The following is a 72,089-nucleotide window of genomic DNA, read 5'->3' as shown; positions in this document are numbered from 1 at the left end:
AGAAACAAAATAAACTTGATTGGAAATAGAGTAGGCCAAAGTGTCCTTCTCAGTCAATGGTAGGACTGAGTCTTAGTCAAAGATTTAGTATTCTTAATTCAATTCAATAAACATTGACTAAGGAGCTCCTGTGCATAAGGTACAGTAGATACAACATGAAAAATGAAGCAGTTTCTGATCTCAAGCACCTAATATTCTACTAAATAGAATTACTTGTAATGGATCTTTTCAGAAAGGAATCTCTAGACCAAGCCCTTCATTTTAAGGATGAGGAAACTATCACTCCATGACTCCCTAAGTAATTAGTAACAAGAGGCAGAATGAGAACCATGTCTAGTGAATTATGTCCATTACATCATGTGATATCTTAATTATGGAACTTAATTTTCTTTTCTTGTACCCAAAATAATGACATCTGAAATATTCCCTAACATTCCCTAAAATTACATTGATCATCAAAACTCATAAGCATTATTGTTATACAGTCCTATAATTATTTAAGTGTATAGAAGAAACTTATTTGATTCTTCATGTTTTTAGTTCAAAAGGATATATTTTAATGAAATAATATTTTAATGAAATATGTCAAATTTTCATATCAGATTGTATTTTTAAAAGTCATTTTCCTCATTAAAATGAGATGTTTAGGAGTTATGAATGCTTAACCATAAGAGTGAATCACAAGGAGACAAACTCTTCTGATAAACCAATCATTTGTTTCTTTAGCAAAAGTGCTTCCCCTGTCCAGCTGAAGGCTGCCCACAGATGGGTCACTATGCTGATAAATTTGCTGGGAAAACATCTCAAGAGGGTCAACAATTCTTTCTGAACACTGGAGATGCAAGTAACTTTGCTCGTAAGTTGTTATTTGGCTTCCTCTGATCTTTAAAGTCCATATAAAGTCTAAATTCTATTGCATATGAACAGTTCAGCTATCATCTGAGATGTCAAAGCTATTTGTGAATATTTGGATGACCCTGGAAAATCTCCACTAGATAGCTTGGTAAGTACCTCTAGTTATTTTTATATATATATATATATATATATATATATATATATATATATATATATATATATATGTATATATATATATGTATATATATATACATATATATATATACATATATATATATACATATATATATCTAGAAACCAAGAGCCAGTTTACTCTGGTCAGTGAATTATGTGACCCCATTTGAATAATTGATTTTTCATTACTGAGGAATTCCAGAAAGCTTGTCTTTCTCCTAGATTATTTACTTTGTATTAAACATGGACAATGACAGTGGTAACTTGTATCAGTTTTTATTATGTCAACACAACCTATGTGAATTTAAATATCTCATATAGGCAGACCCAACTTTCCACAACTTATTTCACCACCTTGTATTTTTCAGAGGTAGCATAATCTGTTCAGTAGAAAGCTGGATTTGGAGAAAGGAAGATCTGAGTTCAAATACTAATTTTGAGCACTTAACTGGCTATGTAATACTGAGCAAGTCTAACTTCTTTGTGATTTTAGCAGCTTCCTAGGTCTTATGCTCAAAGTTATAGTCTAACTGTGATCTACATTGGTGGAAGGAGTTCCCACACTAGGAATTCTCTACATTTCAGAAATCAAAGAGTCTTCCACAATTTTTAGTTATTCCAAAGTACATATTCATTCCTTCAATTATTCAAAATATGGCATTATAACTATTATGTAAAAGGGACTATGGCAGTATTAGATTGTGAGATGTAGAATGTGTGATACAAAGATGATCACTAAAACACAGTGCTTGACTCTAAGTGACTTATATCATTTCTTAACAACTTCATCCATTCCTTACTTCTTACTCATCATAAATTAAATTTGTTAAGGTTTCAAAATATATTTTCTATTATCTGATCACTATTTCTTCTAATGAAGGCAGTATAGTAATGTAATAGTAAAAAAAATCAAGGTTTCTATATGCATTTACATTAAGAGTTTAAAGAGAGGAACAAGAACACTTTATTCAGGATGAATTATGTTAATTGGCTCAATCCAACAGTAGAGTTTCTATACTTCATTGTATTGCACAAATGGAGACTCCATGTAATAGTGGACATTGATTTTTTTAAGAGAACACTGATTATTCAGCTTTCCCATGGATTTATGCAGTTATATGGAAAACTTTACCATTTTACATTGAGCCCATATAGCTAAAATTATTCCAAGGTGGGAAAATTAACTCCTTTTCCTTGTTAGAGCTATCTTAAAAAAAAGTTCTTCATTTGAAGAAATCAATACATTTATCTTCTTTAACAATCTCAGTTCATTAACAAATATTCTTGATTATATTCCTATGCATTTTGGTCTGAATATATATAAACTGTGGAAGCAAAGCTTTGGTTTATTTAGCTTCCATTAGATGCTTTCCTCTTTCTCTTTAGGATGGAGATACAAGGTATCTGTTACTCTGTCTGGAAGAACTGTGACTGGCCAGGTAAAAGTTGCTTTGTATGGAAGTAATGGAAACACCAAACAATATGACATCTTTAAGTAAGTTTTCATATTGATGATACATATTATTTAATATCATACTCTAAACAAATACTTGAACACACATACAAATGTTCCAGAAACAAGGTAATAGTCTTGTGATATTCTGCCCTAGACAGAAACTATCTGGAATATTTGGTTTTCAGTTCTGGGGATTGATTAGATAGAGAGTACCTACAGGAGGGAGATCAGTATGGGAAAGGTCAAGAGAAGACTCAGGATTATACAGCTAGGAGGAATACAGTTTTCTTCAAGTATTTGAAAGATTATCACATGGAAGAGGAATTACATTTATTCTCTTTGTTTCAAGGGTCAGATATAGAAGCAATGGATAGAATCAATCAATCAGGTATTTTTAAGCACCTACTGTATGTCAACTACTTGGTGCTAGGTGAAAGGTTTTAAGCACGTAGACTAAAACAATTCCTACAGTACAATGAAATAAATTTACAAGTACTAAATGGAAAAATTATCTAGTAATCAGAACTTGCAATTAATGAGTGCTTCTTCCAGACTTGGCACTGTGTTGAATTCTTGGAGGGGAAGATGTTGGGAATGTGGAGGCATAATTTGGTATTAATTGGGTTAATAAATTGCATCTTCAAGGAAAGACTGGTTGATCACATGCCAGGTAGATTGTGGAGGGGTTGAACTAGGTGACCTGTGGCCCTCCAAGTCCATTCATATGGCATTATTACATTTTTTATTATTATATTCACTGGTAATATAGGCTACACTTTATATGCAGCTCTTGACAAAATTTTGGGGAGCTAAGGTGGCCCAGAAGAACTGAAAGTATTTCTTTATTACTGGATGACTGGAACAGGGTGATGAAGCTTGGGGAGTAGAAAAGATTAGATTTCAAATTAGAAAATCTAGTTCTGTGGTGGTTCTGATATTTGCTGTGTGACCTTAAACAAGTCACTTATACACTGTGAGACTCAGTTTGCTTTTCAATTAAATGAAGATAATAAAACTTACTCTATTTATTAGAGAGTTGATGGAAGCAAGGCCCTTCACAAAAGCATATAGTATTTTAGACATTAGAACCATGAATATTCAAATAGATTTTAAAATTCCTCCACAAATTATGTTACTAAAATTAATTGTGGATAAATGCTTTTGTTTTTTATTTTGTTTCCAATGCTACTGTTCAGTTTTATATGTTTTAGTAGAACAGATTTTCTTTTCTAATGAGGAGGCCAATTTGTCGGCTGCAGATATAAAAGGGACAATAAGGAAGTGAATTTAATGAAGTCATTATTTATGAATTTTTAATGTTAATTTAAATTAATAAATGAAAGTCATTGGTATAGGGGAAAATGCATTGAATATAGATAATTATGAGAATAGGGTTCAGATCCTCTCTCTCTCATACTTAATAAATGTATGACCTTGGATTTGTCATGACTCTCTGAGCTTCAGGTCCTTCTGTAAAATGGAGATATACACCTATTTTACAACAGCAATGGTTGTTATGAAGAAAGTGTTATATGAAACCTAAAACACAATAGAAATTCAAATTCTTATAACTCACATTTTAAAATTTTAACTTAGAAGTAACTAGGTAGCACAATGAATAGAACATTTGACCTGGAGGCAGGAAGACATGTGTTCAAATCCAGTCTCAGGCCCTTACTAGTTGTGTGGCCAACTCTGAACAAGTAATTTAACCTCTGCTGCCTCCAGTTCCTCATCTGTAAATTGGGAATAGTAACACCACCTACCTCCCAGAGTTGTTTTGGGGGAAAATTGAGATATTTGTAAAATGAATGATGTACTAAAATCAATTGTGGATATACACTGTTCTTTATGTGTCTGGTGCTATATAAATGTTAGCTACTACTATTATCATCATCATCATTATTATTATTAATCTCAACAGACCACTGCTGATTGCTCAAAGTTTGGATTTTAAGATTCAAGATTCAAGTATCTTTAAAGCATTTAAAGCATCATTACAATTCAACTGACTTCCCATTTTTCATATTTGCTTGGTAATTCAGGTGAAAAGTGGACTGATTACCCCAAGTGGCAAAGAATAAAATTTCATTGACAAATCTTTAGAGTATGATTGTCTATGATTATAAATGTCTCTTTCATTTTTACAGGGGAGTACTCATAGCACAGTCTACTCATTCCAATGAAATCGATGTAGAGATCAATGTTGGAGTACTTCAAAAAGTTAAATTTCTGTGGAATAACAATGTGATTAATCCAACCTTCCCCAAAATAGGAGCCTCAAAGATCACTGTGCAAACAGAGGATGGCAATGAGTATGTATGCTCATAAATATGAATCTAAGAATATTGGGAAGTATAAGTATTTGCAATGAAAATGTGCCCACAGAAAATCTATTATGACTAAGGCAAAAACGCTTATGAAAAGGTGGGCATAGGGATTGTTGGTGAGGATTTAAAACAAGATTTCTAGAGCTAAGGAGAATGCAAGCTGTAAGGCAGTAGAGGCAACTCTTATGTATCAAGAAGTTGGAAAGTGGAATAAATGAAAAAGATTATAAGGGAGTTAGAAGAAACACCAACAGGTAAAAGAGAAATAATATTCCTCAGTAAAATAGGCTGCCTCCATTTGTTGAGGCTTACCATGAGGATAGAGAAGAAGCACAAATTATATTCACACTCTCAAGGAAGTTTTTCTTTCTGTGGGGAAAAAATATGTCTACCACTGAAACCAAGCACATTGTAAGGTCATTTAATAAGTGGAATGTTTTGAGGTTAAAAAGGTCATTTCCAATTAGTTCTCTTTGTCTCCTCCATTAATACCATGGAACAACAGAGCAGCAAAGAAATTGTATTTAAGCCTAGCAAATCTAACTGGTTCTTGTTAAAGTAGATACACTTACTCAAACATCCATGTTTTTCTCCACAGGTATAATTTCTGTAGTGAGCAAACTGTGAAAGAAGAAGTTTACCTCACCCTTACTTCCTGTTAAGAAAAAGTGACTAGAAGTGGTCACTATGTTCACTTTAATAAAACTTTACTATGCAATGAATATTTCCGGGATGTGTCATTGTCAGAGATTTCTTGTGGGGATACTCAAGACCCTAAAATACAGGATAAACTAAGGCACTAGGAGAATCCACAGCTGAGAATATTCAAATTTCATGAAATTGTGTTGTCCAAGGAGGAACCTATTTTGTTTAGCTAAGCATGAAATCTGTCTAAGACATATTGGAATTTTGAGCTGCATTGATAAAGAAGACTCACTGAAATTATTCCTTGTTGAAATGAAGAATATGTACATGCAGTAAGATGTTTAACAACTGACTCCCTGGGAGAAAAATCTATATTATTACCATTTTCTTCATCTCTGTATTGTCTTGACAATCAAAACACCCAGCCTTTGTTGGTAGCATTAGCTTATAGCTGAAGGTTAAATGCTCACACTTAAAATTTAACAATTAACTCTTACAAACTGGTTCCAGCAACCCTATTATATGTATGGTAAGGTTTCTCATCAGGGATTTTTTAAATCATACTATTTCCTAAAGAACTTTGATATCATTTTTAATTTTTCTATATGTGAAAAGGTATTTAGAGATTATTTAGTCCAATCCTACCAATTGACAAATGGAGGAACTGTCACTTAGAGAGGTCAACTAACTTTCCTAAGACCGTCCATACTGTGTAGTTGATAGTATAATGAGAATAAAAATGAGTTCTGTTCACTTTCAGGTCAGTGCTCTTTCTACCACATAGTGATGTTGATGATAATAACAAAAATAGTCCATTTTAATATTTCATTGACTCCATGATCTCATCAGTATACACACTCCCTCTGCTGGTGTAGTTTGTAGCCCTTCCATGTCTTCTTATCCTGGGTAATTCTTATCTGTATCTTTTCTGAAAGCTACCTTTCCTTAATTCTAAATCTACCCTAATGACTCTATCAGTTTAGGATAGTAGAAAACTTTCTGTGTTTGTCTTAATATTTGACAAGTGTTAGCACATTATGTCTCTCTTACTCTCATTACAAGATTAGTCAGTTCCTAATAACATTATAAATACAAAAAACTCCCAACATATCACCTCTGTATACCTTAGACTTGATTGTATGGACAATCCAACTATGCCTATCCTTGTAGAAAGTGGTGTTTGGGACATCTCTTTTTGTCCTGCAATGAGATAATTATTCTCTTCCAACAACAATGCCATATAGTGGTTCTATTGTATTTCAACAGCCATGGGGCTATGGGGTGTTCCCTGTAGAACAGCAGATAGGACCGGCTCTAGACAGAGGTATAAGTCAAGAAAAGGTATTTTGTAGCCCTTCTTTCTTCTTTAGGGCATCTTGGCTCTTGAGCATGTATTTCTCTTTGAGTTTTCAGGGGTTGCCTCTTCTCTGCTTCAACAGTCCTTTATTTCTTTGAACAGGACCCCTTGTTCCAGGTATTTTCCATATTCCCAACCCCCCATTAAACCCTGGCTTGAGATTGAGCAGTATGACTTGCTTTTGTAACCTCTGTAACTGTTCCAATTTGACTGGACCTGGGGTAGAAATGTCCTAGCTGCTCTCTTCGGGAAACAGTCCAGAGGATGAGGAGAGAAACAAAGACTAGGAAAAAGAAGAAAAATTATTGGCCAAGATCAATAGGACCTTGCTCTGGCTCTGCCACTATCTTTCTGTATGCTCTTGGACTCCACAGATTTATAGAATCATAATCTGAATTTACATCTGAAAGGAACTGCAAAGGCCAGATGATTCAAGTCCCTCATTTTTACAGATGAGGAGACTGAGTTTGAAAGTAGGTAAACAATTCATCTTTTGGTAGCTATTGATATCTATCGATATCAGTTTCTTTCTTTTAAAATGTGAATATTAGATTACATATCTAAGGTCCTTTCCTGTCCTAAAAATCCCATGACTACAGAAAAAGAATTTTTCCTCTCCATCACTCAGCTGTTCCAATGTACAACCCCATTCAATCAGACCTGGACCACAGACAGACCAAAGAAGATAGTTAATTCACTACAGCATAAGAGCAGAATCCCAAGAATAATGCTAGTAAAAAATGTGTTTCATCTGATTGCTGGAGTAAGGGCAGTGTGGTACAATTTCTCACTGAAAGAATCCTCCAGAGGAAAAAATGGCTCTCCCATGTGTTTTTTTCTTTCTTGATATTGTACCCCTGAAGTTTCACTACTTGGACTTATGACTTAGCTGTCTGCTAATGTGCAGTAGCTCCCCTGAGCAGTAATACTTTACACTATTAGTAGTTTTTTACACTTTGTTATGAATGAGTTTCTGATCATAAAACTTAAAACTGGAAGGAGTTTTAGTAGTCCAGCCACCTTATGTTGCAGAAAGCTAAGCATCGAAGATGGGATTCTAACCCCCTTTCTTGAGAACGGTTTTTGCTAGGAAGGGGAGCATGGCAACACTGGGTACTTGAGGAAGAGGAGCCTTGGGAATGAGGAAAGGATGTATAAAGACAGAAAACTTGCATACATTCCAAGTCTGCCCAGGGCTGGCACTCTATCTAACTCATGCATCTGCTATTCAAAACCATTTATGTCCAAGGCCAGTTGAAATCTTGGATGACAAGAAATTAAAAGATGCTTTGAAGCAGGAAGGGGTCTGGGTGAGGAAGGGAGGGGAGAGAGGAGCTAGTAGCAAGGAAAGAAGGAAGTCAGTCATAAAAAACTACAGTCTATTAGCAAGCACCATAAACATTCAAATGAGGCATTTATAGAACAGACCCATTATCTTCTGAATTTTGAAGTATGATGGAGTGGCCATATGTTACTGAAATTGAAGAGCAGGAACGGAGACAGATTGCAATTACCTGAGTTGGAATTGGGCCAGAATGCCAAAATTCAAGTCCTTGCATCCTTTTGTATATACATATTTCATTTATCAGAAGTGCTGCTCTGAAAAAAAAAATAAAACAAAACTTGAGAGGCCAATTCTGAAGGTAGAAGATCACCATGTTTTTAATTGTCCACTTTATACTTTCATGCTCACCTGCTTTGCTATAAAACAAAGTTTCCAGCCTTGACCTCAGATAACCAGATCTCTTGCTTGGCTCTAGGAGGAGGATTGAACATTTTAAAGGGCCGTATTAAACCTGTGTTCTTGATATGAAATTTCGTGATTGCTATACGAAAGCTTATTTATATTTCTACATGTACCTCAATGAACTGATGAAGTGCATTTCATCAAAGAACCAGATTTAGGATGCCCCTCTGTCAATTTGATTTTATGCTCACGTTCTTTGTACCCCATACCCATTTTCAAATGTATTGTTTGTTGAGTATTTATATAGATAGTCTTAAAGAATGAATATGTCTGTCACTCACTTCCCAGGGCTGTTGAGTGGATAAAATGAGATATTATTTATAAAGTCCTTTGAAAATCACAAGGTGCTACATAAATGGTAGATTATTATTTCCTGCTGCACAGAAATACATTTAAAAAACATTTGTGGGAACACACTTAAATACACTCGTAGTCAGAGTGAGACAGATGGGTGCTGTGGCAGGAACTATGAAAACTCTGGTTTGAGTACTCAGTTACCCCTTCCAGCTGCGAGACCTTAAGCTTAATTGTTCTGAGCCCGTTTCTTTATCTGCTAAATGGAGATAGTAAATTTGGCCCAAGTAACCTCACTAGAATGTTGTCAAACTCCAATGAGATAATAAAGGGGAAACAATTTAATTATAAAATATAAAGAATCTGTACTGTTACATTAAGTGAAGGTAGGGAACATAACAAATAGAGAGCTGAACTCTAAGGCAAGACAAACTGTACTAATGCCCTGCCTCATATGGCAGCAGCAGCAGTAATAATAGTATGACCTTGAGAAAAATCACTTAGTCTCTTATAGACCAGAGCAGCTAAAACTATATGCTGAAAAACAATCGTTAATTTACCTTGTGTATAAGCTTCTTTTTTTTGCAAGGCAATGAGGTTCAGCGGCTTGCCTGAGGCCACATAGATAGGTAATTATTAAGTGTCTGAGGTCACATTTGAACTCAGGTACTCCTGATTCCAGGGCCCGTGTTCTATCCACTGCACCACCTAGCTGCCCCCTTATATAAGCTTCTTAAAAGTAAGTCTTGTTTTGTTTCTTAAGTTTGTACTCTTAGTACTGAATAAATGCTTGCTTAGTAAATGTCAGAAGACATCCCCTCACAAGGAGCTACACATACCAAAAAAATCCAAGTTCATACCAAAAATTATTTTTATATGTATGCATATTATGTAACATTGCATATGTGATATGTGTAATTCTGTATAATACACAAAAGCAATTAAATATAATATGGAAATACTTAAGAAACATGTATTATACTTAATAAATTACCTATAATAATGCTAAATAATTTATTATATTTTATTTGTATGTACATATTGATATATAGTAATATATAAATTTCAAGTACAATGTGTATATAAATATGAATATATTTAACTTAAAAAAACTAATTCAGATAAACATACATTTAAAAATTTTACATTCAAAAATTATATTCCATGGACAATAGGGTCATAGATTTTTTTTTTAGGTTTTTGCAGGGTAAATGGGGTTAAGTGGCTTGCCCAAGGCCACACAGCTAGGTAATTATTAAATGTTTGAGACTGGATTTGAACCCAGGTACTCCTGACTCCAGGGTCAGTGCTTTATCCACTGCGCCACCTAGCCGCCCCAGGTCATAGATTTCTTAAGAGTTAAGTTTCAAAAGAGGCACCAAGCTATGTTAGCATAAAAAAAAATTCCTTTTTAGCAGATAATTCCCCATTCTCATGACATTAAAAAATTAAAAAAGAATACCCATAAAATCACAATAGCTCTTCTCTTTGTATTCCCTTCATCAGCTTCATTTCTGAATACATACTTTTCCTTTCTTTTGGCATAGTATGAATAAAGTAGTAGTAGTAGTAGTAGTAGTAGTAGTAGTAGTAGTAGTAGTAGTAGTAGTAGTAGTAGTAGTAGTAGAAGTAGTAGAAGTACAGTGGTAGTAGTAGTAGAAATAGCAATAGTAGTAGTAGCAGTAACAGCAGTAATGTTAGCTTACATTTATATTTCTTCAACTTTGTGCTAACGACTGTGCTAAACACTTAAAATTATTATCTCATTTGATTCTCACAATAACTTTGAAAGGGAGGGAGGTACTAATAATAATATTCGCATTTTGCAGATAAGGAAACTTAGAAAAATAAGTTTAAGTAACTTGTTCTTCAGTTCTACTTTCTTTCTTTGTTAACTGTAAATAAGGTGGCACATCCATAGTATTTGAGATAACTACCATTCTAGTTCTTTGACTTTGTCCTCCCTTGCTGGTATTCCCCAGAGTACCCTTAGTTTCTCAATGCCTTCCTGAACAACCTTCACCCACTTCCCTCCATCCTAATGGAGATGGCCCAAGATCCTGGTCCCAAGAGCCAAATAAATGATGTTGTTCCAGACCCTTGCCACCATCTTCAAAGGGAACAACCTTTTTCAATAATAGGACCTCCATCCCCACCAGCACCAGTATCACTCATTGACCAATTGCCACTGACAGGAAGGTAAAAGTCCAAGAGCCTTGGATTAGCAAGATTTTTTTGATCAACAGTTCTACTTTCAGCCTGTCTCTTAAATCCATAGTCCAAAGGAACCATCCTTGTGCATGTAGAACCTTACAATTTCTTGTACTAGTATTGCAGCTCCCCTCTCCTCATCAGTCACATTTACTAAGGATCCAAGAAGTTCTTGGTACTGTCAAATGGTTCAGCACCAGAAACAGATAGGATTTTATTCATGGAAATCACATTAAAGATGATGCCATACTCAGCTGCAGCAACCATGAGGTCTTTTCAACATACCTGCAGCTGGAATTTCTTATATGTGTTGTCTCCCCTAAGTAGAATGTTAGCTCCTTGTGAGCTGAGAGTGCCTTGACTTTCTATTTGTATTATATTTTCTATTTGTATAAGTTCTTTTTATTCATTCATTCTTAAACTTCTTTTTTCCACCTCTCAAAACTTGTTAAGAAAAAAGTCAAGACTCATTCAAGGTCTAAAGGGAAAATGATTGACAGTTCACAATTTGATCCATCTCTTGGAAGATTTCATTCAGTCTAAAACAAAGACCTCAGGTTTAAAAGTACACAATTTTAAAGCTCTTAATATTGTCATTAACCAATAAGTGAAAGAGGTGCTTGGAAGGGAAAGAGGTAGGATGGGCTGGCTGTCTGACCCTACCTAGGACAGCATTGATCCTGGTCAACATTTTAAAAGTAGATAGACTATCAATAGGAAATTCTATGGGCAGGAGTTTCCTATTTTGTTCCAATAAGCTGAAAATATAGAACTCCACTAAATTGTTGGTCATTGCCTAGAGACACAAGACTAACACTGGTCAGGTTGTCGCGTTCCTGTTTCTGATAATGCTCCTATGTGAATTGTAAAATGGACATATTTGTGGAATAAAGGCAGAGCTTCCATTTCTCTCTGCGTATTAGTTTCTCTTCTTGCAGAGGGCCTTCAATTTGCCTTCCCAATCAATTTATTGTCTCTTGTTTCTTTGGTGAGACCAGCCACCATGGATTTACTTTTTTTCTTTTCTGCCAGTCATATTTGCTGAAAGTCATATATTCTTCTCCCATAAAATTTTCTCCCTTTTTTATCAGTTCCATGTTCTCTTCAAAATTTACTGGGTCCTCTACTTCCTCAGGGATTGAATAATGTTCTTTTTTTCTTGTAGTATTTATTCATAGATATTTGAAATTTTTAGGTTTTTTGGGTTTTTTTGCAAGGCAAATGGTGTTGTGATGTGCCCAAAGCCATACAACTAGGCAATTATGATGTCTGAGGTCACATTTGAACTCAGGTACTCCTGATTCCAGGGTCAGTGCTCTATCCACTGTGCCACCTAGCTGCCCAATATTTGAATTTTTTACCATAAATGGAGACCAAATTTCCTTCTACTATTCATGTCTTCCCTGTTGGATTTATCTGCTTAGGCTTGGAGTTTTCTTCCTACTGAGGTCTTGGGTAATTTCAGTCCCCCCCCCCACTTTCCTCTAGAGATCATCTTGTCTCTCTCTACTTTGATGGTAGTTGCCCTCAGGACTGAATTTCAAAATATTTTAGTTGTTTTCCATTTCTGGGCAATTAATTAGCTTACTAGCCTGGGTCTCTGCTTCAAATGAATTCTATGAGGATAGACCTGTCCAATGCTGGGCTCTTATCCCCAGGCTTGCTGGAGTGTCCCATAGCCACTCATAGGTGTCCTATTCCAGTTCCCAATGTTCCTCAACTGTCTGAGTAGGCACAGGCTGGCAAGCTTTCTTGGGGTTCTGGTGCTTAGCCTTGCCTCTGGACCAACTTGAGCACAATGCCACTATCTGAATTTCCCCTGCAATGGGAGGGATGAGGTAGGAATACAGCCTAGCTCTACTGTAAACCCCTAGATCCTGCTTCCTGAGAGCATGAAGGGCTGTGGAGAAGACTGAGCTGAGTCAACTCTTTAGGAGTTGATATTTTAAAACATGGAGACAGTGGAAATTACATTATCTCTTGCATAGCGTTCTTACATTGGAGAAACTAGAGGGGTCAGGAGGATTGGAGAAAAGATCAAGCCCTCCATCCTGTGGGACAGCTGGCCTGGAAGGGCCTCTCATTTCTGTGAATTATCTCAGTTTCTCTATCTCTATTTGTCTCTTTCTCTCAACTATCTAGGTCTAGTATATTGATAAAATACTTGCAATTTAGAAATTCCTAGCTAATGTCAATGTATGTTTTATCATGTATATTCAATTTATTCCTTTGCTCAAGAAATATTATGGGTCTAATATATACCTCACAAACACTGTGGTGATAGACACAAAGATGGAGCAGGAGAAAGAGATAAGAACTTAAAATATAAGGACCTTAAAATCTAGTGGGAGATAGGGGAATGAAAAGATATGAGATTGTAAATATAATACAAATTAGAATATTATTGTAAATTTAAAAGAGGAAATGAAAGTAATATGAGATCAGATAAAAGATATATAACTTCCAACAGAAGTAATCAGGGAATATTTCATGAAAGAGATGGCATTTGAGTATTGGGGTTGGGGTAGGACTACAGGTACAACAGGTCTAGAAAACATATAAATATAAAAACCAATAGTATATTTCCCCTTTCTGTTACTGGAAAATATTGTCTCTGCCTCTCTCTCTCTCTGAGAGTAATTTTGGTCTTTTTCTAATTTTTTTGGAAACAATGATAATAGAATTCATCTAGAAGAAATCAGTACAACTTTAACATATCACTATCTATTTTGCTTTTTTGTGTATTTTTTCCATCTACTTCTTTATTGAACTGTATCATTGTAGCAATTCATCAATTGTGCTGAAATGATCTTTCAGTCAAAACAGTGTAGTGATGGGCTTTCCTCATGTGTTCGAGATTTGTTGATATGGATTTCCAGGGTAATTTCATGATGTTTAGTTTGTACTTCAAAATATGATTAATCAACTGATTATGTAAACATAGTGATTCTGGTAGAAGCTTTGAAAACAGTCCAAATTCTGTAGCATCAGTACTGGGGAAAATTGAAGTGAGAAGTTAGGGATGTTACTAGAATGACATTGACCTAGAGAGAGAGACCATATCTGAAGTACTTGATTCTGTTCTGAGCACCTCATTTTAGGAAGTACATTAATATGTTTTCAGAAGACAGCAACCAGGACTTGGGCAAGATTAGTAATACTCGAAACTAGTGATGGTTGAAGGTAAAGAAAAGACCTAAAAAGAAAAGGTAAGAGGGAATATGATTGTAATTTTCAAATATCTGAAGGATTATCATGGGGAAGGAGGATTAATCTGTCAACAAACATTAACCCCTCTTTATTCCAGTGCTTTCCCTCTTTTAAATATTTCATATCTATTCTGCACTTTGTTTACACACACACACACACACACACACACACACACACATACACACACACAAACACACATACATATGCACATGTTTGCTTGTTTTCTTCCCCATTAGACTGCAAGCTCTTTGAGGGAAGGGACTGTATTCTTCTTCTTCTTCTTCTTCTTCTTCTTCTTCTTTCTTCTTCTTCTTTCTTCTCTGATTTCATCTTTCTGCTCCTTCTTCATTTCTAGTGTCTGCTACATAAAAAAAATATTTTTATAAATATTTATTGACTGGTTAAGCAATGGGGATAAAAAAGAAAGGCAAAAACATGGATTCCTCCCCTTAAATTATGCACATTCTAAGGGGGAGACAATATGCAAATTACTCTATAGATTAATATATGTAGAGTGAGAATGGAAGATAATCTCTTGATGCAATATATGGGGGGGGAGATAGGTTGAAGAGAGTGGGGAAGTAGGAAAGGCCTCTTGGCAAAAGTAAGATTTGAACTGAATCTTGAAAGAGACCAGGAAGTCCAGGAGGCAGAGAGAGCTCTCCAGGAGAGCATTTCCAGGCATGAAGGATCAATAGATGAAAGTACAGGGGGACAAATTACAACTCAGTGAAAGGCAAAAAGACAAGCAAAAGTCCAAACATCCTCAGAATTAGAGAAATGGACTGCCTGGGAAGGCAATGAGTACCCCATATTTTGAGATTATCAAGCCGAGGTTGTTGACTCCTCATCAAGAGCATTTGGACTAAGTTCCTGCTTTATGCAAAGGTCAGATGAATGATAACTGAGATTCCATTCAACTCATAAAATCTATGAAATATAGACAAGCTCTGTTTATTTTGAAGGGAAGGATTTAAGATTTCCATTTTATGTGATGCCTTTCTCCTAAAATTATTGGTTTTGGCTGTTTCTGTAAAAAATATTATCATAGATTAGTATAAACCTTCTATATGAAAGATTAATGACTATTTCCACAGCTGTTGGCCTTCTCTTCCTTCACACCTTATATCAGAAGATTGCTAAAAGTCACAAGGACCTTCTGACACCTAAGGGTATATGACAGCTAAATCAATAGTGAGGAGGGGTTTACTCTGCTATTCTAGGATTATCTGGTAGTGTTATTGATGTCAGACAGGTTGGTTGCCAAGTTAGGGTCTGTGGTCTTACAAGAGATATATATCCTTACAGGATGTGGAAACTGAGGTAAAGAGAAGTTAAATGACATGCTCAGGACCAAAGAGCTAGTAAGATTGTCTGACTTCAGATCTGAATTCATGTCCTCCTGACTTCAGTACCAGAGTATTATCCCAGGGAACCAGGGCTCCTTATCTAGACAAATTGAGGATTAGGTGGGAAAGAGCTCCTTGTCTAGACAAACTGGAGATTGGGTGGGAAAGAGAAGGCAATAGTACTGTTATGATGATTCTGCCTGAAATAGCAACATTACCTATTGATGCAAAGGCTCCATCGAAGATCTCTTTCTCCTCCATAACATGTAAAATACGGTAGATATTGTTCAGGCATTCCAACACATCACCTACTAAGTGTTAGTACTATAATTAGAGAAACCTCAAGCTATAAAAGGCGATGGGGGAATATCTGTGAAAAAATAGTGAAATCACTTGGGGCTTCAGTTTTCTCATTTGTAAAAGGAAATCTGTGATCCTATTTATAAGCTATTAAAAATATTTTTAGCATTTGGGTAGCCAAGTGGCACAATATATAGAGAACTCACCCTGAAATCAGGAAGATCTGAGTTCAAAATCTGACCCTGGACAAGTCACTTGATCTTGCTTGTCTTAGTTCCTGATCTGTTAAATGAGTTGGAAATGGAAATGGAAAAAAACCTCCAGCATCTTTGCCAAGAAAACCCCAAATGAGGTCATGGAGAGTCTAACACAACTGAAATGATCCAACAACAATAGCAATTTGTGGCAAATGGATAGTTATTTAATATAAAGAACACTTACTGGTTGCTTGTAGATGATTAGACTGATCAAAACTTTTTTATTACTTGGGGGATCAGACTTAGATGAATCTTTCAATTCATAAAAGAAATTGCAGTATTGTTTGGAATAGTAATAATAATAATAATAATAGCAATAACATTATTAAGATGTTTTTCTGACTAATGGAAACATGAATCTGAATGTCTTTTCTGGAATGCTTTGGGGATGAAGGAACAATTTATTATCTCTCTGTTTCCCTTCCCCAAGCATCTTTAGTGTTGTGGCTTTGCTTGGTATCTTCCCCATTGGAAGAGGATCAATTTTCTCCTAAGAAATGAGTCCATGATCATAAGCCTGAGAGATGCAGCCTGTACTTTTAAGAATATATTCTCTACTTTAATGTGGTAATTTTTCTGTGACACTGCTCTGTCACCAGAAGGATTGTTTCAGATGCCCAGATATAGCGGTTCTACTTATACTTATATCTTTATTATCAGAGGTGAACTCAAACCACCTTGTACTAAGTATTAAGAAACCTACTTGTTAAATTTTCAGTCTGGGTTTTTAACACATCATAAATGGGCAAATGCTACAGATCAGAAGGTAATGGAGATAATAATAATATGAATTAAATTCAAAATTGTGTCATATGCACCCACTTCATTTAGTCAATTGTTTAACACAGCTCAACTCGCTTCTGTCTATAATTCTGAAGGGTTTAGAGGGAGAATTTAGAAGCTTTAGGGATCAAGTCAAAGTATTACAAACTGTGACCATCATACTTTCAAAATGACAGTCTATTAACATTAATATTACTAGTTGAAGTAGTTCCTTCCTTGTGTGAGTCAATATAGAAAATCACTAACCATCTTTAAAGGGCATTAGTAAGATGCTTCTGGACTTTATGGGTCACTGGAAGTTGGAATATGACACATAAAAAGATCTTTTGTGTTGTATTATAAACAGGTGGCTTTTTGATAGAGGAATTAGGCAGGAATACCCCAGAATGACCAATTCCTCTGATAGAGGAGGAGAGCCCCCTGCTGGACAGTTATGAGCAAAGAAAGGCAAAGATTTCTGCTCTTTTTCATTATAAATGGGATTCAGTAATGCTGTGATTCTGACAAGAAATAAGATTATATGGATACATTCATCCAACCAAGAACCATTGGGGGCGTGGAGGAATGGGTATTGATGGAAGGATTTTGAAAGGGATTAAGCAAGCATTTAAAGGACCCCTTATCAGGGCATCTTTTGACTTGAAATTTGTTGGATTTAATTGTTGGGACCATGCAAGTGAATGAATCTGTAAAAGATAAATATTGGAAAAGATAATGAAAATATATAAAATATTATACTACAAATATTAAATAATATAATTTAATTTATTAAAGCAAATAGCAATATAATAAATATAATACAAATATTTTTAAATCATATAAAATTCTACCATTTGTAGACTGGATTGGGATGGGAAGGATAAGAGTTTATCAATTTTGAAGTTATTTAGCGGTTGTAATGATGACATTAATAATGACTTAGTATATGTTTATATTGATAAAGCACTTAATATGTGGTATCTCATTTGATCCCCACACAACCCTGATGAGACAGATGCTATTGCTATTCCTGTTTTACAGATGAGGGGAAATAAGCTAAAGAGAGTTGAAATGACCTATCCAGGGTCACACAGCCAGCAAGTATCTCAGGTAAGATTAAAACCCAGTTCCTCCTGATGCAACTTCTAGTGTTCTAACATCTATGCAAAGCTGCCTCACATATCATCTCCCCAAAAGTGGCAATATTGAGCTGCCAATGGTTTTATTGCACCCAGCCTTACCAATAGTACTGCTATCAAGGATTGTAAAAGTAAGTTTTAGAAATGCAGAAGAGGATTGAAAATGGACAAAGAAAAGTTAACCAGAAGCTTCAGTCTTTCAAAACATTCTGGGTTTACTTATCAACCAACAAACATTGATTAAACCATGGTGTTAAATAGGTACTATATTAAGAACTGGTCATATTAAAGGGGGGGGGAGCACAAATTCCTTCTCCTCAAAGAGTTTACATTCTAATGTATACAATTTATATAAATAACTGTATACATGATACAAAGGGATCTTCAAGAAGAAGACTTTCAGAATCAGGGCTTGATTTTGGGAAGGGAAAAAGCTAGAAAGGCTTCCTGGAGGAGATGTCTTAAAGGATGTCATCCATTCTAAGAGGTTGAAGTTAAAAGGGGCATTCTAAACATGGAGGACAGCTAGGGCAAAGACATGCTTATGGAAGATAGAGTTTCCTGTGTGGAAAACTTGAAGAGGGTCATTATGGCTGGGCCATAGAATGCAAAGAGGAATACTATATTGAAAATCTGAGAAAATACAAAGAAGTCAGGTTGCAAAGCGCTTTAAATGACCTCAAAGAGAGTTTTTCATTGATCCAAGAAGCAATAGGGAGCTATTGGAGTTCATTAAGTAGGATGTGAAAGTCAGATCTATGCTTTACAAAACTTACTTTAGCTATGTGTGTGTGTGTAGGATGTGGTGGACTGGAAGAAAAGTACAAAGGCCAATTAGAAGACTATTGCCATAGGTCAAACAAGGAAAGATAAGGTCCTGAAGCAGAGCATTGGTTCTGTGAATGAAAAAGGGACATATTTAAGAAATTTTCTAGAAAAAAAGAAATGATAAGTTTAGCATCAGATTGGATGGATATGTGGGATGAGGGAAAGAGGAATTGAGATAGATACTGAGGTTCTGAACCTCAGTGATTAGAATAATGCTGGTACCCTTGATAGTAATAGGGAGATTCAGAAAAGAAATTGGCTTTGAGGATAATAAATATTCTCTTTTGAATGTGTTAAGATGGAAATTCCTTTTTCTGTTAAAATATGAGGTAAGGTCTTCAGTCGAGAGGGTGGGTTTGAGTACCTTAAGCAGAGAAGAGGTTTAGAACAGTTGCCATGGTGAGTGGTAGAAAATATCAATTAAACAGCAGGAACAGGATTGCCTTGCTTCGGTGAGGTCTAGTTGATTTAGCTAGCATAAATTTGTAGAGTACATAATCAGCATGATTTAATGATTTCCTTCTGTTCTATTCAGGAGCACCTGAGCAGGAGTTTAAGAGGTAGATGGTGGGAATAATTTAGGGTCAGAGGGTTTTTCAAAATGTGATTGTCAATAGGAATTTCTTGGTAGAAGGCAGTGTAAAATTTATCTGGTTAAACAGGAAGTTGAAATCAGGGAAGAGAATGTGACCAGAGCAGGGATAATGGTTTAATTGTACTGATGAATAGGACTGATATTCACTCTAAGACAAGGAGTAGGTTTAGGAGAAGTAAGGTACATGGAGAGATAGAAAGATAAAAATTAGTGATCAGATAAAGGAAACTCAGTCCTTGAATATGGAAGTGAGACGACAACTATGGGTGAGGGCAAGATGAAGAAGCTGAGGCAGAAATTGTCATATAACTAGTAAGTGTTTGAGGCAGGATTCAAACCCAGGATTTCCTAACTTTCAGTTATAGTGTACTATTCCACTTGGCAACCTTGCTTCACTTGTATTTTCTTTGTTCGGTGTCACCCATGATTTGCTTTCAGACTTTCTTTGTGGACCTTTTCAGTAAAGCCATTTAGGAATGAGATTAGACCTCGCCAGCCACAATGATAGATTAATGCATTTGATAATGGATTTTTAAGACCAATGTCTTATTAATATGGAAATATGTTTTAAATGATTGTATATGTATAACCTATATCAGATAAACTGCTGTCTTGGGGAGGGGTAGGGAAGGGAGGAAGGGAGAAAAATATGGAACTCAAAATCTTACAAAAAAATGAATGTTGAAAATTATATTTACATGTATTAGAAAAGAATGTAATTTATTTTAAAAAAAGACCAATGTCTTAGAGATACTTGAAATACTAAAGATACACTAATCATGATATAAAGTATGCCATTCCCCCCATTCCCCATACCTTATCAGTTCCAAAACTTTGAGTTTAAAAAAAAAACCCTCAGTATTGTTGAGGCACATAGAATTGCTGCACATATAGAAATGTGTCAATCATTTTCACTCTATCGGGGTTGCCTTCTCTCTCTAATGGATCACTGGTCTTTGCCAGAAATGAGTTTCACAAAAGAAAAGCTATTAATGTGATGGAAATCTTTCTTCTTTTCTTTTCTTCTTCTTCTTTCAAAGGAAAATTTGAACTAGTTATAGCTATTGTGAAAGTTAAACTTTTTAACTATATACTTTCCCAATATATGTCAATTTAGATTCATTAACCCATGTTTTGAAATTCTTATAAAACAAAAAAAAGTGCAAGTAATACTAATGGCTTTTGGGAGTGATAAAAGCACAGGGACTGATAAACATTTTTATAAGATCAGCCTCCTCCCAATCCTTGTGTCTTAAGAAAAAACACTTCTGTCTAATCAGTGGGTCAAGGTGCAAGAGCAGTTGTAAATTCTAAAAATAAGTGAAATTGTTTTAAATGAAATAGTATTTAGGGAGTAAGTATACCATTCTTAAAGCACATCTTTTAGGAGTTCCATCTAATACAGAAGTTGTAAAAATTTTTAATGTCTCCAGTGTCTTTAATGTCTTCAACTTTGGTAGTCTGATAAGATCTAATACTAACATGCCTTGTTTCCTACATTTATAATTGAATAAAATTATCTTGCCCCCAAATCTATCTAAGATACCTTACTAAGCAGAGGGATTGGACTCCAGGCTAAGCATCCTTGGGGAACCTCACTTGACTGATTCAAATTTGTCCCCCAAAAGACAGTAAAGTGGAAAGGTCACTGACAGCAGAGACATAGACCTGATATAAATGCCACCTCTGATCCTTACTTCCTTGGGCCCCTGAACAAGTTTCTATTCACTCTGCCACCTTGCTGCCTCATTCTATATAGAAAGACAGCTATGAGCAGAGGAGCATTGGCAAAGGGATGAGATTGGAGGAGCAGCTGTCTGAATAACAGCTGACAGTTATCAAAAGCTTAGAAGCCCCATCTAAGATTGATCCAATTCCCACCAGAAACATGGAAAGGGAAAGGGAGGAATTAGAAGTTGGGGAGAATTTTCTGGTAAAAGCAGGCTTTATTAATAAAGTCATTTAGATACAACACAAATTACATTTCTTACATAATGTTCTGGTGAGAGCTATTTAAGAGTCCCAAATCAAACATTAAATTACTGCTACATATAGCACCTTGCAATGGGTATATATAGGGTATATGAGGGTTTTAATAGAGAACAAGTATGGGGCGGCTAGGTGGATAAAGCACTGGCCTTGGAGTCAGGAGTACCTGGGTTCAAATCTAGTCTCAGACACTTAATAATTACCTAGCTGTGTGGCCTTGGGCAAGACACTTAACCCCATTTGCCTTGCAAAAAAAAAACCTAAAAAAAAAAGACCAAGTGCCCCTGACAGGAAGGCTTGTCAAGTCATTCTTAAAGCTGCTCATCCACTTTTGGTGCTTAACCAGTCACCCAGCTCTTACCTGTAGAAGTTGTAGCATGTGAAATGGCCACATCTTGGCAGAACTATCTTGAGAAATGGGCTAAACCAAGTCCATTGGTGTATTAGGGGTTCATCCCCCTCAAGCACGTGAAGACTTCCCTTGGCAAAATGGACAGATGAGAACAGTACAACAAGACATCAAAAACTCTAAGGTCATCCACTGCATCCCAGGCCATTGCCAGTTGTCCTGCTTTTTGTCTTGACAGTGGTCTTAGATAACTCTGGAAGAGAAAATGAGGCAGATGATTTTGGACAATTCTGCCTTTCTTAAATATTCATGCACAAATCATTCATTGCACACATCAATCATTCATGCATACATCACCCTAGGATGTCTTGTTGGTTCTCTTCTAAAATGAAGGACAAACAAGAACGACATTAATAATAGTAGTAAAGACCAAGAAGGTTAGAAGGCCTGGGGGAAAAGGAAAGATAACAGAGAAGATGCTTGAGTATCTCAGATAAATTTCTGTGTCCAAGTACAGAATAAGGAAACATACATTTAACCTTAGAACTGGACTCATGTGTTACTTTGGTCCAATTCCTGAAACTGGATCAAAGTAGTGCTCAGGAGTTGGGGAAATGAGCATGTGAAAGGACTGTTTTAGATTACACTGTTATCTTAAGGAGCCTGTGAATAGTGCATACACACACACACACACACACACACACACTCACTTCAAGATAATAGTGAATGCTGTGGGAATGCATGTCTCCTAAGAACCTTCATTAAGGAATATGCCTGTGTGTTTTTTTTTTCTCTCAGAGATTACTTGTTTAATTGTTAAGGTTATAGGGACTACGTTCAGTGGCCTCTCAAGTTCTATTCCTTTCCAAAAGGTTTGTGAGGAATTGAGTGCAGGGGGATGACATAAAAGGAGGCTGGCAAAGAGGACAAAATAATAACCAGGGTGGATTTGAGGAGGTGAGAAGGGAAAGGCTTTGATGGGTGGATAGCAATTGTTTCTATTCTCTATATAATAGATGTGACTTCCATACAAAAATCACACCAAACTTTTCTGTAATTCCAACTTTGCCCTGGAAGGTTTTGTAGAGTTATGCTTAAATTTTTTAATGAAATGCCATATCCCAAATCATGGACTTCTATTACTTTTTCCATCACTAAGTGGGATCATAGTAGCAGAGATTTTTTTTTTTTAGGTTTTTGCAAGGCAAATGGGGTTAAGTGGCTTGCCCAAGGCCACACAGCTAGGTAATTATTAAGTGTCTGAGATAGGATTTGAACCCAGGTACTCCTGAATCCAGGGCTGGTGCTCTATCCACTGCGCCACCTAGCCGCCCCAGTAGCAGAAATTTTAAGAGGTTTCTAAGATGATCAAATCTCACTTCCTTGAGAATGACAGGGACTAAGTTACCTGTTTAAAGTCACACAAGTCGGAAGGTGCAGAGCTAGATTTACTAGAAGAATTTTGGCACTCTCCAGGTACTGAAGGTTATCTTATACTCATCTCACTTTGCCATTCTCAAGGTATTCCTGTACTGTTTTCCTTGATTCTCACTTGTAGATTCTCACAGTAGATACTCAATAAATACACTTCAAGATTGAATGGTTTCTCTAGGGTCACATAAATAATGAAAGATAGAATATATCTCCAGCATCTTCCCCATGATCCATTTCTGGTCAGGAACAATGTCTTTCTTGTTTGCCATTTCACATTTCACAGGATCTTGGGATCATAAATTTAAAGCTAGAAGAAACCTCAGAAACTATTTAGTATACCTTCTAATTTTACAAATGAGGAATTCAGTCAAAATATTCTCTTAATTCCTAGCTTCCAGATGAAATAATGTATCCAGTATTTTGTAAACCATAATGAACCACAATGTAAACATGAGCAATTCTCATAATAATGACCACCACAAGAAAAAGCCATTAATATAATGAATGTGTATATACATCGCTTTACCCATCATACTAAAGCACTGAGTAAGTTGCAGGTAACAAAGATCAATATTGTGATAGTCTGTTTGGACAAGATATGATTGGGATTTTGCTACAGCTGGGTCTGAATTAATTTCAATTTATTAAGCACCTATAATATGAAAAGTACTGGGGCGGCTAGGTGGCAGTGGATAGAGCACCGGCCCTGGAGTCAGGAATACCTGGGTTCAAATCTGACCTCAGGCACTTAATAATTACCTAGCTGTGTGGCCTTGGGCAAGCCACTTAACCCCATTGCCTTGCAAAAATCTAAAAAAAAAAATATGAAAAGCATTGAGCTAGGTCCCTAGAATCCAAAAATTAAAGGAAAAATCCAATAGAGTCCTTGCCAGTCTTATGGTCTATATAGGGAGAAAGATATGTACCCAAGTAATTTGTAAGTCAAATCTCAAGGTAAGGAATAGTTCATCCTGAGGCAAAGGTGAAGTAAAATAATGGCTGTGAATGGGTCTAGAGGATTTTGATCAATTAGGCTAATACTTCCCACACTGTATTAAACCAGAATTTTTTTCATAGAGGGTCCAGACACAGAGTCAGTCAATAGATTAACATTTATTAAGTGCCTACTATTTTTCAGAATCTGTGCTAAGTACAGAGGATACAGATATGAAAAAAGAAAAATAGCCCCTACCCTCAAGGAGTTTACAATCTAATGGGGGTGGGGTGGGAGGAGGGACAATACACACAAAGAAGCGGAGGCATGGTGTAAAGTCAAAGGATTGAAGCCAGGGGAAAATAAATGGAGGTTTTTTGAGCCTCTGGTGAGGTGTAGATACCAAAACTTATTTGATTTTGCCAGTTTTTGATAAGTTTGCTGGGGGGCATAATGGAAAAAGTTCAAAGGAATGCAGTCAGGTAGTAAATAAAAACTATTATTATTATTTTAACTAAGATTTTATAGTACTTATGTATCAGGCATTGTACTAATCGCTTTATGATGACTGTTTCATTTAACCCTTAAAACAACCCTAGGAAATAAGTATTATTATCATCCTCATTTTATAGATGATGAAAATGAGGAAAACTGAGATTAAGAAACCTCCCCAAGGTCACAAAGCTAGTCCCAGATTGAGGCTGGATTTGAACTCAGGTATTCTAGACTAGATTCACTGCATGGCCAAGCTGCCAAGACAAGAGATGAGAATCATATGTGGGAACAGGATGCTGAACTCTCTTGGTTGCTCTGCAGAATTAATCAAATTGTAATTATACTAGACCTAAATTTCTGTAAATATCCTGGCATGGGGGCAGTGGGTGGCAATCAGAGAAGGGATGTAGGAATTATCTTATTAGATCAATAGGAAAATAAGATCAGGAAAAAAATTATAAACACAAAATAACAAAGAATAACAAAACAACAAAACAAAAACCAAAAAAACCCAAGAATAACAATTCTTGGTTCTCATTCTGTCTCATCTGGATCTGTAGCTGGATCTATCTCAATCAGTGGCAACTTGACCACGTGCACCTATTTTGTCTTCTGAAGTTATACACGTTTGTATTCTGCTATTGTATTCAAAGAATTAAAAAAAAAATGAAATGCATTAAGAGCTTTCTATGTCCCAACACAGTGCAAAAACCTGAGAATACTAATAAAAGAACAAGATCCCTGTCTCAATGAGCTCATCTTCTAGTGGTGGTGGTGGTGGGGGAGACAAAAGACAAAGCAGGGTTCAGCTGTAGGATGAATAGAAAGATTTCATAGTCCCAGAGAAGCACTGAAAAATGAGAAAAGCTAGGTTTCTTCAAATTATCAAAAGGATTGCAATTGACTCTCTTCCCTTTCACTTGGATGAGGGTCCATGTCTTTTTAAAGGTGGAGGGGAGAAGTAGAAGGAAAAAGGATATAGGCCCTGACCTTTGGGAAAGAAAGAGAAGATCTGAGGGTCAGAAAGCAGTGAAAACTCAAGATTTCCTCTTGTAGGGATGGGGAGAGGTTGGTTCGATGTCCACATGGGATCAATGAGAGGAAAAGAATTGTTAGTAGGCAGCTGAAAGAGTTCTCCTTGAAACACCTGCCCCACCGAACCTTATGTTAGCACAGTTCAAACCTTGTTGTTCACATCAGAACTTCATCTCCCTATTTCATGGATGAGACAATCAGGGTTAAGTGATTTACCCAAGGTCACACAGCTAGTAAGCATCAACTGTCTGAGGCCAGATTCAAACTCCCATTCTCCTGACTCCAAGGCCAGTGTTCTATATCCACTGTGCCATTTAGCACCACCTCACTCAAATCTGATTCATGTGTTTGTTATGGCATCATCTCCCTAATGTCACAGTCTTCTTGGAGAACAAAGGACAGCACAGCATCATCACTCTCATTCATAATGAATCTCCTGTTAATTGTGTTGGTTGTTCTCCCCTAAAGTCTTACACATTTGTTTCTTCAACTTGATACCAAAGTAACAATTCTGGAATCTAATCAGTTATATAAGTCCCAATGACTATGGCAATCTTCCATGACAAACATAAATAGTACTGACTTTGTCACCACATCATACTGCCAATTCCTTTTCAAAGTAAAATTTATTATCTCACCTCTGCGTCATCTAACACCCATCTACCATCCAATAAAACACCTGTTACTCTGAATCTCTTTCCCCAGAAGTATTTGTTTAGGGTTTTTTTCAAGTTGATTTGTCCTTTGTTGACTCTAGATTTGTTTTTTGTTGACTCTGGGTCTGTTTCATAACTTCTCCACTCCCACCTTTCTAGTCTTCTTATACCTTACATCCCACCTCTCCCCATGTTGGCTATGATACAGAGACACTAGTCTCATTGCTGTGTCTTGAACAAGAAGCTCCATCTCCCAACTCTAGGCATTTTCATTGACTGTCCCCCATGCACAAAATTCTTCATTTCCCCTCCTGGTTTCCTTGGTTTTCTTTAAGTCCCAGTTAAAATCTACAGAAGTCTATCCTAGACCTCTCTTAAATCTAGTACTTTCCCTCTTTTGTTTATTTCCAATTTATCCTTTGGATAGCTTGTTTATACATAGTTATCTGCATGTTATCTACCCCATTAGATTGTGAGCCATTTGAGAACAGGGACTGCTTTTGCCTTTCTTTGTATTCTTAGCAGTGAACATGGTATCTGGATTCAGATGCTTAATAAATATTTATTGGCTGAATTTTTTTATTTCTCTTACTAATCTTAGTATATTAACAAAATAAATATTTTTGGTACAAATTCTATAGTACAGGCAAAAAGATTTCATCTATTAGAGATATTTTATTTAATATATGTTTATTGTATGGAGCTGTATTAAGAGCTCATCTTTGGAGATTATTGAAAGCATAGTTGATTGAAATTTACAAATAATCCAAAATATATCTTTAGCTATTAACTTCAAACTCTTCCCTATTTATAATAGAAATGAGTCAAGATGAACCAGTGTGAATTATATCTTCTGCTTCATTTGCAAAGCTTTATGATAATGAAACTTCTAAGTTGCTAATGACTAAACAAAAACTGAGAACAGAGAGAAATATATAGATATATAGATATATATAGAACAAAGAGAAATATATATCTATATATCTATATCTATATCTATCTATGTCTATATCTATATCTATCTATCTATCTATCTATCTATCTATCTATCTATATCCATAAAAACTGGCTGGAGAATAGCCAGTTGATTCTCTCTCCAAAGAAGGAAGGAAGGTAGGAAAGAAGGAAGGAAGGAAGGAAGGAAGGAAGGAAGGAAGGAAGGAAGGAAGGAAGGAAGGAAGGGAGGGAGGGAGGGAGGGAGGGAGGGAGGAAGGAAGGAAGGAAGGAAGGAAGGAAGGAAGGAAGGAAGGAAGATATGTTACAAGTTGGATAGTTAATCAGTTGATCTTCTTATTAGAGAAAGGAAGCTCTTATTAAATATCTACTATTTACCAAGCACTCTGCTAAGTGATTTACAAATATTATCTTATTTGATTGTCACAACAGCCCTAGGAAATAGGTGCTTCCCCATTTTATAGTTGAGGACACCAAGGTCACCCAGCTGGTAAGTATCTGAGTGTGGATTTGAACTCGGGTCTTCCTGACTCCAGGTTAAGCATTCCACCTAGCTTCCTCTGTCTTCCATAACTAACATGCAAGACTTTGTCCCAGTTTTCTTAAGTGGAATGGTGGGATTTCCTTTTCAAACCCACCATGTCCCCTTAGTAGTATACTTCACACAGTCAGCCCACCACATTCAGGGCCCATCATTGTCGAGGCCCCTTTCCTAAGGTACCCAAGCTCTGTCAAGTCAAGAGCCTTAGACTTAGACTTTAGAAGTTAATCTTCCCATCTCCTGATGCTACTTCACTTGCCTTAAGATTGCCCTTTATTTCCATTCTTCTCAAAATGAATTTGTTTCAAGTGCAAATTCAAATAATCACAGATCTGTTTTTCACAAATGCATGACAACTAGAAGATAGTACCTATATCTTAGGCCTCATTTACAGAGGAGGATAGTAAGAAGTGAAGTGTCTTGACCTTTCACACAAGTAGTAAATATTTGAGTCAGAATTCAAACTCAGGACTTCCTCATTCTAAGTGCCATGGTCTATTCCTTGGGTAACCTACTTAGACCTACTTTCCCATGAGTCATTGTCATCTCTGATTTGCTTTCTAACTGACTTCTTTCAACTCTTACCCATTCAAGTGAAGCCATTCAAGAGTTAGCTTAGACCCTGGCAACTACTGAGACATCAATGCATTTGACAATGGATTCTCAAAGCGCAAAAACTCAGAGATACTTTAGAAATGGAATATATATGGTATATAGCATATTTCCAAAGTTTCTTTTTTTCCTTTACTTTAACAATTTGAAAATTAATTTTCTTGAAAGGTTCCCAAACTCTTGGGTTTTTCTCCCAAAACTCAGTGCTAATTAGGTTTAGAAAGTCCTACTCCTAAAGAATTATATCAGATACTTCTCTCTACCCAGACAACCTGGTCTGTCTTATGGACCCTTGGTATTTGTCAGGAGAGGATTTTCACAGAGTATAAACTACTTCTGTGTTTGAAATTCTCCAAGAAAACAAAAAAGTATTGCCAACACAAATGACTAATAGGGCAAGGACTAATTCACATATCAAAAGATCAGTCTCCTCCCATTAGCTGTGACCTGGGAAATACTTCTCCTTTCTTAGAAATACATTAGTAATGCTACCCTTAACTATAAAAGTAAATGAAAATTTCTCTAAAGAAAAGCAAGTTTGGACAGTGGATAAGTTATTCTTGGAACACACCTTCTTTAAGGAGATGTCTAAAGTCATTAAACCTGTACAAATTTGTCCATTAGGGGACAACATGATATGTTATTTTTTGTCATTCACCCTTTGTTTTCGAAAAGGACCAGTGACATCATGGGATGATGCTTTGACTTTTATGTGTAGTGGATTTAAATGAGGCAGAATCGCACAAAATTGTCAACTCATTCTTTCTACCAGAGTCAACTAAATTCAGTGGCAGTCCAAAAGTCAATACAATTGGCAAAGGATGACCTTGGTATCTTCAATGTTTGACCACATTCTAAGTGCTCCATAATTCTTGCTTCACCCATCTTCATGGCTGTTGGAACTAATTGTTTTCATCTACTGGGTAAAGTCTTCACAAGTTTGGGGTAGACGCCCCCCTAATTCATTGACAGAATTGAGTCATCTGCTGAGATGGTTTTCCCAAAGTGTGGCTGTTGCACATGCTATAGCTTCTTGGAAACACAGGTAAGAGTTGGATGAAGGTGGACACCAGAGGTAAATGAGCAACCTTGAAAGGAACTTAGCAAGCTTTCACACCAGAAGTGCTAGTCTTTCTTAGTAGTCCCTACACCCTAGTATGATATAGTGTGGAAAGGGTTAGCCAGGAAGTCAAAGGACCTGGATTCAAATTCTAGCTCAGATACTTGACCACCTGGTTCCCCCTATCAAGTCACTTAACCTGAATCTCAGTTTCCTCTTCCATTGAAGTAGTTGACCTCTGATGTTTCCTGTGATTCTAGACAAGCAATCCTCTGACCCTCCAAATATAAACACATCTAGATACCATAGATATCTTCCCATTCCTGAAAGTATAGTAGTAGTTAGAGAGTTAACAAGGAGGGCTTCTATTTTTAAATGAGATTTGGAGAAGTACTGGACCATGCATTACTCCATTCTATAATATCATCTTGAAAATCATGCATCTCCAAAACAAAAAGAAAAGAAATAAAGAAAAAGAAAAAGAGGGGGCAGCAGAGCACCAGCCCTGGAGTCAGGAGGATCTGAGTCCAAATCTGGCCTTAGATACTTAATAATTACCTAACTATGTGACCTTGGGCAAGTCACTTTGACCCCATTACATTGAAAAAAACAAAAAACCAAAAGAGAGAGAGAGAGAGAGAGAGAGAGATAGAATTATGCATCTCAACAAATAAGATAATCAACTCAGATTAGCTAAACCCTTTCTAATTCAGACCTCCAGATTTCCTTTCCTAGAAGCTCATTCTTTAAATAGCTCTGCTTACTGTGGCAATCAACTTTTATGTGCTTATGATAATTGAAGGTCAAAGTACAAATGTGTCCCATTATATTTTTCCATGTCCTTTTCCTTAAAAGTCCAAAGGATAAAAACTTGGTTATAAAAGACATGTTCAAGATACCTAGTTGAGGGTGGAACCATTTGGGACTACACAGTAAGTTGCAGTTTGCCGTGTGTCCAGGGAAGTTTGCTTAAGAATAGACAGATGAATTAATATTTCTTACAGGGAAACTGGGTAGTGTAGGAGGGAGGAAATACTGTATAGTGGAAAGAAGCTGGAAGTATGGTGATCTGGGTTATATTTGTTGCTTTGGCATCAGTTAGTTGTCTGACCTTGTTCCTATGCCTTAGTTCCCTATTTATAAAGTGAGAAAATTGTATTAAATTATTTCTAACATTCCCCTTTAGCTCAGAATCTATGATCCTTCAAGTTCTAACATTTTATGATTCTCTGTACTATTGTATATCCATTGATCTTATGTCAGAATTATTTCTAAAATAATTTTGAAATATCAGAAATATTACTTCAGAATACTTCATATCTTGCTATTAAAAGACTCATGTATATGTGTAAAAATGTTTTACTTCACATAGATGCTGCAACTTTGGACCATTACACTTCTCTTGCTGGCTACAGTGAGAGGTGAGCATAATGTTTGTATCTCATTTAGTACAACTTATTCATATTTAAGTTATTTAGAGTAATAGAGCTAAAGTTTCCATGAAAGAATCCAGAATCACAAGTGATATTTAAATGTCAGATACTCAGAGAGAAGAAAGGAACATGCATAGTATCTGCTCCTTCAAGAGCCAAGGTCTCCTTTTTTTTTTTTTGGAACCACAGCAAGAATACTGAGCATCCTAAATTTATCACCTCTCTGTTCAGATGTAGATAGCATGTTTCATCATTGATCCCTTGGAACCATACATGGTCATTGTATTGATCCTAGTTCTTATGATTTTCAATTTGTTTATCTTTATAGGGGTTGTTATTGTAAAAATTATTATCCTGCCATTTGTTCTGCTAATTTCATTTTTCATCAGTTTATAAAATTCTTCATTTTTATAATATTGATGTTATAGTATAAGTTGTCCTTCTGATGCTGGCTTCATTTTCATCAGTTCATATAAGTCTCTTTGAAATCACCTATTCCCTCATGTCTTATGGTACAAATAGCTAATAGCTGTGTCCAAATCTCCATGACCCCATTTGGAGTTTTCTTGCTAAAGGTACTGGAGTGGTTTGCTAATTCCTTCTTCAAAACATTTAACAGATGAAGAAACTGAAGTAAACAGGATTAAATAACTTGCTCAGGGTCATACTCCTAGTAAATGTCTGAGATGGGATTAGAAATCAGGAAGAGGAATCTTCCTTCCTTAGGCCCAGGACTCTATACATTGCACTACTAAGCTATCACATAGAAAAATAGGAGTCTATCTTGTTGATACACTGGAATTTGCTCAATCATTTTTCAGGTGATAAGCATCTCTTTAGTTTCCAAATTTTTTGGTTACTAAGAAAAAGAACCATTATAAATGTTTTTTGCCATATTACATTTTTTCCTATTTCTTTGATTTCTTTTTGGTCTGACAGTGAGGCAGCTGTATCAAGGGAGACATGTACCACTTAGCAACTTTTTCAAAATGCAGAATTTTTTGCTAGAATGGTGTTAACTAGGTCTTTCAATAGTACATCATTGCTTGCTTTCCCTTGGTGCCTCCAATATTTTCATTTTCCTTTTTTTGTCATTTTGTTAATTTGATAGTTGTGAGGTGAAATCTAAGAATTGCTTTCATTTACATTTCTCTAATTAGTGGTGATTTGGAGCTATTTTTTCATATGGCTTATAGATTGCATGTGTTTCTTCCCTTAAGAATTACCTATTCATACCCTTTGATCATTTATCATTTACAAAATGGCTCCCATTCTTATAAATTTGAATGCCCAATACCTAGAACAATACTTCACACATGATAGGCACTTATTAAATGTTCTTTAAATAGAATTAATTATGGAAGACTACCTGGAGGAGGTAAGTTTTAAGGTCTTTTCCAGCTCTGAGCCTATGAACAAGTTTTAAAAATTATATTATTATTTTTAAATTAATTGTTTAATAAATAAATTTAAATTAAGATGACCCCTCTATATAAGGTAGGTTATATAAGCAAATTGGAGAGTGCTGTACTTGGAGTAAGGATTATCTGAGTTCAAATCCTATCTCAGTCTCACTTATGTGATCCTGGTCAAATTGTTTAACCTTTCTTGACCTGAGTTTTTCTATCTATAAAATGGTAACCTTAATAGCACCTATATCACAAAGTTGTTGAATCAAATGAAAGGATCAAGTAAGAGGAGAAAGTGAGATACAAACACATAGAGACAGATGGATAGATAGATCGATAGATAGATAGATAGATAGATAGATAGATAGATGATAGATAAATGGATGGATGGATGGATGGATGGATGGATGGATGGATGGATGGATGGACAGATGAATTGATTGGTTATACCAGACATTATCAACTAATAAGAAAATCTTTCTTAGAAATGAAAAAAGTCATCTTCTAGTTGATTGTGTCTGGTATATAATAGGTACTTAATAAATGCTTGTTGTGGTGGTTGTAAGCAACTTTCTTTAGCTCTCTGAACCTCAGCTTTCTCATCTCTAACATGGGAATTGTTAAACTTGCATGTCCTGCTTTACAGCGATTCTATGAAGAAAAAACTTTGTAAACAATAACATAACCAACACTTCACCTAACGCTTGGCACATGGTAGATGCTTGAGAAGAAAAACTTGATGACTTGACTATTTAAATTTGTTATTATTATTATAATTCTAAAAATAATTCTTGGTTAAATTAGCAATAGAAAATTTCACTGATCCTCAATCAACCTCAAATTAAATGAAAGGTCTATTTTAGTCTGTAACAATAAATAATTTTTAAAAACTTAAGTCCATCCAGGATAATATATAAGGCTGGATTTAGTTATTTTCAAAGGATTCCATTTATTGAATAGATGACTAAAATGCCATTATTTAATTCTTTGAATATCCAAAATTGAAAAACAATGTATTTGAGTACATAGTGTGCTACTAGTCTTGGGATCAGTAAGACCTAGGTTCAGCATCTGCTTTGGATTCTTACAAACTGTGTGATAATAGGCAAGTCACTAAAACTTTGAGTCTCCCTTTCCTTATGTGTGAAGATATGATATCTATAACAGCTGTTTCCCAGGGTTGTTATAAGATTCCAATAAGATGCTGTATATAAAGTATATAGAGTGCATACTTTAAGATGTTATGTAAATGGGAGTTTGTAATGTCTTGCTTTTTATCTTCATGCTACAGGGAAAGAGATATGTTTTAAAAGACTTGGCTGCTTTTCGAATGACAAACCATGGGCTGGAACAATCCTGAGACCTTTTAAAGTACTTCCCTGGTCTCCTGAGGATATCAATATCCGTTTCCTTCTCTATACTAATGAAAATCCAGACAACTTCCAAGTAAGATTAATTTATGGAAATAAATGTAAATAAAATAAATTTTTAAAAGTTTATTTCCCTTTGATATCAAAGTGATAGTGGTATAGTAATAATTATAGTAATCATGGTATTATGAAAAGATCCCCTGGCAAAGCACCAGTGGAAACAGAATCTCATCCTCATTCTAATACTTTGTGGTGTTGGGTAAGTAATTTTCCTTTCTGGGCCTCAGTTTCCTCATTTGCAAAATGATCTCTGATGTCCCTTCCAACTATAGTAACAAACTAATAAATGCACTTTTAACAAGTCTTTCCATGTATTCAGGGAGCTGGAACTTTATTCTATAAATATCTTGGTCATAGGATCTATTATCTGACCAGTTTATTATGCGAAATATAATGTATGCATACATAGTTAAATAAAACCAAAAATCATGAAAAAAACACAGAGCAAGGCACTGTTGATAGACAAAAACAATCTCTGCCTTCAAGGATCTCACATTCAACATGGGTGATATAACATGTAAAACAGAGTCATAAACTGGAGATAATTTGAGGAAAGAGAGAACATGATAACTGAGGGAACCCAAAAAGTTTCAAAAAGAAAATTTTATCAAAACTGAACCCTGAAGGAATTTGGGATTCTGAAGGGCAGAGGTAGGAAAGGAGTACATTCCCAGCATGATAGAGAGATTAAAAGAAATAGATGAGTTTGGAGAATCACAGTTAAATAAATTTGTTGAATTGTAGAGTACATGAAGAAAAATAACATGGAAAAAAGTATGGAAAGGTTGTTGGCAGCCAGATTGTTAGGTACTTATTAAAAATATAATAACACCACCTCTCCTTGTAATTGGAAGTTGGTCACCTTTGTTTTTCTTCCTGGCTTTTTCTGAATTGAACTTAATGTTTCTTATGTCTATAAAATGAAGAGAACAAAATGGTGTCCGGTTGAAACTTGAAGATCATGCAGAAGAACATAAGATAATAGTTTAGAATAAGAATAAGAAAGAAAGTTGTTATTTGCATTAAATATTCTTCTCTTGAGATGGAGAAAACAGTACATGCAAGTCTCTTGTGTAGCTTCTCACAAGTTTAATCAACTCAACCCTTAAAAACCAAAAATATGGAAGCAATTAAAAACAAAGGTTTGTGACTAGATAAGGAAATCCAAATGCAATGGTTACAGATTTTCTTCATAAATATTGATGTCCTCATTTACTGTCTCATTTATCTGCCTGATCACAATATCCATCGATCTGGTCAAGGATTTGTTCAGCTCCCATAATAAAGATCAAAAGATGACTTTGCCTTATATATTTGAATCAAGGTCTCTTAGATTTTTTATCATTTTCCCTATGGATCGGAGCACTTTTCCACTGAGTCTAGAAAGTTTAAAGTGATATTATTATTCTTTTCATCTGCATCCCTCTTGCTGTAGTGGAATCTGATTTTTAAACTATTTATTTAGTAATGGAATAGGATCATGTGGAATCATCTACAAAATCTTGCTATCTCTCTTGTGATCAAGAACATGCATTCCAAAGATGAATTTCCAGGATGAAGGTTGTGGTCTGTGACCGGGAACAGATTATAATAAACTGTCTATCCCAGGGATTGAATGCAAGTCTTTAATTTTGCTAGGTCTATGAACCAATATGCTAAACTTATCAGTCAAAGATTTAGGAAAAGCAATGTTTAATGTCTATTTTATTTAAAACAGACTATTCTACCAGATGATCCATCTACCATTGAGGCTTCAAATTTCAAAATGGATCGGAAGACTCGTTTCATCATTCATGGCTTCATTGACAAGGGGGAAGAGTCCTGGTTGACAGACATGTGCAAGGTAGAAAGAAGAAATCTGGTGCTGTAGGTTTTTATTCTAAATTCTTGAAGCAACAGAGCTTCCATTAGCTTCCAAGGAATAAGTTCAAACATATATATTAGAGTGTTGTTCAAAGTCTCTACTTTGATAGCCCCAGAATTGAAAAATGAAATATCTTTTGAAATAATTTTTGTACCTAACTAAATAAGGATGTTTTTATTTCTGTAGTGGGAACATGTAAGGATAATTAATTCCTCATTTTCTCACAGTGTATTATCTCTCAGATATTTTCAAAGTGACTCCTGTCAAAAATAGCCACTGTATAGTTATAAGATGGAAAAAGCTCACCCCAGACCAATCTGAACAGTTCAATGGTGAGGGGCAGTATTCTATGTCACAGGATACAAATCGTAAAGGTACTAAAGAGTGGTTGAGATCACAGTTGCTATACATTGTTTGGGAGCATATACAGGCTACCAAATATGGTCCTTGATGAACTCAGATTTATTGCATGAGTCATTTCCCTTATCTTGGCCTTATTTGCTCATCTGGAAGATGAAAGGACTGATGAACTCTAAGATCCCTTCCAGATCTTAAGTCATGATTTTTCTGGTCTTTCTGAAACAGTTTCTTTTTCTGTTAAGTAGGGATAATACTATTTGTGCTCTCTACCTCTTACAGTTGTCATGAAAATGAAGTAGGGTGACCTGTTACAAATGCTAGATAGGCAAGCTTCCACCAAAATCTGATGCTGGTGCACATACTGAGATGGTTCTCAAAGGCTATGCCAATAGAAACAAGATGCAGAGTCTTCAAATATAACCTTGGTGATGGGCTACATGTTTCAATGCCACACATGGGACCTGGAACACTACAGACACTTTATAAATATATTGAATATATTGAACTGAATTGAATTGAAGTCTAAGAATAACTTGGCTGCCTATGCAAAAATTCATCAACAAAATGTGGGGTTTTTTTTTGTAATGAGGGATTATGAGGTATGCTTAAGATGATCCTTAAATCCAGAATCTTTTAATTCAATCAGAGATTTTTCTGAAACAATCTCAGATCTCAAAAAACTCTACAAAACTTTTGCATTGACAAACTAGGCCCATTTTTGCTAAACTACCCCTGATATTATAGGAAACTTTAGCTTACAACTTTACTATGACTTACTTGTTTATGGTTTGCAGTTATGGTCTTCCTAAGGGAAAGATAAAGTCCATGTTGAGCAAGCTAGAATCAGAAGCAGGGAAAGTTTCTGACAGTTGCTTCCTCTCTTTCTCTCCATAAGCACAATCATCAGTCAGAGTCCCAGAATTGTGTTTTTTTACAGTTTTTTGGTGGAAATAATAAAGAATGGTGAGAGAAGAAATAAAGCTATGACACCATCTGAAATCTTACATTTGTACTCAGAATTTGTTATTTTACTTACTGTCCATGGCCATGCTTAATGATACAAAAGTCTCCCTTTTGGCCCCAACTGATTGTAACCTGTCGTAGAAATATTTTTCAGTGTTTAACTTGGAGCACGTGCGCGCGTGTGCACACACACACACACACACACACACACACACACATGGAAAGCAGTTAATAATGTTCACAAGGGAACAGTAGACTTTTCAAAAATGAGTAGAGCTCTGGTCTTAGATTTCCACAGACTAGTTGTCAACATTCTTCCAAGAAAGGCAGTTTAGTTCAACAGGAAGAGGATTTGTTTTGGACTCCAGAGACATGAGGTCAATCTATCAACTTCTTGACAAATATTTGTTAAGAGCTTGCTTTGAGTCAGATATGGTACAAGGTTCTTAGGATACAAAACCAGAAATGAATCAGGCAATCCCTGCTCTCAAAGAATTTACATTCTAACCTCTTATCAGTCTATGACATTCTCTCAAGATTTTGTCATTGCTTTGACTGACTAATTCAGTAAACTTAGGCAAATCTTTTTACTTCCATGGATCTAAATCTTTTTATGAAATGAGACAGTTCCACAATTCTCTACAATCTCAGGTACTTCTTCCTGTCTGATTTTATTTCCTTGCCTGTAAAATGAAGGAATTGAGAGAGCTAGTCTCTAAGATTCTTCCGTCTCTATATTCTGTAAGTTTATCATTTGTTTCTTGCTCAGTTACCATAAAGCTCTTAACCTACAATCCTTGGCTCAAATCTCTCCCAGAGTTAAATCTGTATATGGCTTGACCTTAAGTTTTCAAGTATCCTAAATATGGTGCTTTAGCTATACCCTAATGTTCAATTGTTCCCTTGAAGCCAAAAAATTTTTAGGAGTTTTTTCTTTTAAAGAATTAATGTTTGGGGCGGCTAGGTGGTGTAGTGGATAAAGCACCAGCCTTGGAGTCAGGAGTACCAGGGTTCAAATCAGGTCTCAGACACTTAATAATTACCTAGCTGTGTGACCTTGGGCAAGCCACTTAAACCTGTTTGCCTTGCAAAAACCTAAAAAAAAAAAAGAATTAATGCTGTTGAAAAACAAACACTTGGGGCAATTAGGTGGAGCAGTAGATAGAGCACCTGCCCTGGAGTCAGGATTACCTGAGTTCAAATCTGGTCTCAGACACTTAATAATTACCTAGCTGTGTGGCCTTGGGCAAGCCACTTAACCCCATTGCCTGGCAAAAAAAAAAAACCAAACCTAAAAAAAACTAAAAAGAAAAATAAACACTATCTTAGTCCTGCTCTGTCAAAAGAAGAAATGTTAAGGTAACCAGGTCATTACAAGTCTATGACTCACTGCGTGTTGTATACTTCTGTAAGACTGCTTTCCTTTGGTCTTTTATTTATTGCTTTATGTTTTCCCCAGAATATGTTAAAGGTGGAAAAAGTGAACTGCATCTGTGTTGACTGGAAAAAGGGTGCAAGAACGAGATATGCACAAGCAACCAACAACATCCGAGTAGTGGGGACTGAAATTGCCTATCTGATCAATGTATTATCAGTAAGTTGCCTTCTTTGGGCTGTGCAATAGGATATATTCATGCTAGGTTTCTGGAATCAAACTTCCCAAATTGTCATGGTCATCATTGTGATAGATCACTTCAGTGCCACAGTCCTTTGAATAAAAATAGATCCAACTATCCCCATTTAAAAATGATCCCTCAAGGTGGTTAAAGGTTGGAGGTAAAAACCACTAACAAGCCAATTAAGAGCAATCATCAAGGAAATTCCCTGGTGTCACTGGAATTCCCTCCCCAAATCCTAAAACCAAAAAACTATTTTTATATGGTCCGGTCCATGGTCAAAGGGTCCTAGATCAGTATCCCTCAGGGCAAGTCTGTTCTATCAATTCTTGGTTCATATCAACCTCTACTGGGATTGTAAAAGTTTAATTCAAGCCTCCCTATTTCTAGTGGTGGTCTGGACCACAGGAAAAAAAAAACACAAAAACAAATGAAAGAAACAAGAATCCTGACAAGAATCCTTGAGATTTGTCTTTGGGCAAACTAACAAATTATAGTGTTTGCATTATAACTATAACTCAAATTTATGAAATACATTTAAAGATAGTGCAAGACATCCAAAAGATAATTCATTTTTCAGAGTTATTAGAAAAATGTCTGGAATAATTTGAAAGGGCCCTGCAGGCAAGCCTGCAGTTGATCTAATCTGCCACTGGTCAGCAGTATTAGCATTTCCAGTTAATGGTAACAGTAATCAAATATAAGAAACAGACTGATTTTAAGAGTTTAGCTAAAAGGAGTAGATTTTTACCTTTTTTTTTTTAAACTGCTCCCCACCCAATCCCCAGTTTCAGCACTATATGGTTCCTTTTAAACTCAGCTAACAATGTCCTAAGTAGTGGGTTGAATTGTGTAAAATGGGAGGTGGAGACATCAGTCCAGGGAAAGAACCCTGATAGGCCACCAGCTGTCCTTAAGATTGAAGTTGAATATAGCTGCTTGTTAATGTATTTCCTTTTTTATTTTTCAAACTGAGGGTGGGTATGCTGCTGCAATAATCATTTCAGTGTAACATGAGGAGGTTGTGATCTCCCAGGGGGTGGGGGTTGAATTTGGAGGGGAAAAGAGAGAGAGAGAGAGAGAGACAGAGACAGAGACAGAGACAGAGACAGAGACAGAGAGACACACACAGAGAGAGAAACAATTCACCCAAATTGCTTCTAAAACATGCATGTTGAATTCGGGATGAGGGACTTGTGCCTGCTATAATTGATGAGAATCGTGGCCAGTCTGCATGGAACTGGTCTCTTGGACCCTGGTGGTCCACCTGCCCCTGTTAGGGAGTACTCAAGTATGACCAAACAAGAAAGTGAGTTTGAGACTCACTTGACTTAATGACATTAGGACCATAGTGGGTGGCAGCCCAGGGTGAGGATGGAGTTGGGAAACAATTCTGTCAGAAGGTCTACAGTTAGAAAGAACCATGCTGTGTCCAGGATAACTCAAAGAAGCATCTCCTACACAGCTACTTATTGGAGTTTTCATACAAAGTCATAGCTGCTACACCTTAGTTAGCTCTTAGAATGAATTCCAGAAAGACAGTGCTACCCTTTGAAGAGCTCTCCTTTCTGCCAGAAAGAGTTCGGATATTCTCCTTCTGATGTTCACATCATTGGCCACAGCCTGGGAGCTCATGCTGCTGGGGAGGCTGGGAGGAGACTCCAAGGCCAAATCGGCAGGATCACAGGTATGCTGAGGAGAGGGTGATGATGATAGAATTTATCTAGCAATCTGGGGTTGTGAAGATCTTTACAAAGATTCTCTCGTCTGATCCTCACAACTCTGTGAGGTTGTTAGTATTCCCATTTTATAGATGAAGAAACTGATGCTAAGAAAGTTTGAATGTCTTGCCCAGGGTCACACTCCAACCGAGGGACAGGATTTTGAACAAATTCAGTACGTATCAGGAAAATTTCTTTAATGTTAACGGTGGTGGAACCTGTTGCTGAAACAATAAATGACGAGGAGGAGGAAGAAGAAGAGGAGATTTCAAAAAGAGTACATCTCTCATATATTCATTGCAACTTGAGGATTTAGAAGGCAATTTTGAATGTTGTTGTGACTCAGGTCCTCATTGTGAGCATCATCTTGCCAGTCTGTGGTTTGGGGGTGAAGGAAAATCAGAAGATTGGCCTGAACTGTCACTGAACCTCTAAGCTCTCCTGGAAGCTGCATTTAAAAATGCCAAACACCTGATTTATGTGCTGATTTGTCATTTGCTTCCTTCTCACATAAAAAATAACAGGCAGAAAAAAAATAGTCTAATTATTGCAGCCAGATTTTTAGGGAAGGGTAATGGATTGATGATAGACCTAAGTCAATCGACATTTATCATGTTTCTTGTTTGCATTGATCTGACTGAAAAAAGCGGGGCCGGGGGTGGGGGGGTGGGGGAAGGCAGAGTGAGGAATTCACAGACATTCAGAAATGCTTTGTCTTTATGTTGAATTGCTACTTGTTTGGTGACACCTCCTAACAATTTAAGTTTCTCTAAAGCCACTTTTCTATCAGAGAACAGAAGTAGAGAGACAAAGTGGTGGATTAGAATCAGTGAGGATTCCCAGGTTCTAATCTTGGTTTTGCCACGAATTTCCTCTGTGACCTTGGCAAGTCACTTCACCTTCCTTAGTGATAAAATGAGGAGGAATAGACTAGATACAAATTTAAAGTCCCTCACTGCTCTTAATTATAACTATGTGTCATGGTGGGAAGAGCACTGGATTTGGCCATCAGAAGACCTGGAAATGGATCTTGGCCTTGCTGCTTGACCTTGGGCTGCAGATTTCTCATCTATAAAATGTAAATTTTGAATCAAATGACCTCTGAGTATACTTCCAGCTTTAAATCTGTGATCAGTAAACAAACACTTAAATCCCTAGGGAAACTCTTGCTATTTAAAGGTATTCTTTTTTTTTTTACTTTAAGAGTTCTTTAATAGTATTAAGTATTACATGCCAACCTGTCTATTTTTTGAGCAGGGATGGATGGTTAAATCTGAATTTCTTTTCAAGTAGAGAAAAACTTTATGATTTTTTCCATCTAGGCTTGGATCCAGCTGAGCCTTGTTTCCAGAATGGTCCAGAAGAAGTCCGATTGGATGCCAGTGATGCCATGTTTGTTGACGTGATTCATACAGACTCTGCTCCTATGATCCCAAATCTGGGTGAGCTTCTCAACTTGAATCCTTTCACTGGGGCCAACTGTAGTTAAACTCCTGACAAGGGGTCTTGGAATCAGGATCTGATAGTAAGTTAGCATCTATTGACCCCCGTTTCACATGTTTTAGGTTTTGGAATGAGCCAAACTGTGGGACATCTGGATTTCTTTCCAAATGGTGGAAAACAAATGCCTGGATGTCAGAAAAATATCCTTTCAACCATTGTTGATATAAATGGAATATGGGAAGGTATGTATATAAATAAACTAAGGAGATGATGACTTCCCCATTTTGGAAGAAGTCAAAAATTTATAGTCTGTTCTTAATGGCAAGAGAATTCTCTCCTGTTACAGATAAATAGTATGTTCCAATCTGGAAGGGTAACAAAGATAAATTCTATTGGATTATAGATATGGTGCTATTAAAGGGACATTAGAAGTAGTCTAGTTTAACCCTTCCATTTACAGATTAGGGAAGTAAAGCCTAGAGAGGTTAAGTCACTTATCAATGGTCTGCTATTGGTAAGGGCTTAGATTTAAATTTGAATTCAATTGAGTTCAAATTCTATATCAATTTTTTCTACTATTTCATCCACATTTGACTGAAAACATATATTCCAAGTAGGATTAACCTTTTCTCTGGGTGAATAAGGAGGCATCAGTGAGTGTTTTCTGATGTGTGACTTGGGTGGAATTATAATTAAAGAGAAGTATGGTTTGGAAAGGCTAAATATAGCCTTCTCTGTGTCTTTCTCTGTCTCTAATAGTTCATTTAATCTATGTCATCTCTTCTTAGGTCATTTTGTAATTTCTGACATAGCATTAATTTAGTTCAGTTCCCTAAACATTAAATAAGTGCCTACTATGGGCAAAACTCAGTGCTAGCTGAGGGGGATGCAAAGACAAATAAAAATACAGCCTTTCAAGGAGTTTAAATAGTAGAACAGAAGAAAAGCATGTGTTTTCCCCTAAGATGGGCTTTAGTATACTAAACAAGTTCTATCAGAATGTCTTGGGGGGGATAAAACTAAAAGAAGCCAATGTCCTTGTGAATGGTTTGTTATATTTTTGCCATTCTTTAGCAACATCACAGTTGGCCCAGGTCACATTGTAAAATCTCATGTGCTTAATTTCACTCTGTGAGAAAATGTGGTGTAATAGATAGAGGATTATCTTTGGAATTAGAGAAAACATGAGTTCAGGTCTTGCCACTACCAAAGATATCCTTGTTTCGTTCATAACTATAGACAAGTCACTTAGACCTCAGGGCTCTGGACAACTATTGGTAATTATACATTACAGACCAGTTACTAACCTGTGGTGGTAGATGAGGTTTCTTCACTGGTAATATTTCCTACTGATGAAAAAGTGTTAATAACTGAGGTATATAGTACCTTGTCCCTCCACCCACCAAATGGGGCTGTTTAATATTATACCAGGTGATTAATACCAGTTGATTATGTGAATTAGAAAAATAAATAACTACTTAGCTCTTTCTGAAAGGAAAGGAGAGTGACAACAATGGTCCCTAACTCTAGAGAGATGATAAACAGGGCTTACATAATAGAAATCAAAATGACTCTAATTCCAGCAGTAATTTCAAGTGGGAAACAGCATTAAAACTGAAGTCTGGACCTATTATGTGAGACTCAGATTTACCAGTTTCGGGCACTAGGCAACAACCTAATCCACTTTCTCTCTCTTGGGATCCTAGGGCAGCAATTTTGGATTAAAGAAACAATTAAGAATAAAATGGTTTCTATTATGCAGTGAGCAAAAACGATGGTGGCCAAATCATCTTCTTACTAGAAGTTATTGGGCAGCAGGAGCTTTAGAAGGTTTGGAGTATGTTTTTTCTGTGAAAATGGACAAAGTTTAAGTAGGCCTTTTTTAGATTATGGAAAAGAAAGCCATTTAAACACCTGGGATGTTTCCCAGGTGACTTGCATTCAGGATAAATAACTCATTTGGTACTTTCTTTCAAAGGAATGTATTAGAAAGATTTCCTAGATCCAGATTCTCAGGTAGGTGGGAATCTCAAAGTTGGAAGGGACAGAATCTAAAGCTCAACTCTCAGCCTAATTATGAATTCCTCTTGCAATCCTGTTGACCAGTGGTCATCTAACCTTTTCTTGAAGATCTCCACTCAGGGGAACCTCCTATATCCTAGAGGAGCCTACTCCTTTGAAGAATAGCTAGAGTTGCTTCTGCCAGCAAACCTAAACCTGCCTCTGTAGCGTCAATCATTGCTTTTAACTCCATCCTCTATGACAAAATAGCTTAGTTCCTTTTTCACATTTTAAGACAGGCATTGGCAAGTTGGAACTGTGGCGTTCAAAGGAAGGTGACAGAATGGTGAAGGGATGAGAATTGAAGGGACTAACTGAAGATGTTCAGAGTGAAGAAATTATAGCTTTTCTCAAGTATTCAAAAATCTAGTCATGGACCTTCTTAAATATTGTGTCCAGAAATGAATGCAATAATCTTGATGTGATCCAACCAGTGGAGCACAATATATATGCCACCTAGCTAGACGATCACCTGGCAATGCAACTTAAGAGCTCACTACCTTCTTTGGATGATATTGACTTCTATGGACTCCCTATTAACTCATTTTGAACTCATATTCACTAGAAGCCTTATATCTTTTTCAGATCAACTGTCATTTAATGTGTTTCTCTTACTCATACTTGTGATGCAGATTCTGATATCCTGACACCACTTCTTACTTCTAGGTTGTCCTTTGATAAGTTATTTTACTTCTTTGAACCTCTCTCAACCTGTTTTTAAATGAGGGGATATAACTATTTAACCTCTAAGTTGCCTGACTTTTTCACAGTTTCTAAGATCTCTTCCAGATCTAACATCACAAGTGATGTAAAATTGGAAAGCATTTCATAGCTGGAATTTGATTGTGGGAAAGTGACAGAAAAATTTAAAAAAAATATGACAGAGGTCGTTGTGTTTCTATTCATAAACGGTTTCGAGCTGTGTACTGAAGTACAGAAAGATAAAAAATTCTGGATGTTTCTAGACTATCAGGACCTGGAGTTTATAGGTAGTTTAGACAAGCAGTACAGATTCATTTCACAATAGGGCTATAACTCAAGGTCCTGAACATGCCACTAAGTCTCCTCTGTCTAGTTTCTGTATCTCCTTATAATAAGTATATTCCCTCCTTTCCCATCTCATATTTTACTCATAAAATTGAATTTTTTCCAATTTTTAAAACATTTCTATTCAATCTTTGGAGTTCCTCTTTCTCTGCCTTTTCTACAATCTGAGATGGCCAGCAGATATAGGTTATACATATACAATTATGTAAAATATTTCCATATTAGTCATTTTGAACAAGAAGACTCAAATAAAAGAAAAAATGAAAGTGAAAAATAGCACACCAGTTTGTATTCAAGCAATATCAGTTCTTTCTCTGGATGCTAATAGTATCCTTTATTCTTAGTCCTTTGGGATTGTCTTGGATCATTGTATTTCTGAGAATGGCTAAGTCATTCACTATTCTTCATTAAAAAATATTTCTGTTACTATGTATAATGTTCTCCTGGTTCTTATAGAATAATAATATTCCATTGCAATCACCCACCACAGCTTGTTTAATCATTCCCCAAATGATGGACATCATTTTGATTTCCAATTCTTAGTTAATGCAAAAAGGGTTGCTATAAATATTTTTGTATAAATAGGCACTTTTTCCTTTTTTTGGATGTCTTTGGGATATAGACTTAGCAGTGGTATCATTTCATATCATTGAATTTTTAACCTATATAATTTAACAAGGCATATCCTTTTTGACCTTGACTCCAATAGTATCCTATTTTACACAATTTCAGTAATAATTATGATGTCAAAGTTACATTCTTACATTAAGATATCTAGTTCATACTATTTTACCTATACTTATTTGTGCATAGATATTTAGGCTATGAATTTCAAACTGACTCCTTTCTTGGATTCTTGAAAATTTATGGACTACTGAATTTCTCAGCAACTCTATTGCTATTTTTCTTCCTAAACTGCTATATTCTTGCTATGTTGCTATATTCTTCCCATATTCCTATACCTACTATGATAGTTAATTCTTCTTTTCAAATTAAACCATTTTATTATATTTACATTATTCCAAGGAACTTCATTCTCAGCCACTTTTAGGCGTTCTCCATCTCTGGTCAGAAGCCTGTCATGTTTCTTTTTTTAACCATGGTTGAGACATTCAAATTCCAATCTTACAGACCATCTTCTTAATTAGCTGTTCACTTCCCACATCTATTTATCTCTTCTGAAGCTCTTTCCATTATAGATGCTTGATAATATTTATGTAATGAATACATTTCCTAAAGTGCAGTTGTATATACAGAATATCAAAATATTGGTCAAATAAATCCACTTGTGGTAGAAAAATCAATCAAACCAGTTGTTTGCTGTCATGTAGACAAAACAATCCATTTGATGGCTGTTTTTACTTTTCAAGTGGTGATTTTAGCTTTGAGTGGGCACAGCTTGAATTCAAGTTATGGGAGGCTAGAAATAGTTACAGATTCCTTAAAATAATGATGAAGAATTCTACAAAATATTTGAATGTAAAGGAACTGTGGGAAAAAAGCCATAATTTATAATTATTGTAACATTTATAAAAATCCTGACACTGACCTAGGAATTGTGTAAGTAATTAAAAGTACAAAAACAAACAAAATGCCAAATTCTAACTGCATTGGTCAAATTCTTTAAGGGGAAAATGAAACTGCATTCTTGAGTTAAATTGGAATTTGTCTCTCTAGGAACACGTGATTTTGCAGCTTGCAATCATTTGAGAAGCTATAAATATTACTCCAATAGCATCCTCCAACCCGATGGTTTTGTTGGTTACCCCTGTACCTCCTATGAGGTTTTCAACTCGGTAAGTGATCTATGTCCGTGACCCAAAATATAAGGTTTGTTTTTTTTAGTTTTTTTTGCAAGGCAAACAGGGTTAAGTGGCTTGCCCAAGGCCACAGAGCTAGGTAATTCTTAAGTGTCTGAGACCGGATTTGAACCCAGGTACTCCTGACTCCAGGGATGGTGTTTTATCCACTACACCACCTAGCCGCCCCCCAAAATATAAGTTTTGACCCCAAGACAGATTAACAACACTTCACAGAACATAATTTTGTTCTACCAAAGAACAGAAAAGTAGAACTATGAATTGGATTTAGGTTAAAACAATTAATAAATATTTATTAAATTCCTACTATGAGCTATGCATTATGCTAAGTGCTGGGGGTACCAAAAGAAGCAAAAGATAGACCCTACCTTTAAGGAGCTAATAAACTAATGTTGGAGAAAACTTGTAAGTACACATATAAAAAGCAAACTGGATAAATAGGAAATTAATTAACAGAGGGAAGACACTAGAATTAAGAGAGATTAAGAAAGGTTTCCTATAAAAGGTTCAGCTTTGAAAGACCTAGGTTTGGATCTGCTTCTGACATATACAAGTTATTATCCATGGTTAAGTCACTTAATTATAAGACCATGAAATACAGAAAGGCTTTTAGGTCCTTGGTAGAGAGTATCCTCTCTTTAATGAAATCACAGCTCAAAACAAATCTCAACAACAAAAATAAAATAAGATGAAATAAAGCAAAAGAGATACAAATTATCATCCATACCTACAAACTTGACTGATGGAAACAAAACAATGGTGTGGGAAAACATCAAAAGCAAATGTTAATAGGGACAGCTAGGTGGTACAGTGGATAGAGCACAAGCCCTGGAGTCAGGAGGACCTGAGTTCAAATCTAATCTCAGAAACATAATAATTACTTAAATGTATGACCTTGAGCAAGTCATTTAACCCAACTGCCTTGCAAAAAAACTTAAAATGTTAATAAGAACTCAAAGAACTTGACATAATGGAGGCTCAATTTGCCTCCATCCAAGTGAAATAGCAAAGGAAGCTGACTAGGATGATGAAACTGGAGGGATTAGACTTCCAACTTCTTGTTGTTCAGTAGTGTCTGACTCTTCATGACCTCATACACATAGTACTGTACTGTTCATGGTGTTGTCTTGGCAAAGGTTTGTCATTTTTCCTTCCTGTCAAATCTTCACATGATTTGTCATTTCTTTCTCCAACAGGTAAAGCAAATAGAGGTTAAGTAATTTACCTAGGGTCACACAGCTGGTATCTAAGACTGGATTTGGACTCAGGTCTTCCTGACTTCATGTCTAGTTCTCTATTTTCTAAACCACATAGCTGCCTCTACTGACTCATATCTAGAACTAAATGAGTGAAACTTGGCCTTAGAGTGCTGACATTGATGGAATCTACTCCCTCCTCATAGTGAGGTCCCCTGGATCACCATTCCCTCATGATCTTCCATCTGCCCTCTGAGGGTCCTATTCCTCTCTCAGGGCCTGACTTCTTCCATCAAAATGCCTTTTAACCTTCCATCTTCCTTATCTTTCCCCAGGTGTGGGACATAAGAGTCATTGGCTATGCTCTTGGCTGAGATAAAAATCACTAAAGGATTAGCTATCTCTACAACATCTAAATAAAACTGCCTCTTCTTTTATTGCCAACCCCCCATTCCTACTAACTTTTCCCTAAACACCATAATTTCTAATTTTATGGCAGATGGAAAATAAAATAGTCCATCAAAAGTCATAGAACAAAGTCATCTCTGACAACCTTGAAAGTGGTTTTAATTTAAAAAATAAAAAAGATTGAAAAAAGAACTATATGAAAAAGTACATTTTTCATTTCCTGAATTTCTTTGAATTTCCCAGAATCTGGGTGTTGGAAATAACTTTAAATACATGCAGGAATCCCTTCAACAATGGCCCTGAAAGGGGTAGCTAGGTGGCACAGGGCTAGAGCACTGGCCCTGGAGTCAGGAGGACCTGAGTTCAAATTCAACCTCAGACACTTAGTTATTTACCTAGCTGTGTGACCTTGGGCAAGTCACTTAACCCCGCTGTCTTGTAAAAGGCAAAAATAAAATAAAAATAGCAATGGCCCTGAAAGGTACTCAAACAGTTTATCCTACAATGAAGGGAAACTTCTCCAATGATAGGGTATTCTATTTCAGTATAGCTTTGATTAGTGCTTTAAAATCTTTCTTGTTCATTCTAATCTGCCTCCCTGTAAATTCCATGCCCTTTGAAGTTAAGCAGAATCATGTCAAATCTCTCCTCCATTCCAAGACTTTTCATGTGTTTTAAGGCAGGAACCATGCTGCTACCCTAAGTTTTTTTTTTAATGGTTTCTTCAGTTGTTCCCTGTATGATATAGCTTCAAATCTTCTTCATCATTCTGATTATCCTTCACTTTTTCCAAATCATAATTGAATCCACTCAATTGCTATTTGTGTGTATGTGTATCAAGGTCAGTATAAGCCAACTAATAAATCAATGGGTACTAATGGTACTTGTATTTGAAGCAGCACACAATTGACACTTAAAAGTGCTTATAGATTGGTTTCTGGAATGACTACTGGGTCTTATTTTCATGGAGTTTATCATCTAATTGGAAACTCTTATCCTATGGAGGTCAACTGAAATGTAGGTCAAAATGTGGGAGGAAAGGGGAATGGGGAGAAAAAGGAAGAAGAGAGAGCAGACTAGGCTGAATAATAGCAAGAAACAATAATTATGGTGGACACCTTTATAGAAAGCAGTTTAGATTTTATTAAATGTTTTATGTAGATTATCTGTGAATTAGGTATTATTATTATCATTTTTCTCACTTTTACAATTGAAGACAGTGATGTAGATGCCATTAGTCCATAGTGCATGCCAGAGAGAATAGGGAATTTAAATGTTATTTTACACGACATTGGGACAGTTACTTAAAGCTCTCTTTGTTTCAGTTTCCCTGCCTGTAAAATGGGGATGATATTGCTTATATTATTATTGCTAAGAAAAGTACCATATACATCTTATCCCACATAGAGCAGCAAATATGTCAATTCAAAATATTTCACTTCATAGACAAATTAATTTATTTTCACCAAATAGGATGCATGTTTCCCTTGTCCAGCTGAAGGATGCCCAAGAATGGGTCACTTTGCTGACCAATTTAAAGGAAAAACAAATGCATTGGGGCAGACATTTTTCCTGAACACTGGAGATAGTGGTAACTTTACTCGTGAGTTTCCTTTTTTGTTTACTATGTCCTTTTCATAATTCTTGCAAGTAAATTTAATTTTTTCCAACCCACCATCCCCCTCCCCTTTTTACTGACTTGGCTTTCCCCTGGGGATATAGAAAGGTAATAAAAATAAATAAGTTCATCAGTATGATCCAACTGTTTTAAGTGTTCTCCTAAGGGATCAATAGGAAATCTATACATAAACAAAAGTCTTTTGTTTGTGGACAAAACTATATCTAACTTCAGAAACAAGAAACATGATACAAGTATTCTTTTCAACATGAAAAATAGGTGACATTAATATACTTTCTTTGAGCAGGTTGGAGGTACAGAGTATCAGTCACACTCTCCGGGGGAAAGAAACTGAGTGGGTATATCAGGATTGCTATGTATGGAAGTAATGGTATTTCAAGACAATATGATATTTTCAAGTAAGTTGAATATTCAAGTAAAACAGCCATTCTTGTCTACATACTAAGTAATTTTCCAAGGTGAGACCCAGGATAGTTAAAAGTACTTTGCTTTACTCAATAGAGGTGATCTTAAAAGTTTATATATATATATATATGTATATATATGAATTAATTTTTTAAAAATAATTAAATTTAGAACCATGGAATTTTGGAGAGGGACAATGTCTTCTGGTCCAGACTCACCTTGTCTTATAGATAAAGAAGCATGCAAAAAAATGATGATTGTGGACAATTAGAACAAGAAGAATAGAGCCATAAACAACACCTAGTATGAAATCTACAGGAATATTTCCCAGACATCAGCTTCAATGTGGTCTTGCGTATTTACTTGCAGGGCAGCTTTCCACAACTTCTATTCCCTGGACAACCACTATTCCATTCTTTGAAATCTTCTAGAAGTGAAAATCTTTGACTCAGTCTCAATCACATTCACATATATCTTTCCTTCATCTCTCCCTATACCAGTTGGACAGTTCCCAACTGTCCTCTTATCTCCACTCTCCAGTCCCATCGAATTTACTATTTATTCCTTTTGGTCTGATCTAATTATATCTGCAAGAAAAGAAATTGTGGCATCATTGAAATTATTGAATTATTATTATATTTACTTATATTTATGTTATTTAATAATAATTGAAATTATTTTAATTTTTAATAATCACTTCAATACAATTGCTTTCCTTTGTAATCTTCTGTATTTTTAAAATGTATTTAATTTTTTTTTTCTGAGAAGGGGACCATCAACTTCAGACCACTAAATTTGCAGGACAAAAAAATTTAAATAACTCATCCTCTAGTTCCTTCCTTATACAGATTAATAAACTAAACCTGTTCAAGAGAAAGGACATGCCTAGGGTTGTCCTGGAGTTAATCCTTTCAGAATGAAAATCTCCCAACTTAACTATTCTGATGTTGGAATAATGAATTTTTCTTAAAGTGTCATATATTATAAGCAGAAAATATCAATATTTTTATTCACTTTTGCATTTTAACTTTTATCATCTTACTTTGAAAAAATTTCTGGTCACAACTGTAATGCCATGCAAATGATTCTAGAATGATCTATGACATTTTAAAATATAAGACAGAGATAAGTGTGTCCCTGGGCTTACTAAATTAATATTGGTTCTTTGAATGGTTAATATCCTTTCTAAGCATCTACCATCTTCTAGGAAGAGACTTAAAACAATGGGAAAAGTAGCATCCCATCATTTTCCAAACTGAACTATGGAAGAATAGTTTTTGGTCTTTCAACATCATTCAATATACTTCCAGGAATCAATCTACAACTACTGTAAACTGACGCATTTTTGGTGAGTTTGGGGAAGCAGTGAATTCCCAGTTTGACCTTTCCATGTTTCTCCACTTTAAGGGGATCCCTTAGGCCTGGTGCAAGTCATAAGAAAGAGATTGATCTTGACATCAATGTGGGGAAAGTGGAACAGGTGAAATTCCTCTGGTACAACAACGTGATCAACCTCTTCTGGCCCAAATTAGGTGCTTCAAAGGTCACTGTGCAAAGTGGTGAAGATGGAACTGAGTATGTATATTCTGGACATAATAATGATTATTATTTAAATTTTGCTTATTAATTTAAATTTCATTAAGTTTATTAAATTAAAGGGTAAATTATACTTTTTTTCACAACAATCCTGAGTTAGGCAATACAGTAATTTTACAAATGAGGGACCTGATATCCAGTGAGGCTGGATTCAAAGTTAGCTCTTTGACCAAGTTTATTTGTCTGTTTTGCAACTTATTTTGACAATTATGTGTGGTTCAACATAAGCTGTTGGTTAAAAGGAAAAAAAATTAAAAGCAGATTAAAAACGAGCCGTGGTGAGGCTAGACCAGCATGAATTGCCATTTGATAGATGCTATGGAAAATGTCTAGGAAATACTACTAGGAAGTCAACACCAATTCCAGGTGTCATGATAATATTATTATTCATTATTCATATTTATTTGACGGGAAGATGTGAAAGGTAACAGTATTATAGAATATTATGAGAATATGATATTAATGTGATTCTGATGCTGAATGATCAAATTCTTCCTTTGGGAACCAGCACTTCTCTTTGGGTTTAATTTAGGGGAAAATAGCAGATTGGGGGGGGGAATGAAGGAAACATGAAAGAAAGCCTTTGAACGCAAAATAATTCATCCTTTTCATTGAAGGATAGTTTTAGACCTAGAAGGATCCTGAGAGTTCAATTAATTGGATTCTTTAACTTTTATAGATGGGTAAACCCAGTCCTAGAGAAGTTCTTTGACAGAACTGGAATTAGAACAGAATTTTTCAGGTGTCCTGACTCTAGATATTCCCTGAGCACAGTCTCTATGTTGACCAAATTTTTTTTTTTTGGTAAGGCAAATGGGGTTAAGTGGCTTGCCCAAGGCCACACAGCTAAGTAATTATTAAGTATCTGAGACAGGTGCTTTATCCACTGCACCACCTAGCCGCCCCTATTGACCAATTTTTGATGCTCAACTTTAGCTTTATTAGTTCTTAGGCTATTTCTATGAGCTTGGTCAATCCAAGTGCAGGCAATATAAAGGACATGTCTATGAAAAAAACCTGGTTAATAGTGAATAGTGAGGATAGAGGGAAGCCTGACTTTGGAAGAAGTCTGAATTGTGGACTGTCTGATTTGGGGGTGGGAGGAGGTGAATCTGCTCCTATGATAAAAGCAGCATGAAGAACTCCTAGGGTGGAGCTCTCTAGGAATGCTTATTGGCCACATATGTATAACTAAGACTAGAAAGTTGCCTGGGATAATGAGAGATTAAAGAATTTGCCCACTGTCCAACATCCAAAATATGTAAGAGGAAGGAAGAGAATCCATTTCTTCTGCATTCCAAGGTTAACCTCTTGTCCATTAAGACTGTGAATTCCACTCGAGATCAATCACTCAAGTATTTATTTTGAATTTTCCTTGAACCAGAACCCTGATCTGAATACTGAAAGTATAAAGGGAAGAATAAAACAGATTTTGACATTTTAATGGGAAAGACAACATACACATATATGTGACCAATACGGGAATTTATTTTTCTTGACTAAGCATATTTGATATGAGGATTTTATTTTCCTTTTGTTCTTTCTGGGAGACAGGAATGGGGCAATGGGAGGAAGAAAAAAAACAATAGTTAATTTTTTTAGTTTAATTTAAAGAATATATATATATATATATATATACACAATATATATACATATATAAAGTGAGTGCAGAGTGGTTTGTGGAGGATGACACTGGCAAATGTGTGAAGGCAGAAAGAAGGTGGAGGACTCAAAAAAGGCTTTTACATAAAAATGTGGTTCTTTATCTGATTGTTGAAGGAACCCAAAGATTTCAAGAATCATATGTAAGAAGGGTTATACATAAAGAGACAGATCAATTAACTTTAAAAACAATATAAATTGTAAATGAATATACCCATAAACTTACTTGAAGATGAAGTTGCTCATAAAAACACTTTCCATTAACAGTGGGCCTGTATTATATTACATGGAAAAGGATTTTAAACACAGAAGTTAAATATTTACATTGGAGTTTCCCAGGGGATTAATTACCACCAATTTCTCACTCATTCCACTTTGATCTAACTCAGGACTCTATCCAATAGCAAAACCTACTGGCATGAACCAATGAGAGGAAGAACCCCCTCCTCTGTGCCTGCAAAAGAAGTATCCCAAGCTCCTCTGGATTTTAAAAAATTCAGTGAAGTGGGAAAGAAATCTCAGGAAGCCTTGATCCTAATGAATGAAGAATACTTCACTTGAGCATCCCTCTGCTGGCATGACAGGGAATATAGCATACCCTAATGTTTAGATTAGCTGGCAGCGAGATGGATCAGTGAGTAGAGCCAGGCAGACTCATTTTCCTGCATTCATCTCTGATCTCAGGCACTTAATAGCTGTGTGACCCTAGCCAAGTCACTTAGCCTTATTTGCCTCAATTTCATCAGGAAATGGAAAATCTCTCCAGTATCTCTGCCAAGAAAACCCCAAATGGGGTCATGATGTGTCAAACATGACTGAAAGATGACACCACCATCACCACCACCACCACCACCACCACCATGACAACAACAATAATTAGAATAACAGCAAGAATGGATAGATGACCAACCTTAGAACTAAGTCAACCTGAGTTCAAATCTTACATTTGACACTTAATGGCTGTGTCACGCATCCCAATTCTGGGTTGTTCCATCTGGGTCAGAGAAACTGAACATGTGGCCATCCCATAATTCTTCTTAGTGATCCCCAAAGCAGATTAAAATGTAATTGAGAAATATTTAACAAAATAGATATGTTGTCATTGAGTTATTTCAGTCATATCTGAATTTTTGTGACCCTATTTGGGGTTTTCTTGGGAAAGAAAATGGAGTGGTATGCCATTTCCTTCTCCAGCTCATTTTATAGAGGAGGAAGTAGAGACAAACAAGATTAAGTTACTTGACCAGGGTCATCCAGCCAGTAAGTAGTCTGAGGTCACATTTGAACTCAAGAAGTGAATCTTCCTGACCCCAGACTTGGCATTCTATCCACTGTGCCATCCAATTCCCCAAACAAAATAGATAGTATTCCTGAATATGCCAACAAAATAGATACAATAAAGCATAGATGATATTATAGTTTAAAACTAAGTCAATTTATAGCCTACAGGGATCATTATGTACAAATTGAATTTGACACTACTGATCTAGGTCACTCTCTAAGAGACCCATGAATTACAAAGAATGGAGGAGCCTACTTTGAGGAGGTTTTTTTTTTTCATTAAGGAGATCCCTTAATGATTGTTAGATCCAATCCCTAACTTTCTGCCACATACAACTACTGATTTGAGACTGGACCTAAAACATGAAGTAGGAATTTTTTCCTTCTTCAGCAATGGATTGGGCAAATGAAAATTGAACACACCAGAGTAACTTCCAGTAGGGATAGTTGTCTAAATCACTGTGAAGAGTTTCCAAACCAAAGTTTGGAAATCATCAATGAAATCATATGTTTGAACCTCTCTTCTCCCAAGTGGGAAAGATTCACAGATTTCAGAATGAATGGCATCTGAATTAATGAAGTTTTCTTACACATTGCTTATTGATAATAGTCCCAGAGTTTTAGACTTGGAAGGAATCTCAGAGGCCACATAGTTCAATCATCTCATTTTTGCAGAAGAGTAAAGGAAGACCCATGGAGGTGGTGACTTAGCCAAAAGCATTAAGTGATGACTTTGAACTGAGATTTGTTGACTATCCTCTAGCACCCAGGCTCCTACATCCAGAAAAAGCAAGAGTCAAATCTCATAACAAAGACTGTTCAGCCCAATAAATCAATTGGATTCTTACCTGAATATGCCACCCACTGATGTTTTCATTTTTATCTCCACAGGTATCATTTCTGCAGTAGTGATACTGTTCGAGAAGATGTTCTGCAAACACTCTATCCTTGCTAGAAATGAATCCAGCTCTTGTTATGTCTCTGTAAAATGTACCCTCTTGTTTCATGTGATATTCCATCATGGTCTGGTATAATAGCCCAACTGGAAGCTTCCTGAGACAAGCAACTATTTCATCTAAATTCTCATATCTCCCCAAGTGCTCTACAGACAGAAGGTATCTACCTAATAAATATTTGTTGTATGAAGACAGAAATGAATTAGTCCATTTTTATATCTTTTTATCTATGTACATGTGTTTCATTTTTGTCTTTATATCTCTAGCACCTAACACCACGACTGGTACCCATGGCAGATGCTTAATAAATTCTGGCTGAATTGAATTGATTTCAACTTTGCACAGGTGATGGCTAACAGGATTCTTCTTCATTTGCTATATCCCCTTGAGAACCATGATAGTTTACTGAGTTTATACAGGTGACAACATACTCCCTTATTTGAAAAGGGTCTTATCAGACCCAAAAGTAACATGCACAAAACATACAAAATTAATAGGAAATGAACACTGATAAAACCTGCCAGTAATTCACTCAGCTGTATAGAATTAATCATCATAAAATTTTAAATGGAAATTTCTGGCAGTGGAAACTGGCAGAAACAACTATATGCAACATCAATTAGAGGACTTTTTTCATAATTCAATGAGAACAGTGATGGGAAAACAGTAACATAGGTGTAGCAGAAAGAAAATGCAATAAAAGGTGATAGACAATGACCACAATAGATCCCAGAACCTTTCCCAAACCATTAGGAATTGAGGCTCGTTAAGGATTGAATAGTTCTAAATGGAACAATAATAACCTACAATTTAGAGGAAGGAGCAAAGACAGTTCATTTGGGAAATTACTCTGGGTGTCTTCTTGCTCACTGGCAAAATAAATAGAGGTTTTAGCCTTGCCTATGACCTCACCCAGATCCTCAAAGCACCTTATTTCAATCCATGATGATTTAAGAAATATTTTCAGGCAACCTGAGTCTGTATGTTTCTGAGACAAACTGAGTTATTTTATTGAAAAACTGATGTGACACTGGAAGCTGAGCTGCAATGTATGGCAGTGGGGGGGTGGGGGGTGGCTTGTTAACTCTTAAGGGAATCAGACAAAATTAAATTATACATATATAAACTTGGCCATGAACATGTAAGAAGATGAGGGAAATGGTTTCAAATGAGATATATGCTTTACAAATTTTGACACATTCCATCAATATGAGCTATTATCATTACTAACATTCTTAATATTTATATTATTATTACTTTTAACACTCAAATAAGACTTTGACCCCCAAAATGCAGTAGAACAGATGCTAGGTTATTACTTTTCAGAGGCCAATGAGCCTAAACGTTTGCCCAGACCCCCACTTATCCTAATGAGATTTCATAAGACATGGCTGCTAAGACCATTGTTTTCAGAGTGATTCAATGATTCCCCGGCAATTTTGACCTGGCCTCTTCCCAAATTCATGAACAATACCCATCTTGTCATTTGAACTATAGAAGGGCAGCACTGTCCTTTCACCAATGAACACCTACTGAGTAAATGGGTTTCTTCAACAGAGGAGTTATCATAGGGGAGGGGTGCTGGGGAGGGCAGGGGTATTCAGTTCTTCAAAGCAAAGTATGAATGGATTCATTTGGTAGTACTCTTGAATGGAAAAGAACAGTGAAGAACATTGAAGTTAATTATGTGATGTGAGAGCTCAGTTGATCTAGTCACATGGGGATAGGAGTTTGTGTGAACAAACCAAATGTGCCTGTTTCTCAGTAACTCCTACTTTAATAATTTTAGATCTTATCCCCATGAAGGTACTATGATTTGGGACAAATGATGCTCAAAACATATAGTGAAATGATTTTCCTGCTATTTGTTTGATTCCTGCTATTTGTTACCCATAAAGGTAACAAGTATTATTTAATTTCTTCATTTGTAAATGAAAAAAACTGAAGTTCAGAGAGGAAGGTAACTTGGTTAGTAAATGGAAGAGATGATCCTCAGGTATCTAGATCTTTTGGTTCCAAGTTTGCATTTCATACCAGTCTTTATATTTGAAATGGAAGCCAATTGTTTGGGTACTGTGAATTACTGTTGATCATTCTGATTCCCGATATTTATTCTATTCAATTTTTAAAAACTGATTTATTTGCTTGCCCTGGTTCAGACCCTGATTTTGATAATGTTCAGCTAAAACTTTATTTTCATTATTCAAGGGATCATGATTTCATCCAGGTGAGAACTTCCTTTATTCATACAGATTGCAGCCAGCCTCTCTGCTATTTAGAAGGTAGCATCATGAAATTGCTTGGAAAAAAAGTTTTTCATATCCTCACTGTAGTTCTGAAGGATGGAGAGGAGCAGGTATGGTTTCTTTTTTATAAAGTGAGGCCCACTTTAGAGAAATGGAGATAGTTAAATGAATTTTCATAGCTTGAAATTTTCATGTGATTGGAAGAATATAACTCTAGATTCCTCCAGGGGGAGATAGAAACCTGCTGATGAGGCCACAGGGTCTGCATTATGAAGTCATGTAATGCATAACTTCCTATCCCAGAATAGATTACTTTTCCAAAATATAACACTTTTTTTTGCTGTTGGAAATTACACTCCAATTTTTTTGTTTTTTCTGAGGCAGATCCCAGGTCTGAAGTAGAGCTTCTCTCCTTTTATACCCTAGATGAGCTATGACCTAGAGGATGTTTAGGATTCTTCAGAGGTTAATATCCTTGGCATGCACTACCATCATCTCATCTCTATATCTTAGAATCTTTTGTTTTCTTCAAAATTCAATTCAAGGGTAACCTTTTCCATTCATCTTTTCCTGATCTTCCAAACTACTAATGCACAAATCTATCTTTGTTCTGTTTTGTAAATTTTTATATATTCTTTGTAGATGTTTTCTACCTCTGGTAGAAGGCAAGCTCTTTTAAGACAGGAAATGCTTCATTTTTTGTCATTGCTTCCCCAGCACCAGACAAAAGGGCTGTTTGATATTTAGTAGGTGCTTGATAAAGGCCTCTTGACTGTTTTATCAGTTTGTCTATATCCATTACTTCTATATCAGATTTATCTATACTCAATGTCCTATGTTTAATACAACAGCCCTGGAGTCAGAAGACTTAGACTCAAATCCTGTTTTTTGACACTACCAACCTGATCTTAACTAAGTTGTTTAACCTCCCTGGGTCCCAGTTTCCTCAACTGTAAAGTGAAAGGCTTGTGCCTGAGTTCCCTTCTAGTTCAGATCTTATGATCCCTGTGTATCCAGCCCATGCTATCATTCACATACATTGAATTTCTTACTCTAGAGAATTTTTGTTGTTGTTTTGTTTTCTCATACAGAACATTGCTTGGCACTGAGCCCCTAAGTTCCCTGTGCTTGTCTCACCTGGTCCCTTCATAACCAAAGGTATGAATTAGAAGTAGCAGCTGCATCTGGCAGCCAAACAAGTTGTTTGCTCCATGTAAAGTTAGACCAATACAGATGAGAATTGCACCCTTAACCTTGGCCTCATTAGCACCAGCTGCTGGAGCCAACTGTGCTAACAACGGTTTGGACAGCTGTATTTATTAGTATTATCCTTCTCCATGGTCACCTCAACAACCCAAATAATTTCAACAATTATCCCACTGGATCAAGATGTTAAAATTAACAATAGAAAATAAAAATCCACTTCTAATAAACAGAACCTAGAACATTTTTACCATATCTTGGGAACCTCTAAGGGAGGAAGGGAGGACAAACAAATGAATGCTTTACAAAGCAGTTTCAGAAAAAAATGGGATGTTAAATGAACAACAAATGGCTTTTCCTTTTACTCGCTTTTAATGCTAATGGTGCTATTTATTCCTGACCTTCAGAAAAAGGAGAGTTTTAAAATGACAACATAAAAAGATTTCTTGTTTGGAAACGCAAGCTACTTTAGCCCGCATATGATTACTTATAAGTATAGCATGTGTGCATATCATTCATTGCAGCTCCCCATTTTAAAGCTAATTGGTATATATTTCAGTTGACATATATTGTTCTCCTGCATATGCGTCAAATTCCTTAACAATGTCTCTGACAAAAGTGTAATGTTGGGGATATATAAATTATGTTGGCTACCATATAATCAGTGTTATCTATTAGAATGCTATTTGGGACAAATCATGTTCAAAACATATATTGAAATGATTTTCCTGCTATTTTAATATCAAACTGCTTGCCTCAAACCTTTGATTGAATTTTAAACACTTCAGTGTTCTATTTCTGTGACATATCTGAAGTGGTGTCTACATTATTTCAAAAGCTTAGTTTATAAAACAAATTCAAATGTCCCTATGTATCTTATTTTAGACAATTGAGAGTAAATTTGCTAAAGCTCTCCTTACTAAGAGCATAATACAATGACAAATACCTCATGTTCCTTCCTAATTAATATACACTACCTTTTTTAGTGGATTAGGTTGATTTTAATGCAAGAAACATTTTATTGTTCTTGAGTGGTGTATAACTCTTTGTGGCCCCATTTGGGTTTTCTTGGCAAAGATACTGGAATGCCTTGCCAAAGCCTTCTCCAGCATTTTACAGAGAAGGTCACACAGTGCATAAGTGTGTGAGACTATATTAATCTTCCTGACTTCAACCCTGGTACTATCTACCTAGCTGCATTACTTAAGACTTTTGTATCTGCATTCTAGTGTTATTTTAAGAGGGTTCTGTCCCATTTCAAATATGAGTTCTTTAGTTTCCTTCCTTTAGCTGTTAAAGATGATTCCTGTTAAACAGGTTTGGAGAATGCCAGGGCTATTTTGAACAAGGTAGTTGTGATGCCTCCAAGTTTTTACTCCTGTGTATATATATGGTCATCCTTTTCATATAAACAGTAACTTGCCAAATGTATTACCAAGAGAAAAATATAGAAAATCTTTGTTGTTTTCATTCTGTGGATTTTTTTAATCCTTCTATACCTCTAATTTGCATACCTTTAACTGTTACTTAAGTTACCTATACTACCACTGACATATAGAATTAGGACCCTGAGTTACCAAGTTCAGAGGAAGATATATATAAAACTTAGACTCAGAGTTAGCCAACACACAGAGATAGTACATTGGTTTCCCCAAGTAACACAGAGATAGATTCTCACAGTTGGAGCCATGAAGAACTGGAAATCTGGGTAATCTAAAGGATAGAAACACACACAGAACTGAGAACTTGAATTATTCAGCATAAAAATGGGGTCCTCAGTCATCACACAGACCCTACAGGCACCCAAAATTGATACCCTGAATTATCCAACACAAAGACATAGAACTAAGATACAGACCTAGCTAGTTAGATTAAGAAATCTGGGACCAGGGATATGTTGGAGCCTATTGGCTAATGGGAGTTGGTCGTTAAATTTCCAGTATAAGCATTTCTGCCTTAGAAATAATCAAACTCTACAAATCAGGGCTTGATTTATTGTTTTGATGATTGCTTAAATTTAAGAAAGTGTTGAGAAAATATTTATGGTGTAAATTAAACTTTATATGTGTTATTTGTACTTTTAAGAGGGCAGAGAGCCACCAGCAAGCCCCTGACTAGGACTTTAAGTTTCCCAAAATACAGGTGGAAACAATATACTATAGCAAAAAGAGCACTAAGTTTGTAATCTGTGGATGTGTTCAAATGCTAATTTTGTTTCTTACAAACTGGGAGACCCAGGGCAAGTCAATTCACATCCTTGTCTTCATCCTTTGTTTACTAACATAAGAATTGGGCTGAATAATCCTTAAGATTCTCTTTAGCCTAAATCCTATGACATACAGTATATAAGATTAGGATCCTCTTAAAGGTAAGGGAGAAAGAATTTGAAGGGAAAACCCGTGAGAGAGGAAAGAGCCAAAGATCATGACTGCTTTGTTGGTTCTGATGTTCAGCACTGTATCTACAATAGTTTACCATATGGAAATGACCAAGTTTCATTGTATATTAGAAAACAAACTTTTCTTCCATTTTCACTACCTTTGTCACTTATATTTGAGCCAATGGTATCTTAAGAGTCAACAAATATTTGTTGAATTGAATTGTGAAAATGTACGTATATTATATCCCTGAATAACATCTTTGTACTACAAGAGAAACAAACACACACACCAGTCTAGGTGCTGGTGTCTAGTTCTTCTGGATGATGCTTTTTCCAGCCTTCCTTGGTTTTGTGGAATGGTAATTTCAAATAATTACCAACTCTAAGAGTTGGAAGATACCTTAGGAGGTATTTAGGTAAACACTCTAAGCTTAAATGTCAATAGATTGTAAGCAATCTGGTTTTACTTTGAGATAGTGAGACATAGTGGGAAAAGTACCAGTTCTGAGGCCATAGGACCTTGGTTCAAATCACCTCTTGTGACGTTGGCAAATAACTCAACATCCTTGGTCCTTAGTTTCTTCATCCTCTATCTATGAGCCTCCTACAATCTCCTCCCAAAGGGACCATATTGCCTCCATTCCAAGGCCTCTAGTCAGATGGGATCTACTACTTCCTATGGTAACCCATTCCAATTTAACTGATCAGGTTGCAAAAACACTTTTCATTACACTGAAATTATAAATTTATATATCAAGCCCCAAATCTTTTTTGACTACTCTCCTTTTCCAATAACTTGACTCTTCTCTTCCTAGAACTTTCCAGAATGGAAAGTTCCAATTTCCTAGTGAATTAGTATCTCAAATGAGATATTTATGAATCACTTTTGAACAATGCCTGGTCTATATTGTAGACATGTAATAAATGCTTGCTCCCTTCTCCCCTTCCATCTCTGTCTTTGACCTCAGAGTTATAAAACCATTATAGGTGCCAAACAGAATCTAATCTTTGCATATAAAATATCTGGACCCTTTCAGTTCCCAACTTGCCTTAATTGGGGGATTCATTTGACCTATATCTGCCTTAGCTTCTTTATCTACAAATTGAGGGATTGAAATTATAAGACTCCTAAGGTCTTTTTCAATTCTACATCTCTATAACTCTATAAATCTCCTTATGTTGATTCACCTGAAAATCAACAGATGATCAAATCCAATATATCGAGTTAACAAAATTCAATTCTCAAATTGATCTGCAAATCCATTGATTTGTATATTCCCTGCAATGATGCTAATGACAACCCACTCAAGTTGTGCCACTCTTCTCTTTGTTCTTCCTTCTACCCTGAGATTCCCTGCAGGCTAGGGAATGTAACCACCAGCAACTGGCCCTCAGAGTAGAGCCTTCAGCACCATGAAAGCTGTAAGAAACTTCTGAAATAAGTCTTAAGGGCAGTGTGGGATAAGGAGAGAGAGCTTGTCAGAAAGGCCTCTGGGTTCAGATCAACCCAAACAATAACTCTTGAACCCTCTTCAATCCATTTAGTCTTCCCTAGGTTTCAGTTATGTTCAGCTCTAAAATGAAGACTTGGAATCAATGATTTCTCTGGCTTTGCCTGGATTTTTGAGCCTTGAAAGTCAAGATTATAGCTTCTCTCCATAAGGAGATTGTGGATTTGAGAGAGAAAAAAATTCATTCCTGTGTTAGCTTATTGAAAATGATGTACAAAAGCTACTTTTTCTAACAGTTTTTTCCACTTACATGTAAAGATAATTTTCAACATTCATTTTTATAAGATTTTGATTTCCAAATTTTTCTCCTTCCCTTCTCTTCAATACCACAAGCAATCTGATATAGGTTATACCTGTATAAATGTTAAATATATTTCAACCTTAGTCATATTGTAAAAGAAGGGGAAAATCATGAGGAACAAAAAATACCCAAAAAGCACATAAAAATGAAAAGAATATACTTCAATCTGCATTTAGATTCCATAGTTCTTTCTCTGGATATGGATAGCATTTTCATCATGAGTCTTTTGGAATTTTTAGATTGATGTATTGCTGAGAAGAGTTAAATCTGTCATATACAATCATTACACAATGTTGCTGTTATTTTGTACAATGCTTTTCTGGTTCTACTCCACTCAGCATCAGTTCATGTAAGTTCAAACTTTCCTGAACTTTGCTTACACATCATTTCTTATAGAACAACCATATTCTATCTTCAACTTGTTCAGTCATTCCCCAATTGATGGGCATCCCCTTAATTTCCACTTCTTTGCCATCACAACTATTTTTGTACATGTGGGTCCTTTTATCTATTTTATAATCTTTTGGCATACAGACCTAGTAGCTGGATCAAAGGGTGAACACAGGTTTATAGTTCTTTGGGCATAAAACAATTATTATTTCAACCATCACTAGATGGTTAGGAATTGAGTGGGTAAAAAGAACTCGAGTTCAAATCTGGCTTCAAACACTTAAGAATTGCCTAGCTGTGTGACCTTGGGCAAGTCACTTAACTCCATTGCCTTAAGGTGGCAGTTAGAGCAACTGCCCGGGAGTCAAGAGGAATTGAGTAGATGATTAGATATGTCCATTTTAAGCAAGATTGTTTTGAAGTGCTTCCTCAAAAGAAAAAAAATGACATGCAGATTTTATGCTCAGGCTCTTCCCCAATACTGTCTCAGACCCATAGTTTCAACCCCCCCACACACACACACATGTGCACACACACACAAATGCACACACATTCACATACAAAACAGAAAGGTCACAGTCTCATAGAGCTTGAACACTGCTCTCCTGTTTGCTATTGAAATAAAAGGATGCACATAATTGAACTTGCTCTGAAGCGGATATATCTTTTCTTGGGAATGGGTGAGCATCTTTTAAATTAGAAAGATTTTGTGTTTCTGAATTTAAACCATTAACTCATTCATGCTATCTTTAAAGATGTTTGATGGAGCTTCAAGTCTCTGGTATTTTTTTTTCAAAAAAGGTAACAAAGGTAATACAATCTGGATGCAGTTATTTTAATCAAATATTGAATATCACTTCCCCCCCCCAATTTCATGGTTATGATCACCAAGTTCACTGCAAATCCACAATTTCTTTGTTTAAGTAGTCATGTGTCTCAATTCTTCTTCTTAATCTCCCATTTTTTTATGGGACTTACTAGCCTATAATTTCTGGAGTGTTGACTGTCAGAGAGGAAGGCAAAGTAAGTGATTTTCCTGCATTGCAAACTATCATTATTAACACAAGCTGCATTAGTAATGGGTCCATTATTGCACTAAAAACATTTCCATTATCTGATAAGACAAAATTACCTGTGCATCTGTAATTCTGTGAGAACTGACAGGGCGTGTTTATGGAATTTTCAATGCCATCTCTTGGTGGATTTCATGGGATAGTTGAAGGAATCCTGGGTTTGAAATCCCAAAGACTTGGATTTAAGTCTCAGTTTTGCCCTTAATTTATGAGGTGTATTTCATCTCTTTCAATATCTTAATTTTCTTATCGGACATAAGCATTCTGCCTATCCTTCTTTGAGGCTACATTCATTTGCTTATGCTAGGTACAAGAGATGAAACAATCACCACCCTCAAGGATATTACATTCTACAAGTGGAAAACATACACACATACACACACATACAGAATATTAAAAGGAAAATATGAAGTACTAGGCGCTATGGCCAGCAAACAATAGTGGTAGAGGGGAGTCTGAAAAGATCTTGCATAAGACATAGCTCTTGAGCAGGGTCCTGAAGGAAGCTGGGGATTCTAAGAGGCAGAGGTGAGGAGAAGAGCATCCCAGTGATGAGGGAGGGGTAGTTAGTGTAAAGACACAGGGATAGAAGATGGACTTTGGTGTATGAGGAAAGGCCAGTTTGGTAGTAACAGTATGTAAGGAGGAATAATGAGTAACAGAACTGCAAAGGCAGGCGGGAGATAAATAATAATGGTCCTTCTGCTGATGCCCCCAAATTATCTTCCACTCTAGCTCCTAGCTTCCCTGGCTTCTTTCAGGATGGGGCATCTGGGTGGCACAGTAGACAGAGCACTAGCCCTGGAGTCAGGAGGACCTGAGTTCTTAGACACTTGACACTTGCCAGCTGGGTGAACTTGGGCAAGTCACTTACTCCTGAATGCCTTGCATCTAATTCCATCTCCATTAGTCTTGATTCAGATCAGACCACTGTACCCAGATGACTCCAGAGGAGAAAGTGAGACTGGTGACTTAGTACAGAACCCCCTCACTCAAATCCAATGCCTGTTATGGCTTCACCTCTCTGATGTCATAGTCCTTGAGAATTAAGGACAAGCATTAGATAAAATCCAATCTTGGGTAAGAAGTCTTTCTGTGATCCCCAATTTCAGCTAATATCTTTCCCTCTATGATTATCTTTAATTTAGCTTGTGTATACAACTTTGTTTGAGAGTGAATTAGTACCATACAGGTAGCAAAGACAGGCACAGAGGTTGAAAAAGGGCTATAGCTGAGAAAAGACCATGAACATGGCAGCCATGATGTCATGAACCCTTGTATTCCTTCTGGACCTCATCACTAGCTAGAGTGAAAGGGAAATGGTTAGGGATGGAGAGATCTATTTTTCCTCTCTGTCTCTCTTGGAGAGAAGTGACTTATCCAACATCATATAGTAATTTAGTGTCAAAACTGGAACTAGAATGAAGATCTTGTGTTTCTTAGCATTGATGTTCTTCCACTATACCTTGTTTCCTATTATCTCAAATGGACCATGGTAAAGGTGAGGAATCTAAGAGGCTGGTCACTCAGCACACAGAGAAATTACATCTTTATTTCCACCACAATAAAAGATCATAGTTAATCTATAAAATGTTTGCTCATCAAGGAATGGTTATGGTCAATGACTCGGGCAGTCAGCTGGTGCATGAATTCTTGTAGACAAATGTGACTGTGTCCCTGATCCTTAAGAGTGGGGTAAAGATTAGGAAACCAACCAAATTTCAAGCAGATAAGAAATTTGAGTACATAGATATATTTCAATGAGCTGAAGCTGCTTAAGTCAAGACAAGGGTTTCATGTGTCCTATCCCTCTGCAGAACTTGTGTAGGATAATGGTTCGAGGTATTTCCCAGGTTTACAGGGTCCCCGATACACTGTTGGATAGTTATAGAGTAAAGAGGCACCAGTGTTACCTCTTCCAGGGGTTCTTCCAGTGGTATCATCATCTGTAAAATAAATAGTTGTTAGTTTTGAGTTCTGTGAAAAAAATTATATTAGAGGCAGCATTGTGTGTGAAGACTAAGAGTCCAGTTAATGAGGTCAGTGGCAAACAGAGGTACAATCTGATTTGTAAAGTAAAAGAGGATACTTACAAAGACATTTTGGTTTAAAGTTTTGGCAAAACTCCGAAGACACATCTAAATTTTTAAATGGTTTATCTTCTACCAGTCTGCAATTGAAATAGAAACCACAATATTAGTTCAAAAATGCTCTCAGAGTGCTTCCATAGTTCATGTACAACCAATAGATGATTTTCCTCCTGAATTGTGCTATCTGTAGGTTTTCTATGGGAACAACTGAAAGTCATTCCAACCCCTACCATCACCTCTCCAGTTGAACTAGTTCTAGAGTCCCACTCCAAAGTGGCAGGGTTGCTAGATGTCTGACAATGTCCAATCATACTGCTTGGGGATAACAAGAAATCCAATTGTTAGCTAAGGTTTATCCTCTAAGACGATGAGTTTTGATTGCAAAGAGTAAAAAATATTTAAGACTTGGTAGCAAATTCAAGTATAGACACATTTGGAGTCTGAACAAATTGCTTTGGATTTCAAATGCTTCTTCCTATTGCTAATCCCCAGCTAACTTCTTCAGGTAAGTCTTACTTTTCATATTTTTTTAAAGGACCTCTCTTGTGGGTTTCTGTTATTTTGACAAAATCTTCATAGCCCCGTTTTGACATCACATGATAACGTACGGCACAGCCAAGTTCTGTAACTCTGACTCTTGGCATGTGACCAGCCCAGCCAGGAATGTAGGGCTCCTCTGAAGGCTTCCTTTTATGATCGGCTTCTGCAAAGGGAGAAAAATCACATTGAAAAGCAATATCCCTAGTTAATCAGTAGGCAAGCACTCTCTTAAGTCACGAAGAATCCCAAAATTAGACAGTATGGAAGGTCTAAGCCAGTATCCATATTCAAAAAAAGCATTTCTTTACAACAAAAATGCTTCAGAAGTCACTTAGAAAAATTTTTACATTTATTCAAGAGTCTGATGGAGGGTCAGGAAATTTGCCCTTTGAAAATCAATTAATCGATCAACTAGTAATCATTAAGCAGTTATTATGTGTCCAGCAGTGTGCTAGGACTTGTAGATAGAAAGAATTTTACATTTTACCTAGGAGGTACCATCTACATATATTAGTTTAGGCAAAATATATGCAAACATAAAATATCAATGATGAAAAGAACCTTGACTGTGGAAGCAAGAAACCAGGGTTCCAATCTTGCTTCTGTCTGTTACCTATGTTCTTTGGACAAATCTTTTCTTCTCTCTCTCTAGTTCTTACTTTCAGATGAAATGGAGGGAGGAGGGTAGAATTATTTAGTCTCTGTTTCAGCTGTTTTTTTACCTGTTGACCCATCATTCTAGCATTAGCAAGTATAGATTGATACAGCTGTTTCCCAAAGTATATGTATATAGGTTTTTCCCAACCCAGTAATGTAAAAATGCTAAATGAATTAGCTTCCTATTTTCTTATCTACCACTCCCAAAATTTATTTAATCCATAACATACCTGAAATAGAATATTTAAAATATTAGTTTAACTATACAAAATCATAGGATTTAACATTATTATGGGAAAAAAGTGTTTTGAGAAAAAATATTCTTTCTGTCCTATTACCAGCAATAGTGACAATATCGTCAGTGTCAGGAGATGGTAGTTCCAAAGGGAAAAAACAAAGGAAAAGATGGTGGGGAACATATCTTCAGGTTTCAGTGCTTACATAATTCTATGTATCTACATAAGAGTGATATCTCTAGGTAAAGTTACTTCTCATGCCTGTATTAGGAAAATAATAAAAAATGGCTATATAGTAGCTTCTTAACTTCCAGTGTGGATAAAATTGGAAGACACAGTCTTTAAAAGAATTATATAATATAAAAATATAATATATAGATAAATTATATAGTTATATATAAATAAATTACATATTTTATATACTTACAAAATAAAATATATTAATATAATTATAGAAATATATTAAAATACAAAAATATTATGTGTATTACATGTATCTGTCTCTATTTTTTACTTAAATTGTGATTCATAGGAAGTTCATGATAAATAACTTCATCTTTACGTTATTGTGCTACAAGTCATAACATAACATTGTCTTCTTAACATAGTAATATGGCCAAAAATGTGAAAAAGAATTCACTTAACTTGTACAAGTTGTTCTCAAATTGAGTAATTAGAGGTTACTTGTTAGAGCTGCAAGTTAGAATAACAGTTATAGTTAATCTATTTTCTTTTCATTTTCTGAAACTAATTAAAATTTTTTTTTTTGCAAGGCAATGGGTTAAGTGGCTTACCCAAGGTCCACAGCTAAGTAAATATTAAGTGTCTGAATCTAGATTTGAACTCAGGTCCTCCTGTCTCCAGAGCCGGTGTTCTATCCACTGCGCCACCTAGCTGCCCCTGAAAACTAATTTAGCATTTATTGCGCCCCAAAAAGCTATTATGTGTCTAGAATGTTCAAAGCATTTTAATAAATTCGGGGGGGGGAGATAAGATAGAACTCCTGCTCTAGCTTACAGTCTAGAAAGAGAAATAAGAGTATTAACACAGATAACTACTACATATAATAAAAGCTGTAGTCACCCAAATGCTAATCATGACAAGGTTTTGCCATGGTTATGCCTTATCAGTATAAGAAAAATGATAATAGTAACTTCTTTAATTTAACTATTTGATATGCCAATCAAAATGAAGATTTGATATCTGTGAAAGAGAAGAATCAAGACAAATTACAATAAAATCCATTTGGGAAAACCAAAAGTCAAAAACAAGCCAGGGAAAATAACACAAATTCTAATACAAAGCAGCCATTCAATGGATAATTGGGCAAATGATATAAAGAGGTTTTAAAAAGAAAAACTTTAAATTATAAAGGCCCACATGAACAAGTACTCCAAATAATTAATAAGAAGGGAAAGGCACATTTGGTTTTATTAACCAAAATGCCAAAGATGGAAAAAAGAAATAAGCTAGTGATAGAGGGATTGTACAAAACAAGTATATCCATACAATATTATTGGAACTGTGAAGGGTCCAACAATTCTGGAAATCAGTTGAATTATAGGAAAATTTATTAAACAGTACACACTCTTTGATTACATTATAAAACATATTCCCCCTCCCCCAAAGAAATGTGACCCCAAATTTCCATATATACCAAACTATTCATAGAGCTTTCTTCATAGAAACAAACAACAGCAACAAAAACTAGAGACAAATTGAGTGTACATCAAATGGGAAAAGTTGAACAAATTAAATCATGATATTAAGAATGTAATAGAATATTATATATAAAAGCATAAAAACATGGAAAAATTGCTACGAACTTATTTGGAGCAAAGACAAAATAAAGAAAATAATATACACAGGGGCTACAACAATAGAAACGAATGCTACAAACCAGAATTTTAAGTATCTACTTTCAATCAGGATTTTATATTAGAAAGGCCTTGGAAGAATGGGAAAGATGTAAATAAACCAATGGAAATATTCCCCATCAATGTTCTGGGACACATCCTTCCCTCTCTTTATGCACACCCTTTGACTATATGGTTTACCAAGCACTTTATTTATACCAGCTCTTTGAAGAGGCACGTTGAAGTAGAGCTGTCTTCATTTTGAAAATGGATCTCAGAGAAGTAATTTGTCCAAGTTTCACATAGTTAGAAAATGTCTGATTTGGTGACACAAATTTAGTTTTCCTGACTAAGTTATCTTTCTACTAGACCAATGGTTCTCAAAGTGTGGCCTGGAGACACCCAATCCAAGACTCCTTTGGGGGATCTTTGAGGTCAAAACTATTTTCATAACATTAGATATTCTAATTTCTACTATAGTAAATAGTGATAGCTAAAAATAAGCTCTTTGGGTGAGTCTTCAATAATATTTAGGAAGATATAATTTTTTTTAAAAAATCCTTTACAAACTTTAAAATGTTATATAAATTGTGAGTGGTTGTTAACATTAAATAATCCACTTCAAAAAATCCACTCTCAAATTTATTACTCTACTTATGCCTGAACCTTTAATTGCTGAAGATTGTATTGTCATTTTATTTTGCAAGTTTCCAATTTTCTAAGTCTTTTAAAAGGTTAGAGGTAAAGACACAATAATTGTTCGGTCTTGCCTGACTCTTTGTGACCCCATTTGGGATTTACTTGGCAAAGATACAAAAACAGTTTGTCATTTCCTTCTTCAGCTTATTTTACAGATAAAGAAACTGAGATAAACAGGGTTAAATGACTTGTGCAGGGTCACATAGCTAGTAAGTGTCTGAGATCGGATTTGAACTCAGTGAAATGATTCTTCCTGACTCTGGCACTCTCCCAATGTTCTTATCTAGTTCTTATCTAGTAGACAGGGGTAGCAAAGTGACTAAATATAATTTCTGGAGGGGAAATGCCTATAAGACCCAGAGACTACAGTTATTGAGTCGGGGTAAGTAGTCATCCCCCCTTTCTCCTCTTCTCCCATAGTGTAATGCTATTTTTGAGGAGTTGAAAGGTGACCAAGTACAGACTTAAGGCTAAGAGAGATACCAGAATCTACTGGATGAAATTACAATTTACACTTAGTACATGTGCTTTTGACCTAGAAAATTTGTTGATTGATTTTATAAGGAGAAAATTCAAGACAGAAAGAGCTATCTGAACATGCCATAAACTACCTTGGGAGGTGATGTGTTTTTGCCAATCACTCCAAGTCTTCAAGGGATGACTATGACATCACTTGCTAGAGATGTCATAGAGGGGATTCATGTTTGGGAATAGCCTAAACAAGATGGCCTATGACACATATTAAAAGCTTACTTCCTTATTGAGTCCCCTTAACCCAGATGTGATTGCTCTAAGCCATCTTCTTGCTATTCTTTAACTCTTTAAACTCCCCACATTTGAGTTTTTCTTAGTCACTATTTTTGTAGTTGTTCCAGTTCTGCTGATTTTCTGCAACTCCATTTGGGATTTTCTTGGCAAAGATACTAAAATGGTTTGCAATTTCCTTTTCCAGCTCATATTACAGATGAGGAAACTGAGGCAAACAAGGTTAAGTGACTTGCCAAGTCACTTTGAACTCAGGAAGAGTTC

General features: G+C 36.0%; 3 protein-coding genes across 8 annotated transcripts in view; 2 read left to right on the top strand and 1 right to left on the bottom strand.

Moving 5' to 3' along the window:
• The window catches only part of LOC141519968 (inactive pancreatic lipase-related protein 1-like), a 19,975-nt gene extending 14,450 nt beyond the window's left edge, over nt 1–5,525 (top strand). The window contains exons 9-12 of the mRNA XM_074231900.1: nt 727–856; nt 2,416–2,524; nt 4,636–4,800; nt 5,414–5,525. Of these exons, the coding sequence (XP_074088001.1) occupies nt 727–856; nt 2,416–2,524; nt 4,636–4,800; nt 5,414–5,477 (468 nt within the window). The 3' untranslated portion in view covers nt 5,478–5,525. The remainder of the gene's footprint in view (nt 1–726; nt 857–2,415; nt 2,525–4,635; nt 4,801–5,413) is intronic.
• Nucleotides 5,526–30,940: 25,415 nt separating this feature from the next.
• Nucleotides 30,941–55,877, top strand: LOC141519967 (pancreatic lipase-related protein 2-like). The gene is made up of 12 exons (XM_074231898.1): nt 30,941–30,989; nt 33,702–33,856; nt 35,558–35,683; nt 38,487–38,621; nt 40,219–40,330; nt 41,687–41,806; nt 41,930–42,049; nt 46,593–46,711; nt 49,813–49,942; nt 50,265–50,376; nt 51,791–51,958; nt 55,814–55,877. The coding sequence occupies exons 1-12, from the start codon at nt 30,941–30,943 to the stop codon at nt 55,875–55,877; spliced, it is 1,410 nt and encodes a 469-aa protein (XP_074087999.1).
• Nucleotides 55,878–66,715: 10,838 nt separating this feature from the next.
• The window catches only part of SPMIP5 (sperm microtubule inner protein 5), an 11,726-nt gene continuing 6,352 nt past the window's right edge, over nt 66,716–72,089 (bottom strand). For all 6 annotated transcript variants that reach the window (XM_074231893.1, XM_074231896.1, XM_074231892.1 and 3 more), the window contains 3 exons: nt 67,589–67,775; nt 67,076–67,152; nt 66,716–66,928 (listed from right to left, as the gene is read on the bottom strand). In XM_074231893.1, coding sequence (XP_074087994.1) covers nt 66,786–66,928; nt 67,076–67,152; nt 67,589–67,775 — 407 coding nt within the window. In that variant the 3' untranslated portion in view covers nt 66,716–66,785. The remainder of the gene's footprint in view (nt 66,929–67,075; nt 67,153–67,588; nt 67,776–72,089) is intronic.

This window comes from Macrotis lagotis, chromosome 4 (genome assembly GCF_037893015.1).
Source record: "Macrotis lagotis isolate mMagLag1 chromosome 4, bilby.v1.9.chrom.fasta, whole genome shotgun sequence".
NCBI classification, from domain to species: domain Eukaryota; kingdom Metazoa; phylum Chordata; class Mammalia; order Peramelemorphia; family Peramelidae; genus Macrotis; species Macrotis lagotis.
Note: the sequence above shows the minus strand (reverse complement) of the source record. Positions and strands in the feature narration are given on the sequence as shown.

Bases quoted from the DNA above. Each gene is read 5' to 3' on its own strand.
- LOC141519967 (XM_074231898.1), top strand. From the start codon at position 30,941: ATGCTGCAACTTTGGACCATTACACTTCTCTTGCTGGCTACAGTGAGA. The intron at 38,622-40,218 runs GTAAGTTGCCTT...CCTTTCTGCCAG, and splicing joins ATCTGATCAATGTATTATCA to AAAGAGTTCGGATATTCTCC. The intron at 42,050-46,592 runs GTATGTATATAA...TTGTCTCTCTAG, and splicing joins TATAAATGGAATATGGGAAG to GAACACGTGATTTTGCAGCT.